The sequence below is a fragment of the Podarcis bocagei genome, assembly GCF_964188305.1.
Source record: "Podarcis bocagei genome assembly, chromosome: 17".
NCBI lineage: Eukaryota > Metazoa > Chordata > Lepidosauria > Squamata > Lacertidae > Podarcis > Podarcis bocagei.
In genome coordinates, this window is record NC_138143.1 from 30065691 (window position 1) to 30137779 (window position 72089).

The 72089-nt window shown below is 43.9% G+C and overlaps 1 protein-coding gene across 2 annotated transcripts; it reads right to left on the reverse strand.

The window, feature by feature from the left end:
• Positions 1 to 9267: 9267 nt before the first annotated feature.
• RAD23B (RAD23 homolog B, nucleotide excision repair protein) lies at positions 9268 to 34482 on the reverse strand. Of its 2 annotated transcripts, none has more exons than XM_081176612.1 (10): positions 34224 to 34482; positions 25176 to 25257; positions 22883 to 22962; positions 20257 to 20534; positions 19128 to 19183; positions 17818 to 17945; positions 14381 to 14540; positions 13033 to 13160; positions 12579 to 12767; positions 9268 to 10601 (listed from the first exon to the last, which is right to left on the reverse strand). In XM_081176612.1, exons 1-10 carry the CDS (start codon positions 34287 to 34289, stop codon positions 10488 to 10490), a joined length of 1281 nt encoding a protein of 426 aa, XP_081032738.1. In that variant the 5' UTR covers positions 34290 to 34482; the 3' UTR covers positions 9268 to 10487. The 2 variants fall into 2 exon arrangements, with proteins under 2 accessions (XP_081032738.1, XP_081032739.1); XM_081176613.1 differs by having other exon boundaries at positions 12579 to 12749; positions 34224 to 34480.
• Positions 34483 to 72089: the final 37607 nt, after the last annotated feature.

Genomic DNA, 72089 nt, shown 5'->3' on the forward strand with positions numbered 1-72089 from the left:
GCAGAATAATTTGAATTACCCAGGAGTGCATTTAAGGGGTGTGTGTGTGTGTGTAACATTCATTTCATTTTATGTACAAGGTGTGACTGGAAAGTTTGGTGAATGGTCACAGAAATCGACAGGGAGAAATATTTGAACATACAATCAGCGTCGGAAATGCACAAAATGCTCACAATTGTGTACAGAGATGAAGCTGTAACCTGAAAGACAGTGTATGAGTGGTTTAAGCATTTCCGTGAAGGGCTGCAAACCATCAAAGATGACCTTTGGTCTGGCAGACTGTTGACGAGCAGAACGGCGGCAAATGTTGACAGAGTTTGTGAGTTATTGATGCAAGATTGGCACTTGTCCATCAGAATGATGGTGAAAGAATTGCATATTCTGTGTGAAATCATTACCGAGGTTACTGAGTTGCCCCACCCTCCATATTCTCCCAATCTGGCCCCACCAGATTTATTTCTTTGTCCAAAACTGAATTCTGCACTGAAAGGGCACAGATTTCCCAACATTTCACAAGTGTCCAAACTGCTGTGATGAGGGAACTGAAAAAAGTACGGAAAAAGGGCTTCTTCAGAAGTTTCCAACATTTCTACGAACGTTGTCAACGGTGCATTGTAACAGAGGGGGCATAGTTTGAAGGCCTGTAAGGTATGTATGTTCGAATATTTCTCGCTGTCCGATTTCTGTGGCCATTCACCAAACTTTCCAGTCACACCTTGTATTCTATTTCTGTGCCACTTTTCACTCACACAAGTCACAAAGCGGCTTACATACAATAAATAATAACAGTGTAACAACAATGTATTATTTGTACCCCACGCATCTGACTGGGTTGCCCCAAACACTCTGTGGAGCTTCCAACATGTATAAAAAGATGTTGTTGTTGTTTAGTTGTTTAGTCATGTCCGACTCTTCGTGACCCCATGGACCAGAGCACACCAGGCACTCCTGTCTTCCACTGCCTCCCGCGGTTTGGTCAAACTCATGCTGGTAGCTTCCAGAACACTATCCAACCATCTCGTCCTCTGTCGTCCCCTTCTCCTTGTGCCCTCCATCTTTCCCAACATCAGGGTCTTTTCCAGGGAGTCTTCTCTTCTCATGAGGTGGCCAAAGTATTGGAGCCTCAGCTTCAGGATCTGTCCTTCCAGTGAGCACTCAGGGCTGATTTCCTTAAGAATGGATAGGTTTGATCTTCTTGCAGTCCATAGGACTCTCAAGAGTCTCCTCCAGCACCATAATTCAAAAGCATCAATTCTTTGGAGATCAGCCTTCTTTATGGTCCAGCTCTCACTTCCATACATCACTACTGGGAAAACCATAGCTTTTACTATACAGACCTTTGTTGGCAAGGTCATGTCTCTGCTTTTTAAGATGCTGTCTAGGTTTGTCATTGCTTTTCTCATAAAAACATAATAAGACATTGAACATTAAAAAGCTTCCCTAATACAGGCTGCCTTCAGACGTCATCTAAAGGTTATATCGTTGTTCATCTCCTTGACATCTGATGGGAGCTCCATCACAGTTTGTGGGGGAATTGGCATGTGAGGGAGAGTTGTTAGGGGAATGGGGCAAACTGGAAGGAATTGCTTATTGATGGGTGACTAGTCTCCCTTCTTCATTGGCTCTGAACTTGGGATTGCTTTTATTACCCCTCTTCTCCATGGGGAAGCAATGTATCTCTCCTCCTCATATTAATATTGAGGCTACAAGGCTTCTCCTAATGAGAATCTGGATGTGGGGGTGGGGCTTCCCCCTCCAGTGTCTCACTCTTCCTGTTTCCGTCTGTGCCCCATCCAGGAATCAACACAAGATTTAGCAGCTTCCTTCTCCCCACCTCTCTCGGCCCAGGTAGCAGCTGCCAGGACATTACACCCATTTGCTTCTACATGGTTCCATGCTTATTTCAGACATCGTGGTATAACACAATGTTTAGCTGGTAATATATTGTGATGTTGACATCCAGATATTGCCCAGCCCTAGTCATTCATGGTGGCTGGAAGAGGCTGCACTAAGAGACCAGCAGCCATGGCTGACTGCTGCTTTGGAGCCAAGGTTCCTGAAGCTAAGAGAGAGGCAATGAGATACAGTGGTACCTTGGAAGCTGAACGGAATCCATTCCAGAAGTCCGTTCAACTTCCAAAATGTTCGGAAATCAAATCACGGCTTCTGATTAGCTGCAGGAAGCTTCTGCAGCCAATCAGAAGCCGTGGAAGCCCCATCAGATGTTCTGCTTCCAAAAATAGTTTGCAAACCAGAACAGTCACTTCCGGGTTTGCAGCGTTCAGGAGCCAAAATGTTCGAGAACTAGCTATTCGAAAACCAAGGTACAACTGTACACACTTGGGTTATAATGTTCTGCAGTCCTTCCGTTGCAGACTTCCAGGTGTCAATGTGTGCTAATAAACCATATTACTTAATGACACCAGCTTCTACTGTGCCTCAATCCTCTCAACAGAAACACAACTCTGGGGAGGTGCCTGGACCCCTGGGAATTTTGCTACCACTCGGCAGAGATTGCAGTGGCGTGTAAGACCAGTAATAGACCCCAAGCTGGGAGAAGGCACTTTGGGCTGATAATGGCTCAGCAATAGAGTGCAGGTATTGTAGCATGCATAAAATGTCTCATTTAATCCCAGGCATCCTGAAATAGTGAGTGGGGACAAGAGGAACCCCCTCCAGACCCTGGAAAGCGATTGCTACCCTTGACTATTTTGAAGAAATATTGTATACACAACGGACAGATGGATAGCTGGAGGTCTATCAATCTATTTCTTTCGCTCTTTTTCTCTCTTTACTTTTACTATGGTACCTCGGGTTAAGCACTTAATTCGTTCCGGAGGTCCATTCTTAACCTGAAACTGTTCTTAACCTGAAGCACCACTTTAGCTAATGGGGCCCCCTGCTGCTGCTGTGCTGCTGGAGCACAATTTCTGTTCTCATCCTGAAGCAAAGTTCTTAACCTGAAGCACTATTTCTGGGTTAGCAGAGTCTGTAACCTGAAGCGTATGTAACCTGAAGTGTACGTAACCCGAGGTACCACTGTATATTCCTCAATAGTTTATTTTTATTCTTGTATCATTACTCTCTCTCATTTTGCTTTGGTAAAAATTGTACGCAGATGAAGGGGAAGGGGCAGGGAAGGGGAGATCTCACAGGGTGAGGGGCTGTGAGGAGAGAGGGGTGAGCCCAGGTGAGAGCTGGCAGGGCACATCTTCCTTTGTAGGGGATGGAAGTTTAGATATTGTGCTGAGGGAGGAACCTACAGGGTGTTTTTTCTGTTTCTTCTTTCTTTCTTTAGTTTCTTTCTTCTCTTTATTTCCTGTAGATTAATTTGTTTATTTTTATTGTATTGTGAAAACTTCAATAAAAAAAGTCAGAGAGAGAGAGAGAGAGAGAAAGAGAGAGAGAGAGAGAGAGAGAGAGAGAGAGAGAGAGAGAGAGAGAGGAATTGCTAGATGAACAAATAGATGAACAAATACTATTATTCAGTGATTTCTCCTGTAGCTTCCTATTTTTGCCCCACATGTCCCAGTTAAAGTGCTTCCAAAACAAACTCATGCTTCAAAAGGGGGGGGGGAATGGAGGGAAGGCTACATGCATTTTTCCGCGCAGCTTATCCATAAAAAGGTTTCGGATTTCATTTCTAGCGAAGGACACTTTTGGGTGTGGTGGTTTCATGGGTTTTCTGATCCAGTTTAACTATCCCTAATTAAACCCCGTGTATTAAAATCTGTCCCTCATTAAAACAAATTCAGGAGACAGATAGTGCTGGAGATAACATATATGTCTCTGGCGATTATGTAATTTTAAAAAACCCCTTTGTATTGAAATACGATTGGGATCCTCTGAGCTGTCAGCTCCATCTCATACCTTGTTTCCTAGTACATGCCGGCATGTGTCACATTCAAATAACTTGCACTCACTGTTCAATGTCTCATTGGTTCATACGGCTCTGGGTCATTCTTCTGCAGCACTGCTTTCCAAAGTTACCTGCACTCAACAATCTGGCTTAGCAATCCCCTGCGACCATTTCTATTACATTTGTTTGAAAGACGAGAAGGGCCATTCATTTTTCGAATATTTCTGATGTTGTCAAAACACTGTGCGCTTGCAGTGTTCATTTTGGCAAGACAAGAAGTGTTCAGAACTTGACGACAAGTTCCCACTTTTCTTAAGTGCTATTCAATTTCAGTTTACTTGATCTACAGACCATCAGCGTCAAATGCAATGCAGGATTAACAAAACAACTACAGCAGAGAGAGAAAGAAATCACAACAGACATACATAGAAATTGTGCCTTTTAAAAGGTATAGCAAAATCCAAAAACAGTCAGAAATATTTTTAAAAATGCAAACGCGAAATGCATCTGACATTTTTATCATTGTGATCACAGCAATGAACCTGGTTATATTAATCTGTACCCTTAGGCTGGGAATGTGCCATCAAAACTGAAACACGTAATTTATCCAAGTTTCCTAAATGCAGAGGAAAATAAATCAGGATCTTATAACCTTTTAAAAAAAATACATTGTAGAAGAACATGGGCTAATATGCTTTCCCAAGGATAAACTTTCAAATGCTGAGAGGCCGCCTCAAAAAACAACCTTCCCTGAATGCAGACATCAAAGTATTGAACTGAGCCATCGAAAACGCTCTCCTATATCTAGGAATGTTTGATCGTTCTAGAGAGAAGATTGATAACTTTCTTAAGTTTACAAAAACAGCTTTTCCGACATCTACAGAATAGCCAAAAACTCAGGAGTGGGTTAACCATGGGCCAAGAACAGCCTTGAGGCATGTCACCCGAGTTCACCCAGTTGGCTTGCCCAAAAACATATGGAGCAAGTGGCAAGCCACTCTGAATGTGCCTGAATCAGTTTGTGCAGATCAGTTTGTGTTGGTAGAACATGCCCCCTAGCAGAACATTCTCCTAGCCTAGCATATGTCCATGACTGAGCTACTACTGCAGTTTCTTGACATTCATAGCTCTCTTCTTGACCTTTCAATTTAAGTAACAACCGAAAAGTGCAGGAAGAATAGGATGCATATAACATACCTTTGGCTGAATCCCTCTGGGAATTCGTCCTTCTCCCCCACCTCTCAACATAATTACATGCTTTTAAAGGAAAGAAGACTCCGACTTGGTTTTGAAGTCAACCAGTCCTCTATGCAAGGCTTTAAAAAGCTGTGCTATAGTGCCCCCCAAAGGAATAGGATTATTGGTACAAATGTCAACTCCACGGCGTTTAAAAAGTATTCCAGAGGATAGCAATTGATCCATGTGTGAGAGATCATTTTATTTTTCAAGAAAGAGGGGCAAAGGGCAGTGCTGAGAGCCCTGGAAGTTAGACTTGGGGAAGGCTGCCCCTTACATTTCCAGAGCATCCCCTGGATAATAATCTGCGCCCGCCTCTTACTTTAAAGAACCCAATGTTTTCCTACTGCATATATGCAGAATGTGCCATTTAAAAGTTGAAAGGGAAGTCTCTCCCTCTCTAGACTGCAGCCAAACCAAGAACAAAGGGCAGCATAGCCACTATTACTAAAAGGTTATAATTAGCTCATTTAATTTTTTTTTAAAAACTTCCCTCCAAATTTAATGTGACTTTCTTTTGTCGGGCCCTGCATGTAATGGATTTTAGTGCCGAAAACCAACATTTAAAGGAAACACACACACGAAAGAATGCTGAACCTGCAAGGCAAGCTGATGAAAGCCGGCAAATGTACGTTTAATGGGCCATTGTTTCGCCATATGTCTTCTGATGCAAGGACAAATGCTCTGTATTAAATAACAGTTAAAATCAGGCAGGGAGCCACAGTGGGGGGGCTGAATGGGACACAGCTGTTCTCTGTTTTAAGAGAGCGACCTAGACGGCAGGGCAGGGCAGGGGGTGATCACAATGTGGGTCTCACAACTCATCCCTTTCCCATTTGGACTGATGGCTTTTGCACCTGATAGCTAGAGCACAAGTTACCGTATTTTTTGCTCTATAAGACTCACTTTTTCCCTCCAAAAACGGAAGGGGAAATGTGTGTGCGTCTTGCGGAGCGAATGCATGCTGCGCAGCTTTCCCAGACGCCAGAACAGCAAGAGGGACCGCTGCTTTCACTGTGCAGCGATCCCTCTTGCTGTTCTGGCTTCTAGGATTCAGAATATTTTTTTTCTTGTTTTCCTCCTCCAAAAACTAGGTGCGTCTTGTGGTCTGGTGCGTCTTATAGACCAAAAAATATGGTGCTTCTGAACACCAGGTGCCAACAAGGGAAGCCTTCATGCCTTGCTTGGGATTTTCTATTCTCGTGCTGTGTTTTTCCTGTTGTGAACCACCCTGGAGTCTTTGGATGAAGGGTGCTATACAAATTTATTAAATAAAAACAAAATAAAATCAAGTGCTGCTAGCTGTTGTTTCTTTTGGTTTTCCAGTGTATTTCTTATCAATAAAAAAACTGGTGTGGCGCAAGCAAATTTTAATTCTTAAAAGTGTTGCCCAGAGAAAAAGGTTTGAGAACTACTGGACTAGAATGTGGTAAGCAATACTTGAAATCTCCCCCTGCTTTAGGAAGCAGGGCAGCCACCACCTTATGCCAAGCTGGGGTGTGTGTGTGTGGATTGAGCAGTAGTATACTTCCACTCGCATCTGCAAGCACAGGCCTCTCCTTGCAATTGCTCCAACATTGCTCCGATGAAAATAGGGACATCCTTAATAATAATAATAATCTTTATACCCCACCCATTTGACTGGGTTGCCCCAGCCACTCTGGGCAGCTCCAACATATATAAAAATATAATTAAACATTAAACATTTATAAAAAACTCCCCTATACAGGGCTGCCTTCAGATGTCTTATCTCCTTGGCTCAAGTGTCACATAACTCCAAACCCTCCCTTTCTCCGAAAAGCGGGACATTCCAGGATCAAATCAGAAATCGGGACGGCTTCTGTAAATCCGGGCTGTCCCTGGAAAATAGGGACATGTAGAGGATCTGTAGTGCTTGCAGAGCCTGGTAAAGGTAAAGGGACTCCTGACCATTAGGTCCAATTGTGACCAACTCTGGGGTTGCGGCGCTCATCCCACTTTAGTGGCCAAGGGAGCCGGCGTACAGCTTCCGGGTCATGTGGCAAACCAGAGCAGCGCACGGAAATGCCGTTTACCTTCCCGCCGGAGAAGTACCTATTTATCTACTTGCACTTTGGCATGCTTTCGAACTGCTAGGTTGGCATGAGAAGGGACCAAGCAAAGGGAGCTCACCCTGTCGCGGGCATTCGAACCACCGACCTTCTGATCAGCAAGTCCTGTGTTCTGGTGGTGGGGCTGAGCCTGAAAATGTAGGGTGCCTGAAAATGCTTATTCCCTTGGCAAGAGCATACAGTGTGCACGTTTAAAATATTAGCAGCACCTACAAGAAAACATTATTAAAGGCAAAAGTTCCCAATTTTAAAAAAATGGGATGCAGAAGGGGAGGAAAACCCCTGCCAAATATATAGCTGTAAGATCTTTAGCTTCATTCTTGGAACACATATCTAAAGGAAGTTCTTTTAAATTAAACGTACTTAAGATCACTGTGTTAAGTCTAGACAGAGAAAACTGAAACAAATGTGATGGGGGCGCTGTAGTCTCAACTATGTGTCTCGCTGTTATCCCTGCTAAAACTGGTTTCTCGGGTGTCTTAGGGGGCCTGTGAACTGGGATCAAAGTCTTCATCTGTTCTGTGTGGCTGCAGGAAGCTACCCAGCACCATCCATACAAGGACATGTTATCTATGGGGCCAGGGACATACCCAGCTCCCTCACCCCCAAAAAAGCGCAGAGTCATGGGAACTGAGCACACTCAACATTCGTGGAAAACTGGCTGCTTCTTTTTTCCCAAGCGGAAGGGGTTGGAATTGCTGGAAGAGATCATAGCTGGCTAGAACAGGAACACGCAAACATTTCGTGCAGGCTCCACACATATCAAAAAAGGGAAGTTTTTTTAACAAACAGGTATCTGAAAGCATGCAACGCAAGGAACACCTTACAGTGCGAGGAAACTGCCTTTTTTTGCTGTGCACCTGTGACTGAGAGGAGTGTGTTCTTGCGCAATGATAAGTGAAATAGACCTTAATTTATTTCTGCTTTACAGGTGGTGGGCAATCCAGATCTTTAAATCAGAGGCTGATTGCCCGCACAATATGCTCAAATATATCACGGAACTGGCCAGTAGAGGGCTCTCTTAGCTCTATAAAATATACAAAAGAGTTTTCTCAAGAGCATGAAGATATCAGTTGTTTTTTATTCCCTTAAGAGAAACTGCTACAGAAGTAACATTGTATTGTTTGATATAACAAGCTTTAAAAATAAAGCCAAATGCATTTTTGCAGAGCTTTCAAAAACAGTGGTGCAGTCCAGAGCTTGAGCATGTCTACTGCTTGTAAATTAGGCTGAGGTTATGCAGAATGTGGCAGAAAGCATGCTTTTGAAAAATCCAACTCATGGCGTTCCATGCACTTACTTCACATTGAAATAAGCCCCAATATGTGTACATGACCACCCTAATGTAATGCCTGCCACTCTTTTCTATAGACAGTGGACCCTTGGGTTACGTACTGCTCTAGATACATAATTTTCAGGTTGCGAAAGTGGCAAACCCAGAAGTGTATTCTTCCGGTTTTTGCCACTCGTGCATGCGCAGAAGCGCTCTGCGCATCACGCGCATGCACAGAAGCGCTCTGCGCATCACGCGCATGCACAGAAGCGCTCTGCGCATCACGCGCATGCACAGAAGCGCTCGATCACACTGAGCACATGCACAGAAGCGATGCCTCTAGTTATGGATTTTTCAGCCCCCAAAATGAATTAAATTCATAACAAGAGGGTCCACTGTATCTGATTTTAGAACTGAGGAACCAGGCATCCTGATTTGGCCCAGGGACTGATCCTTATTGACATAATCAGTACAGTGGTACCTTGGGTTAAGTACTTAACTTGTTCCGGAGGTCCATTCTTAACCTGAAACTGCTCTTAACCTGAAGCACCACTTTAGCTAATGTGGCCTCTGGCTGCCGCCACGCTGTCGGAGCACGATTTCTGTTCTCATCCTGAAGCAAAGTTCTTAACCCGAGGTACTATTTCTGGGTTAGCGGAGTCTGTAACCTGAAGCGCATGTAACCCGAGGTACCACTGTATTTTCAAGCAGTAATTCGGGGGAGGGGGGGATGACTATACAAAACCACTTCAGGATAATCAAACATACAGAAAGTATCTCTTTGTCAGTAAGAAAAACACTCAAAATCATACAATTAGATGTTACTTTTAATAGGAAGTAAAGGGTGTGTGTGCATAATCTTTAGGGATCCAATAACTTGATTGTTCATCTATTTTCCCATGTTCTGAACATCTCTTCAAGAGCAAAATATTTTCACAATGCTTTTAAAACAGAAGAGAAGGCAAGTTACTGGAACATTACAGTCCTTTTTAAAGCAATACAATGACGATAGCCTTTAGAGTCCCAGAGATTGAAACTATAAGATTACAAGCATTTAAGACACCTAGTTTTGAAATACTTGCAGCTGTATTCATTGATCAATTTCACTTTGAACAAAATATAGGTAGGATGGAATCTGATTTCTTCATAAATACTTTCACAAGGATGGAGAGTTTACATTTTCTTCATTGGCAATAAAAAAGTGCTCAATTCACAAAAAGGGATACATCAAACCCAAAACATGCAATGGTTGTTCATTTTTTAAAAAACCAAACTTTACTGTAACCCAACATTGAAGTAAGCAGTAATTCAGTTAACTTGTAGTATTTGCCCAAAAGAAAAAAGGTCTAAGTTTAGCTTTGTGTATATAGCCTCTCCATTTATTATGAAAGGAAGGGGGCAGGGAAAAGAACATACCTCAAAAATCAATGATCAATAATCTAAAACAATGAGTGGTTTAATTTGAATTTTTAATCCAGCACTTCATGTGAAATAATGGGCCTCTTGCAGTAATTAGATACATCTGAAGCAGCAAAAAAACCCACCACCTACATTTTTGGCATATTTTAACGTTTATTCAAATATATTTTTTCCTTAAATTTATGAAGCCATTATCCAGTGTTATCATGAAATACAGACTGTTGATTCTAGGTAGCCTTTGCTATCTCCAAGACCAATGTTAATTAAAAAGAAATAAAGCAGGGCACCACACTAATTTTGGGAGCTAGTACACTAAAAGAGTGAAAACCTGGGGGAGGGGGCATGAACTTACAATTTATAGAAGAAAGGAACTAAGTATCTGCAAAAAAGCTGGTTTTTGGTTGTATAGTATTTTACACTTTGATCTGCTACACCTGCCAATTTAGAGCAGATGTGCTTGTCTTTCCTTGTGTCCTTTCAATATTTTCTCTCCCTCCCCCCAACCTTACACAAAGTATCATGGATATGAGCCCAAGTATCCCAGACAATCCAGTGAACAGTAAGTGTAATGCACTGGTGTGATGTGTGAGATTTTAAAAGTCTCTCCCTTTCAATCTTCATCAAAGTTCTGTTGTAGAAGGAAGTTGGCTGCCAAGTTTTCATTCTTCTCACATGCAAAATACGCTTGTATCACAAGTCCTTCAGGAAATCCTAGCGCCTTTAACTGTAGGATGGAAAAAGATATTAGAATTCACATTTCAGGCACAAAACTCCTTGTTGAGCATAAATTCCAGGTAGATAATTCTGCTGCCATTTGCTGGCACTTTGTCCAAATAACTTGCTCCTACTCTACCTAGCAACAGGTCCCCTTTCCCACTCCTCCCACAAAAAGCAGACAGCTTCAGTTACTACTATCACTATTATTACTAAAATAGGGATACACAGCAATTGTTGAAATAAATAAAAGAAAAATGTTCACATAGGTAAATTAAGCAATGTATAACCAGAAAGGTTAACAAGTTCAAACTCCTTATAGCACAGCAATACAGCCCTGGAGAAGGAAAAAACCTCTGTGACCTTTCAATCACTAATCAATACTGCCCATAAGAAACGACTGCCTGCAATTTGCACCTCATGACTACAAGTTAATTAGTACCTTCTGTACAAACACCCAATTTGCATTCCACATGGTGCCATGAAGTCAGATGCTTTCACAACCCCCCCCCCCAAAAAAAAGAACAATAACCAACTTGGTTTTGCCAACTTGGTCTTTGTACATACAGGCTATACAAATGCTTTTTTGAGGCAGGCTTGACAGACCCACAATAAAGATCCTGAGATCTTGCTTCCTGGGCTCTCAATTTTGGGGCACAACTGACAGGGTAAAGGATGGATCGATCAGTAGTGAAGACTCTGGATGGTCTGCCATTGTCTTTTAATATGGAATTACAGGATGTGCAATACATGGCACCCCTCAAATCTTCACTGACAGCATTCAAGAGTAAGAAGAGCAGAATTCAGGTGAGGAAGTTGCCGTTTTCATAGATTTTTTTTTTTTTTTATCTCACGACATCAGTACTGGATTCAGGCAAGAGTTTAGGAAAGATGCTATTTTCACCTGGCTGTCTGAGATATGTCAGTGAGGTTACTACCACTTCGCCATCTGGTGGCAGGGAGAAAATAAATGCCTTGAAGAAGTTCAACAAGAGCTCAGGAATAAAATCGAGGATGATGTCATATGGTAAGTTGGCAGCCTCCCTTTTAAGTAGAAGAAATGCAACTGCTGGCCTGACTGCAGTGGCATCAATCTTATCAATCAATGCTAGCCGAACAGACCCTGACCAGCCACAGGCAAACGTTATCATTCTCACTAGGCACATCTGCCCAGTCAAGGAAGACCCCTTTTCCACCTTAGGGAATTTGGATCAGGCACAGTTCCAACCAAGGTCACTACTTTCCATAACTGCTGAATCCATAACTGCATTGTCTAGAGTTCTACTTGCAAGATGCTACATCTTCAGGAACAGTCTCCATCCATTCAGGCTGAGGCTGGGTCCCTGTAGCTTCAATGTGAGTCAACTGCATGTTCTGGCCGCTTCACAGCAATGTCAGGTGAGCAGAAGCAGCTGGGAATGACTACATGTAAGCTTCAGCCTGCAACTCACCTAATAATATCAAGATCCATCACCGACCCTGGTGAGATGCAGTTACCAATAAAAGACTAGCCCAGACCTTTCCAAGCTTTTCATGTTGGTGGCAAACTTTTTAGATATGCAGTATTTCAGTTTTACTAGCAAACTGGAGGTTAAACTAACCCCTTTCTAGCCCCAGAAGAGTGTGGACAGCGTTTGCGACACACCTACACACTGCTGCTGACACACTAATGTGTCGTGACACACAGTTTGGAAAGGTCTGGACTAGCCCTTAAGACACATCCACCTGTATACTAAATACCACCAGTGGTCTTCTAGAGTGAAGGATTCACTATACTTTTTCAACCAACAGGAAGACCATGCTGGCTTGATGTACGCTACCAGGATCTTCTACCAGACCTAGATAACCAGAGTGTCAGATAAGTGCACAAAATGACACCACTTTGGCTATATACTCCTGCTCTCAACTTTGGAAATGGAAGGTATGGTAACAGAGAACGGGAAGCTATTCTCTACTTCAAGAACAGAGACAATAATGCTGCACTCACTCTTTCTATAGCTTCTTTTTCCTGAGGTGTTACTTGAATGTAATTCATGTGACGGCTTCCAGCTTCAGCTATGCTTCCTCCTCCGCCACCGCTGCCACCGCCCCCTTGACCAGACTCCTGAACAGGTTCATTTAACATCTGAATAAAATGTTCTTGGTGTTGGCTTATTTGCTGTGGTGCATGGGAGGACAAAAGCAAACAATACACTGAAATAAAGCATATTCATTCCTACCAATAGCCTTAAGCACAATCACTTCTGTTTGTACTAATAATGCAATCAAAAATGGCGACAAATAATAATCAGGAGTGCCTTACAATGATATATTTATACATGCTTTAAATTTAAAAAAGTTAACTGAAGTTAATGTGCCTCATCAACTTTACTGCCTCTCCCCATGCATATAAATAAACCACCTGAAAACACAGAGACAACCCAAAATGTTTTAAAAGTCACCTGCAATAATTGAGGATTTTCCCGCCCTATTTGCTGTAGCAATGCAGGCAGAAGAGATGGATTCTGCTGAATAATTTGCCTCATCTGCTGGAACTGAGGCTGGTTTCGTAAAAATTCAAGTGGGTGTCCTGAAAAGGAAAGAGGTATGGGTAGATTTTTTATATATCTACACACGCATATAAAATAAATATTTATTAAATATTTTACCATGGAATATCATGAGAGTTGTTGTCCTTCCTCCCAAAAGCCTTTTTCAACAGGTATGATGCCCTGAATCATATAGGGTTGACATGTCTTTAACTCCCAAGGCTTAGAACTTTCTTACTCAAAGTGACAAGAAAGAGATTAAAATAATTCCTCAGTTTCTGACTTGAGGTGCATGACAGAGCAAATTGCTAATTTTTCTTGTGAACACCATGCTTACTGTCTGGTGTACAAGGGCGTTTTGTTTTGTTTTGTTTTTAAAAAAATTGACTTATAAACAGAAATCAGACCAACGATCAGGCATCAGGCCCTACAAAATCCAAAGTAGAGCAATGAATTTTATCAAAACTTTTAACACTTTGTCTTGAGGTAGAAAAACCACTATAAAGCTCACTCCAGAGCATAAAATGTATATTCTAAGTAATTGATATTTGTTTTAGAGAGGCTGAAAAGTGAGCAAGTGCCAAATCAAGTTTTTGCTATCACATATATTATTCATTTTTTACAGCCTACCTCAATCTCCCTTAATATAGGTGTTTATGTCTATTTATCGCTATCTTTTCGCTACAAAAATTAGTAAGTCATTTTTATGAGATGGCTAAGTTACTTGAGCCTTATTTTAACCTCAAAATCACAAATCCAAGAAAGCAGCAGCACACACACTGCTGGAATAGTTTTAGGAGCGAGGAGGCACCTAATTTTCAAGTGTGAAATTTTCAATGTACATTGAAAGCCTGCAAAGCAATGTATTAATAATGGCTGAACCTCTGCAGTTCAACCTCTAAGTTCATTTTAGCTCATTCTAAATGGCATCAAGTATTTGCTTTCCACACACCCACACCCAAAAAATTCAACGTTTCAGATACATGTTGGTGGTCAGTTGTATTTTACCAGTTATTACCAAGTGAAAAAAAGATTTATTAATCAGTCTGCATAGAACTGATTTCCAAGACAGACTGCAACAGAAACTACCTAAGGGCAGTTAGTTGCTCATACAGACATGTACTAGGGAAAAAATACAAGTCAGAAAGTTCCAAGTCTTTTAGGGAAGTAGTCACAGGGAAGGAATGTGCACACAACCACGTTATCCAAATTGAACCATCCAATGGATTTGTGCAGAACTTTTCGAGAATGGAAAGCTTACCTCCTGTAGAACTAGTAGTAGTTGTGGTTGTGGTAGTTGCTGCTGCAGCTGCTGCAGCTGCTGCTGCTGCTGCTGTTGCTGCTGAAGATGGAGAAGCAACCGTGCTGGCTGCTTGAGGGGGGTCAGCCATTCCTTGACTCTCTCTGTCTCCTGGGATACCCTAAAATGAGCACAGCCATGTTAAAAGAAATCAGAATTAACAAGCCTTCCAAACTGGCATAGTGTGTAAAGTGCTGCTGGGCAATGGCAAAGTGTTTATGTTCCAGTGATATCCACAGTCATATTTTTTGTTAGTGGCTTAAAACAGGACATATATTTGGCCACTTCTTGGAAATACACAAGTGAATTAATGGAGTCACATTCAGACGACTGTAAACTATCACCAGTATATTCCCAAGTTGTCAGACACTCAATGTTTGTCACAGATCATCAGCATTAGCTGTAACAGGTGACATACAAGGCGACAAACAAGTCCAAATCAAGTGCTGGATAAAATTCCACTTCTCTGAAACTGTTCCCCCTCTACCTCCAACTTCTTGCATCATTTGAGACAGGCCATATTTTAAAACAACAAGCAGATCTGCATGCAGAGAGATTCAATTGAAGGTCAGAGGACTTGCTTCCAGAATCTTGGGGCTTTGAAAAATACTAGGAATGCTACATCCAATTCCAACTAAAGGGATCTTGGTTTTAATAAAGGAAAACCTGGGGCCAAGATATGAAGAACTGTTCAACTAATACCCTGAACCAAAGGACGATTTGGGCCTGTTCTTCTCACAAAGCCTCACACTTCATGGCAACAGATTTTTGAAACTGAGGTTAACTAAGGCAGTCTCAGACTGAACATTGATGCTCTCCAATACCAAACCCTAGACTGCCTCAGCCAGCTGGGTGGGCAGTAAGAGGACACCAAGAAGAGCCATGTTCTGACTATGATCTGGTGTCAGGTACAAACCCTTGAAACTGTAGCCTAAGTATAAAGGCTTTTCTGATTAATACGAAGTTATGTAAGTGACAGCCACACTCTAATTCTTCCAATCTATGCTGGTGCTGCACTAAGTACCTGACGGAGCACAGCTGGAAAAGGTCAGACCTGGGCTGCTAATACACCCAAGTCTTTGTGATGTATGCCAGGTCAGGCAACCTCACCCACAATCAAATTGTCAATTATACAGGTGGGAGGGCAGGTTGGCATAGCTATCTAGGTCCCAAAGGCTGGTGGATGGCCCAGCAGAGGCAAGGATTTGCAGTTTCCTCTTTTATGCTAAAAACCTTCTGCCATGCAGAAACAATAAGTGTGAAGCTTGGCTGTTGCAGGGACTGTTTCGGCAACTGAGGTTGCTTTTCACATTTTAAGCCACACCAGCCTTTTCAGAAAAGTGTGCAAAGACAAACCAAGACCAAAATCACTGAAGTAGGAACACAAAGCTAATCAATGCCACACCAAAGAAGTTCAGGTAAATAACAGCCAGCAGACCTAAGCTAAATGTACAAATGTTTTATTGTGTACAGAAATTAAGATGCAGCAATGATACACAATGCCTACGATACACAAATCTGAAAGTCTGATAGACCCAGGGTCCCAGCTGAAGTTTTTTTGTCCCCATAAGAGAACAAAAGGGCTGGAGTTGCTGAACACTCAAACTAGAACTGAAGCAACTAGCAAGCATATCTTCTGCAGTATTATTCATTTACACAATTAGCATTTTCATTCTAAAGAGTTTGTGCCTCCATTTCCCCGCTCCATGAAAGTACTTTGCACTTCATTATAGTTAATTGAAAACTTAGCAAGCCTGTTCTCGAAGAGGCATGGCCACAGCTAAACAAGCAGCGACTTAGCTTTCCACCTAAGCAATTCTGCTCAGCTTGACATGACTAAAAAAAAAAGTAATCTATACAAAAATGGGTTATAACATTTTACTATCTAGAACTGACACAAAGGGGATGAAATGTATGAACGTTACTTAACCAGTGGTGAACTTAAGATTGAAACAACGGAATTAGTAGAAGCAGACAGCTTATAAGTAGTCTCCCATAAATGATTAGAAAACCTTGTCCAACCATTTTATGTACTAAATACTTAGATATTTTGCAATGCCAAGGTTACCAGTATATTGCAGGTAGGGAACTTTACAAACGATTTTGCAATAGATGGTTCAGGAGTGGGCAATGGCTTCTGGAGCCAACTTGTACACTTTATAGTAAAAGAAACACACCACCTTTCAGAAGTCACCTTTACATATTCTCAGGATAGGGAACCTGCAGCCCTTTGGGGTTTTTTTTTACTTCAAATGCCATCAGCATGGTCAATCAGGGAGTGTTGAATTTTTCAACTTTCAAATTCCAAAAAAGAGGGGTGTTAAAAAGCTGTAACATGACTTGGGGATTCAAAAGATATTTTGGTTAAATTAATATAATTTAGTTTTGCTAAAATATTTAAAATATTGAATATTTTAAAAGTTTTGTATAATTTCCAATAATTTTAAACTTGCCCTATTAATTTTTTTGTAAAAAATGTGTGTAAAATCACATAAAAAGCATAAAAAATGATTGCCAAGTACTTGCAGTTATGTAATACATTAATATTATTTTAATATTTATATATTATACATATTTTATATTAAACTGTATATTACAATCACACACATATATATAATTCACTAATTTGAGCAGCAGCTATATTTTTTTCTTTCACAGGTTGAAGAATCTTCATCTGTGTTATAACAATTGCTTGCGCGTCTGTGTGTGCTACTACCCTCCTAACCAGTGGGGATTGACCTACAATGGCTTCTAAACAGAGAACAAGACTAGGGACATTCGCACATATGAGCAACCTAATTGGAACTGGCAGAGAGTTGTTGCCCTCTGAACTCCCAACTCTGAGATGTTATGAGGTATGGGCTATTGCTAAGAGAACAAAGCACTGAGGATGTAAGGAACTGCCCTGCCCTGCCAATGTTGGTTGCAAAAAGGAAGCTCACATTAACTGTACATGCCCTAAGGAGATGAAGATCTCTGTGAAGGAACTTGCTTTCGTTAAAGGTCAGAGAGAGAAGACTGGTTTTATTGGACCATATCAAGATTGGCTTGCCAGATCTGCCTGAACATAAAAGACACACTTTTTTCCACACACTTCTTTCTGGATCCAAACTCATTTCTCCTATATTTGCCATTTCCAAAGCATCCTTCTTTCTTGCATATCAAAAAGGTTACACATTTTTTAAAACAGTAAAGAGGAGAGCATTTGGATCATGGCTGAAAATTACATTTGTTTTAACAGCAGAATGAAAGATAATAGGTCAGCTATAATGTTTTATTTTCAGTTTTTATTCACCTCCCAACCTTTGGTTTTTCTTTCTGTTAATGACTGTGTCACACCCAAAGTCGGTGGCAGAAGGCATAACAAGAAATTATGAATATCAAGAGAACATGCTCACCATCAGAAGATACTCCACTGCTCTATCAGGATTGTTGAAGCTGGCTCTCAGTGCAGCAATTACTTGCTCTCTCTCATAGCCCATCGACATGATCTCAGTCACCATATTTTCATAGGACTGACCTGTTACTAGGAAGAACAGAGGAGCAACGATTAAGATGAAAGAAACATGCAGATTTAAAGAAGGTGGAGGGAAGGTGTCAAAAATATCCATTCCTTGCTGCAGTCATTAATTAATTATAATAACTTCTGGCTTAAGAAAGCCATTTGAAGTACAAGGCTACAAAGTGTTTTTCCTAGACAGATGCCGATCAGTTTGGGTTTTTTTACTTTTGAAATGTCAAGCTTAATGCAAAAGCTATTCAAGTGACCAACTGTAATTGAGCATTATTAGCCAATACTGTTAGAGAGGGGTGGGAAGAGAGAGGTGGAGGCAGATCCACAGTACAACAGGATTCTATGCAGCAATCTTCAATACATAAAGCAGATATCAATACAAGGCCCTCGTTTTTCCAGAAGTACTGCTTAACAACATAGATAACGAAGTTTTAGAAAAGTAGTAATAATTTATTAAGAATGTATTACTTATACCCTCCACATCTGACTGGGTTGCCCCAGCCACTCTGGGTGGCTTTTAGTACCAACAATAATCAGATCCCCCTACTGATCCTACCCATTTCCCTACCCCTAGCAACCCTCAACACCTTACAATTAGAATTTCCCTGTAAGTAATTGCCTAAGCAAAGTAAGAACTTAATTAACAAAATTGATCAATTCGGCAATTCCCTATTGAACACATCAAAATGAAATTGGATACATATTATTCTACATTTCTAGAGTTGCCATCTTGGCAGCAGACAACTGGTATTTACCCCTTAAGTTTTACAAATGCCTTTGTCCCTATGGTTGAAAACAAGTCCAAATGTAGTTAATACTGGGGACATACTGTCTCCCTCCAACTCCCCCTCAGAAATCTACCCTCTTGTAAAACTACCAACGTTAATAGCTGTAAACTTTGACTGCTGAATTATATGGCTTGCAATTAATTTGGAGCATGTGCTTTTGACACAGATTTAAGAAAGGCAAGATAGTGAAACCAGGAGGTGCAAGTAAAGTTTGTTGTATAATAAGACTGGAGATTGTTCTCTGCAGATAAACTCACTTGCCATATTAAAATATTCACTAACGCTGACATTTGAAAGTGTCACATTTTTTGAATTACAACGCTAATGTCTGAAGCAGGGTGCAAGCGGTGCTTTTTGCGAGTCTTTCATAGAAGAGGCACTCAAACAACTATCAGAAAATACTTACCAAGTGCACTTGTAGCATCCTCAAAGAGATTGGATCGCAAAGTATCACCTGTGGTACTGTAACAGAACAAAAACCACTCATTTCCTTTAAAAAGGCTCATGCGGCTTAAGAGTTCAAGGGGCTTATATTATAATTTTGCTTATGAATAATCAAAAATGGTTTGTCTGCAATATATACATCTGTTTTTACCCAAACAAAATGCCGCTAGTAGAAGTTGTCCAAACATCCTTTCCCACAGTAGTTGCAATCCATGGAGACACAAACTGGATTATGAAAAATACAGACTAGCACCCACCACTATAGGTATTGGCTTCATTGCTCACAACAGAAATTCAACCAGGGATATGAGGGTAAAGTACAAAATAATGCAAGTGGCACGTTCAGTAGATGTAGTCTACTGACATCTGACCAAGGGTCAAGCTTCAAATGCACACAAATTTTACCAACTCTCAGACTGACTCATTGTTTGCTGAAACTGACTGAACAGATGTTCATGCCCAGTTTCCAAGTAGCTTCCTTTGGTGCATCATTTAATCACTTTTCAGGGAGGAAATGGAAATGTTTAACAACCTATCAACTTGCACTCTAGTGAAATACTTAAAAAAACTAGAACATGGCTAAATCTACTGTTTTTGCTTCATCCTGTGGAAAAGCTACATTGCCATATTGTAATTATTGCAGAATCACCTTGAGCAAGTATACTTGCAAGCTACTGTTGTATAAGTTCTATTAACAAACATATATAAAAGCTCAAAGTTAACACCATATTGACAACTTCACACAGTAACTCAACTGGAAACGCAGCCAGATGGACGGGGTATAAATAATATATTATTATTATTATTATTATTATTATTATTATTATTATTATTATTATACATGGCATATTAACCATTTTCAGAAGTTAGTAAAAAGACTTGTACAAGATAAAAATGCATTGTTGCTCTATACTGAAGCATTGGTTTTTTAAAAAATAAAACAGGATTTTTGGAAGGAAGCATGTAGGAGGGTTGAAAATTAATACTTCTCTTTTTCAGCAATTTTGATGCCCTCCAAGAAGTCCTAGTGCCAAAATTAGTATAAGTGGTGATAATAAACAAGACTTTGGTTTCTAATAATCTGCTCATACCTGTCTGTAGATGTTGGGCTAGTGGCAGCTGGTGTCTCTACTGGTTTATCTGCTGGTTTCTCTTCTACAGGAGCACTTACAGGCACAGGTTCACAAGCCACTGCAGCTGGTGTCGGGGCAGCTGGTGCAGGTGCTGAAACTGGTGCAGGGGCAGAAGCTGGAACAGGTGTAGGTTTGGGGGCTGCAGCAGCTATCGTAGAAGAACTAACAGTAGTGGTGGTATCATTTGACTGCTGGGTTGTAGTTGGAGATGGAGCTGGAGCAGCAGCCGCTTTGGGCTATAAAACAAAGAAATCTAAATGAATCAAATTCACAAGCCATCCTTTTTCATTTTTAGCATGCACCAATGATTGGCCGTTTTCATACACCTCTTAGGGCTCATCTTGGAAGTTACATCCACCACACAAATACTGATTTATATCACTCCATATACCTGTTGCAGTGTTAGCTTCTCATGAGCATATGTAAGAGTCCAAAAGAAATCTGATGGGTTTGCATTAGCATAGCAAAAGCAGCCATTGTACATGAAAGATATTACACACAACAGTAGCCCCTTGGAATTACTAAAACTGCAATGATGTGATCAATGCAAAGCGATGAGACAACCTGTGATGTACTCAGATTAGACCAATTGAAATTAATGAGAATGAGTAAATTTAGATCCATTAACTTCAGTGGGTCTACACAGATTAAAACTTAGTCGGCTATAACCCTTTATGGCTAGAAAACCACCGTGCACATTTTGTGTCACTTGGTATTACCGCATGTATCATGCAATACCCTAAGTGTATTCTTTTCAACATTCTTACAACAACTGTGCAGTTATTCTAGAAATATAATTTATACCCAATCGCATAAATATGGTTATGCTGTTTCTACCAGAGCAGTACTGTAGTTTTCAAACTGTGTTCCAAGAACTGTTGACTTTATTTCAAACTTTTTGGGCATTTCTACAATGTGAAGATCAGTGGTGGCAGGTATTTTTCCATGAAAGACAGACAGCTGGCCCTTCACTACCAAACTTCTACTGAATGGATATTGAGTGTGTTTCAGAGCATCCACAAATAGTGATAGTGTGAGCCAACCAATCTGATCTGATTCTTCCAGCATCATACAGGTTTTACTGGACGTATTTGTGCAGTTTACAAAACAGGACACATCAATGCAGAAAGGGTTAACAATCAAACCATCCCTGAATAGATCTATACAGTAAGCTAAATGCCTGCCAGTAAAGAAAACATTTTTGCAGCAGGAACACAATCAGGTCGTTTGAAAAGCAATTCAGCAAAATCCTGTTTAACCATTGTTGAAAACCATCAGTCATCAATATGTTCAAATAGACACAGATAATATGGCCACCAAGGTCTGGTTATAGGTTTAGTTCATTGCTATTTTTAGTGGCCTTGAGGAGGCCACATTCTCAGAAAGACAAACTGAAAAAGAAGGACTGTTGCCAATCAAGCAACAAAATGCACATTACAGCAAGCTGCAGAGTCGTTGCTCTATTTCATCATCATCAAGATTTGTAGACCGCCTTACCATACTTAAAATTATGCTCCAGGCAGCTTACAACGTAAGATGATTTACATAATTACAAAATAACAAAAGTACTCAAGCAATAAAAGAAAACACATCAAAAAGTACACAACCAAATTGAGCAATTTCCAGATACACTGTAAGAATGGCAACAAAAAAAACCTAAACTATACCCTGACCCAGGGGTAGTCAACCTTTTTATACCTACCACCCACTAATGCATCTTTCTTGATGGTAAAACTTCCTTACCGCTCAATGGAAGGAGGATTCAGCTTGTGCCGTAGAACCCCCTACCGCCCACCTAGAGTCCTGAAATGCCCACTAGTATGCGGTAGGGACCAGGTTGACAACCCCTGCCCTAACCCAAGGGTCTGTTCAGCAGCCTCAGCTTTTGTAGCTGGAGTCAGTCAAGGACCCATCCTCCAAAATCAGGTGGAAAAAGGCTAGCAAGGCAGATCATTTTTGACCTGACAATTTTCAACATATCCCACCATAACCTTAACATCAAAATATAGTTTCATCATGCTGTCAATTGTAATACATAGAGAATGTGTCTCAAAGATGGACAGTTTTCAGTTATGTCAGCTGCCCATCTACTATCTGCTCTAATTTAATCTGACAAACAGGGGAGGATCTGATCAGAACTGTCTAGGATACCAGTATTTGAGATAATGAAAAATCACACTTAACAGTAATTTAGATAAAGGTGTATGTTAAACCAAGTGTATTTTTCAACAGATATATAAATAGCCAGGATCCAATAAATTCCAAGAGATGTAAAAGAGAAGAGAATATAAACTCTTGAGTTAATAAGTAAAATTTAGCTACTTCCATTTTTAAAAATATATTCACCACTGCTACATGCACTTCACAACAAATTCTCACAAACCTTTATAGTATACATTTCAACATTCTTGTTTTTTCTGTTATTATAGTGCTGAATGTTCTCTTAATATATTACAAAACTAGAAAACCTCAGGATAAAAGTTACCAACAGCCTGTTTTCTTATGTTACAAGTCAATAAAGAACAATTTAAGAGCAACCCCCTGCCACCCATGCCAGAATATTACTGATTACACTGAGACTTACTTTTGTCACCATAACCACCACAAAGTTCTTTTCATCGATTTTGTATTCTTTAAGAGCAGTATCATCATTAAGAATTTTACCTAGAAAATTAAAGTCAATCATGTTAGTTTTTCTTCACATTTAATATGATAATCACATAAATGCAATAGCGATGTGTTCACTCTGTGTAGAAATCTAAAGATGGAGTCAAATGGTGATAGTCATTTAGTTAAACATACACCATATTTTTCCGTCTATAAGATGCCCCCATGTATTTTGGGGGACTCAGATTTAAGAAAATGGGGGGAGATGGCCCAGAGTATAAGACGCCCCCTAATTTTTGACATTATTTTTTAGGGGGAAAACCTAGTCTTATACACGGAAAATACGGTAGCTAAGGTAGCAGCACATGAAGTTAGTTGTCTGCAACCTCCAGACAAATGATTCTATCCAATGTCTCCATGTGTGTCACTTTTCTTGGCTACTATGGGGTGATAAAACATTTAAGTTCTCCATGCTGCTGCAAATTAAGTAAACACTGTGTAGCTGCTAGTCATCCTTTTTCGTGCTATGTTCATTCACTGACTTTCTTAGTTTCTGTATAAGCAGTCATTCAAAAAAATCCACCAATATATTGAATTTCGCCTGAGTCCCATTGCTTGTTTACAATGTAACCTCCATTTGCTCTAACAATTTAACTAGTCTACAGCAGAACTTTTTCCAGCTTAATTGATTTTGAATATTGATGAGGGAAAGCAATCTTTTTTACCTAATTTTTTTTACCTAAGTCAGTCTAGTACACTAAGCTAGCCCAAATACAGACCAGGCATTTTTAGCCAGTGACTCAAAAAAGGAGGGATTCTTTAAAGGACAGCTACTTCTCACTTTCTGGCAGTTGTCTGTACTGTAGCTACAATATTGCTAAATAATAAGTTAACAGCGAACAACTACTAATGTGATAGGAAGAAACACATCTCTATATTGACAAGTAGATACACAGGAATTAGGGCTGCTCCCCACACAGAAGCGAACCCCTCCCTATCTCAGGGCAGGATTCACCTTTGGAGTCCCATCAATGGAAGTCCTGCACAAGGACTTCCACTTGTGCAACAAGGCTTCCCCCCGCTCCTAGAAACAGGCTCGGGGACACACACAGGAGAACCTCCAGAACAGCGTGCAGGAGTGGGGATGCTCTCTGGAGAGTTGAAATGCGTGTACTGATGGCAAAGCTTGCCTTAATGCAGAACTGACTTCCTTCCAATCTGTTTCCACCTGAGAAAACACTATTGTTCCATTTTAGTAGCTATGGCAGTAAGGAAAATGTGAGTCAGTTCTAAAAAACTTATTAAATTAATGGGCTTGTTCATGTTTCTTTAATGTGAGATTAAAAACTTCTATAACTCCCACCGCATCTGTTGGTATGTATCTATAATTTGGCATCCTCTCCAATACAACTAAGCTATTGGGCTTGATATAAGATACATCTTGGTGTTAAATATCCATGCAACAATTTAAAGTGAATCTTCTGTAGTAGCTGGTGGCAGAGGTTTATATTGTGCTTTTGCCCATAAATTGTTCCATTTATCCCCTTCAGTGTTTGTATTCCACTATCAATTAGCGACAGCTTGCTGTAAGGGTAGGTAACTGAGATTATGTATGTTTAGTGCTTTGTTGGAACATTCTATATAAATGCCGTAGATCAGGGGTCAGCAAACTTTTTCAGCAGGGGGCCGGTCCACTGTCCCTCAGACCTTGTGGGGGGCGGACTTTTTTTTGGGGGGTGAACAAATTCCTATGCCCCACAAATAACCCAGAGATGCATTCTAAATAAAAGGACACATTCTACTCATGTAAAAGCATGCTGATTCCTGGACCGTCCGCAAGCCAGATTTAGAAGGCGATTGGGCCGGATCTGGCCCCCGGGCCTTAGTTTGCCTACCCATGCTGCAGATTATTGTAATTTAGCTGAAGCATCAGATGCAAAATAAGTTAAGTCCAAAAGGAAGCTGAATTCCTAGCCATATACAAATTCTTTCTTCTGGGAAAACAATGGTCAAGGAGACTTCTTCTATCAATTCCATATATTACCCAAGAGATTAACTCTTGGTTTCTTTGGGTGTGATCAAGCCCAAAATTAAGCATTTATTAAGCCCCACTGGTAGCAAGGAGAGAGTTAAGTATGTGCCTAAATCCCTCCCCAATAAGATTGAAAAGCTTCTCATGTCAGCTGGATGGAGCTCTTTGTGACCTGCCAACTTTTTTGGTTCCTCTTTCAGTAACACCTAGAAATAATATCTATGTGCAAAAACATTACCTGCATATATTAATTTTTGGCCTGCTACTGGAAAAGCATCTTTCCCCTTTTCTGATTCAATCTTCTCTTTCAACGCTTTCACCTACAACAAACAGTTTAGTTAGAAAGTTTAGTTAGAACTCTTATGAACAGTGTTTTCAAATATATGCACATATACACACACACACACACACACACACACACATTAGGACGCCTGTGATGGCAACATTCTTTGTCTGTGATACCAAGTTTTGTTTCCTCTACTGCGTATGGGGAACTTATGGCTTTCTATATGCTGAGGAAATACAACTCCCATGAGCCCCAGTCAGCATGGCCAATGGCCAGGGATGACTGGAAACTAGAGACATCTTAGAGAGCCACAGGTGTCCATTCCTGCTCTGCTGGAAGCATTTTCTGTATTAATAATTCTTCAACAATTAGATAATTCTGTCAGTTGAAAAGATTACATGTAATCCAAACATTAAATACACACCTATGCTCAACACTTCAGTTTAAACTTTCAAAATGTTCAGCCCATAGGACACAGATTAAGTTAATCATATTTGTACCCTCATCCTTCTGCTCAGGGTCTCACTTTACCCTAAAAATTCTGCAAGGCAAATTAAGCTACTCAGCGAAGCTGAATAGGAGTTTGTTTCCCACATGCAAACCTAAAACTCTAGTCTAGCGGTAGGGAACCTTTTTGGCTCCACAGACCAGAATGATGAGCCAAATTTGACAGGTGGGCAGGTCATCAGATGTTTTTGGCCTACAACTCCCATATTCCCTAGCTCACAGAACCAGTGGTCAGGGATGATGGGAGTTGTAGCCAAAAAACATCTGGGGACCCAAGGTTGAGAAAGGCTGAGTTAGAGGGATGAAGCATGTGCTAAGAGTTTGCCCAGATATACTTTGCTATCAACATCCACCCCTTTTCATAGATTCATTTTATGAATCTATGTTGCAGTCCACAAGAGTGTGATGTAGCATGCTCTCTCAGTTTCAGTGTTCTTATCTTCCTTTTGACAAGTGTCAGATCCTTAATGCTATTTTAGTGATCAAGGATGAAAATCTGAGAATTCAAGATGGCAATTATGTTTCAAGAACCACAAAACTCTGTGCATTAGTTTGGAGCTCTTGACTGTGTACTGGTGACTAGTAAAAGAAAATATATATACTCTGCCTCTTCACAAAAATGGCTGAAGTGGTCAATAACATTTGCAAGAGATCAACCCCCACAACTCAATTAAGAAGTTAACACAATAAAATCAGACAACAGGAGATAACGTATAAAAAATACCAGTGCATTTTTCGTGTGCATTTAAGCTTTTTGGTACAATTTTGTGTCTGAATTTACACCACATGAAGATCCAAAGATTCCACAGTATTAACTTAAAGAACTGAGCTTATGCAAGTCTATTTAATGCAGCATGTTGTCCTTCGGTCTCAGGAATGCATAGGCAGAAATAGGGCCAGAAGTACTCATCAGCATTGAGTAACTAGACAGCACTGTCTTTCTATAAGGAAGAGACTGCCTTTAATTTAAGTCCAGATCTTTATTAATAAGTCTGATGCAATTTCCCTTCCCATGACAAAAGCATATTCATTCAGCAGCATGTAGAACACGCTGACAATAGCAAAAATGCCATGACCAGGAAGAGTTTTAATTTGACTGTCAATCTGCCAAGGGAGTGGGGATATGAGAAGAGAAGATCTTTCAGGAATGCCATTGATGACTTTACACCTTTATACTTCATGGCAGCATGCCTGAGAATCTTGTATTGCCAGGCAATAGGAATTTTATCCCTTTCCTTCTGCCATCCAATTTACTTGCTGATCTCATATTTTAGATGGGTGGGGGTCCAGATTAGTGCATGCAGTAGGCTTAGTATCAAGGATGGATGAGTCCATCTCCAATCCTAGTAACTTTCACAGATGCTCACCCACAGTTCTGTTCCAACATATTTCCACATTAATCTGCAATTCTTGTAATCCACATAAATATTAGTATTCAAATTTAATGGTTTAAACAAGTATTTTAAAACATTCTCTCAAAACTTAACAGAGAACTGCTTCAGGGCATTCAGAAATACTTAAAACTAAATTTCAATCGATGCATTAATCCAAGAGGCATGGATCAAATCAGAATTCACGAAGTCATCAAAGTAAAAGAAGGTACAATGTACCAGAGACTGACAAACAATTAACAATATGGGATGAAAAATCTGAAAGTTCAACTTTACATTGAGCCAATTCAAATATATTTTCAATTCTGCACAAGTTAAGAACTTTACTGCATAATCATTCATGGTTTTGCCAGAAAGAAAATTATGAACAACTACCAAGCATATACTTTTAGCTATCTTTGTTCCAGCATCATCCCTACCTTTGTTCAAAACCATAGTCACCTAACTACAATGCTGCATGTTTGTAACTTCTGTAATTTGGGTGCTAAATACTTAGAAGCTGCCTCTGGAAAGAACATGTCCTTGAAAGGACGGTAGAAGCACAAATGAAGAAAACAAAGACTTGTAAATGAACACTGCTGAAAGTGATCTGAATAGCATCTGAATCGCCATGCATAAGTCTATTCCCTGAAAAAGTAAAATTGTGCCATAGTTTTGAGATAAAAATAAGAGTCAGGAAAAGATTTTGCAGATCCATTCATTCTACAAAGATTTTCATTTACTAAGGCTGCAATCTTATGTTTACTAAGGAGCAGTGGTAGATTGTTTTATTTGATGTTCACCTGGGGGGGAGTTGACTAGACAGTACATTGTGGCGACCAAAACTTAGGTTCAATTCTAGGTGCCATTTGGCTATTAGCTTATATATCTGAGTTTCTAATACTGGTTGATAACAAATAGAAAAGCTTAGATACAATGCAGAATACAACTGAACAGAGCACCAACATCAGATTCCTTAACATTTACCCTGAACAATTTCATGAGTTGTCCAGTTTCCAGAAAATGTATTTGCTGGCTAAAAGGACTGCAAGCTATGATGGGCAGGACATTGGCCAGTGAGCAGTGTTGCCTGTTTCCCTTTACTAACTCCTTATGGTCAGTAACACACCCCTTCTCTTGACATTTTGAAGTAGGTACTTCTCAACACTATTTTAGCACCTGTTTGCTGTGCTGCAGTGAAGGGGTAAATACATCTCTGAATAGGAGCAAGCGATGGCATAATCTGCTGGAGTAGCAAGGAGGATCCTCCCCACAGTGAATGAGGTGATTCACTGAGGGACGTGGATGGTACCGTGGTCTAAACCACTGAGCCTCTGGGCTTGCTGATCAGAAGGTTTGACAATTCAAATCCACGTGATAGGGTGAGCTCCCATAGCTCTGTCCCAGCTTCTGCTAACCTAGCAGTTCGAAAGCACACCAGTGCAAGTAGATAAATAAGTGGCACAAAGGTGAATGGCATTTCCGTGTACTCTGGTTTCTGTCACAGTGTTCTGTTACACCAGAAGCGGTTTAGTCATGACCCGGAAAACTGTGGACAAACGCCGGCTCCTTCGGCCTGAAAGCGAGATGAGCACTGCATCCCACAGTTACGTTTGATGGGACTTAACCATCCAGGGGTCCTTTACTTTTTTACCTTTAATGTGGCTTTCAAGTCTGAGACAGATAAATTAGAGCAGTGTTTCCCAAACGTTTTTGGGCAACGGCACACCTGTTTACCGGAAAAAAATCTCGCGGCACACCACCATTAAAGCCCCGCCCCGTGACGTCAGCGCGCAGTGTCACGCCAGGAGGGACGCACAAAAGTGAAAGTTTTTTCCCTTCCCCTTGCCGGGGTGGGAGGAGGCAGCAGAGCGAGGGACTGAGGGACGGCGGCAGCTGAGGCGGCGGCGGCTGTTGTGCTGGTGGCGGCGATAGCGGGCGGAGGAGGAGCCGTCGCCGGGAGTTGCTGCTGCTGCTGTTGCTGCTGCTGCCCGGACATGCCGGCCTCCTCCTCCTCCGCTGTCTCGCAAGCAACCCACCCTCCCCCCGCTTCCCCAGACCGTCTCCCCCCCCCACCGCCGTGTCCCCTACCTGTGCTGCAGCCCCACTAGCCCCAGCGTGATCACATGGGGCACGTCCAGCTCCGTGGGCCACAGGCCGGAGGCGATGCACCCGAACACGCCGCACTCCTCCCGAATCCCCAGCTCCTCGAATTCCATGGTGCCCGAGCGAACACGTGTTGTTGTCAGCGCAGCTGCTTCTGTTATTGCCGCTGCTGCCTCCTGCCGCCGCCTGGGTTTGAGGGGGGGGGGCGGAGGAGGAGGGGAAGGAGGAGGCGGCCTCAGAGGCGCGAGTTCCTCTCCGCGCCCACCCCTTGCGCCCGCCTCATTTACATGCATACATTACCAAGGGGCGAAATTCCCCGCCTCGGGGCTGCTCCGCGTGGTGGAGTTGGTTTCCCCACCCCAGAGGAGCAGAGCAAGAGAGGTCGCCTTCGGGGCGGGGGGGGCTACTTTGTATCTGCCTTTGGACACAAGTTAGCTCCCGCTCGCTCTTTCTCTCTCCCCACAAGTTAACTTTGTTTCCCTCTCTCTTTCTCTCTCCGCGCGCGCGCTTCTGAGAGCGAGTTTTGCCCAGTGGCTCCGAGAGTGTAAACGGCTGGCTGAAGTGCTGAGGAGACCGCGAAGGGCGGAGGGAGCTGGGCTTTGCGCGCGACGGAAGGGGTTATTCCCCCCCCTTATGGAAACGGGGTTTGAGGGAATAAGGGGTAGGGAGGAGACTTCGGTTTTTGCGCGACTGAGCAGGGGAAGGGGGCGTCGGCGGGCGCTCGCCTCAGATTGGAGAAACGCTACCAAAGGGTTGTGAGCGGGGGGGGTGTGTGTGTGTTAAAAACATCCCTCCCTCCGTGGGTGGAGGAAAGGGGGCTGGGAGGCAGGATGTGGCCCCGGCGGAGAGCTTTAGGTGGCCCAACCCCTTCCCTTTCCCAATGAGGTGGAAGCATTGGCGGGTTTCTGCAACCGCGCCCCGCCCCCTTCCGCCGTCCGTGCCCCCCCTCCCTTCGTACGCAGCCCCAAAAGTGCCTCCGGACTCCGAACGCGCTTCTTTTTCGGGTCGCTTCCCTCTCGCGCGCTGCTCACTTGGTTTTGTTCTCTCCTAGGCGCCCGACTCGCCCGCCTCCCTCCCACGGCACACCAGCCGGTGTCTCACGGCACACTAGTGTGCCGCGGAACACCGGTTGGGAAACACTGAATTAGAGAATGAGGAAAATAATCAAGCAGAGGGCTGGACACTTCTTCTTTACATGGGGTTCCTACTTCATGCTAGAAGTTTAAATAGTTAACATTGATTTGCACATCAAATTAGAAGATAAAGCTTGGTTTCAATGTGTTGAACGTCTTTTGTTATAATGTGTTTACTATTTGCATTTATTATATAAAACTCTATTTGATGGTTGTGAAGCAAGCATCAGAACCCCAGGAAATAGTGCCTGCTCTCTATCACCCTTTAAAACAAAAGAGCTCTTGAGAGTGCTCCTTGCCGTGAGGATTTTTATGAAATTATCTGAATGACAAATTTGCTCAACACAGACTACCAGGCAATTGGCTATCGCCAGCCTTGGCTTAAATATACAAAGTTACTAAGAAAAACTGTATCCACCTTGTGTTTTCCTTAGCTGAACACAGAACCACTGAACAACTCCAAAAAAGCCATGAAGTAGGCAATAAATTACTGGCGTATCTTTCATATTTACTAAAATCTACAGCTCATCAAAATGGCATTTTCCAAAGATACACTTCTAAATAGGGAATGCAAAAGAGATCATAGAGGTGAAGCCTGCAGCAATCTACAGACCAGCAGAAACCATTCAAATAATCAACCTTTAAATGTCAGTGGTTCCAGTACTGCAGTGTGGTGAAACGTTTTTAGCCTTAGCACCATGTTGCTCAGTTGAACTGCTCCCCACCCCCACCTGCCCAAACCAGGGGTTTGTATACTATTGTTATGATTTTTAGTCCACATCTTCAATGTACATTTGGCATTCCCAAGGCTTCAAATAAAGTTTAAGCAATGCTAGAAGTGGTGAGTACCAACAATTCAAGGACACTGTTTATCCAAACAGTATTTACTTGTTTAGTGCCATGAGTACTTAACATATAACCATGTCATCCTTACAACAATTCTGTAATGTAGTTCAGCATTATCCTCATATTACAGAAGAATGAGACCTAGTGCACGGATGGGGAACCTGTGATCCTCCAGATTTTGCAAGAATCCTAACTCCCATCAGCACTTTTTCTTGGTGACTGAAATCAGTCCACACAATACAAACACATAATTTCTCCTCCGTATAAACATCAATTTGAAAAAGTACAATAGAAACATTAACTGTTCAAAGTACTCTCCATTGATCCTAGTAATCCTAACAACTTCATACAATAGCACAATATGATCTCCAAAGTAGACAAATATCTTGAGGTTGAGATAGTAGCTTGCCTAAAGACAACCATGGAGTTCATGATGACTGAAGATCAAAAATACATCATTCCCCATACTCCAAAGCAATGTTTATACATTTACTACCTTCCAAGCACAAGGATTAGGATAGTTCTGAGATCTTACTGATTCATCCATTTGGCTTGCAAAGCCAAGAACAGAACTGCTACATCCAAAATCAACATGGTCTATGGAAAAAGCTTTCATAGCTACAGGTATGCCAGATTTGTCCCAACTTCCCACCAGTACCGCCACTACCTTCCTTGGTAATAAATCTGCAAATGTAAGGCTATAGGGTGGCTTCAGGAAGGTGTAATAGTAACTATTATACAAGTACTTGGTTAGTTTGGGAAGCATTTTAGCAAATATGAAGCAGTATCAATGGAGCTGCACATAAACCTGACATGAAAAACTGGACAGAACCATCCTTCATGACAGACAGCCATATTCTATATTACTCAGAAAGGGGCATCTAATCATAATTTTTAAAATCTGGCATGAAGAAACATTTTAAAGCAGACCTACCAGTTGTTCTACAGTTTAGGTTATTTTATAAGCTTACTTAACCTATCTATAGATACATGGTTGTAGAGGAATACCAATAAAGGTTTCAAGATAGTTTTGACACAAAATACACTACTAAAGCTGAAAACTGCACTCTCAGAGCAACACCCAGTTTTGTTAGTCTGCATGCGGAACAGACTTCCACCAGTGCCCATGAGACTTCCCTTTCCTATGGTTCTCTCTTTCCTATGCAGCCCCACCATCCACAAAATCTTCTCCAGAGGACTGAAAGACCCTCTGGAGCAAAGACGGTTGTTGTTTTGTTTGTGGGGATAGGAAAGGAAGGAAAGGTCTGGTACAGTCCAAGGAAAATACATCAAAACAATGTCTTCAAATTTATTTGTTTCCTGCACATTTTGCAGTTTTAAGGAATGACTTGTAACATCTACCTTCTTGCCTAGATTCTCTGTAATTTATGGTATGCAAGGAAAATATTAAGCTTTTAAAGGGTCAAGTTTCTAATGGAATTCTATACAACTTTCTTTCTTACAAGTTTTCAGAAATTGTGCTTTCTGTGATGAGAGACAAGAACTCTGGAAAGTGAGAGACAAGAACTCTGGAAAGAGGAGTGGAAAGACACAGAGCGCAGCTCAGTGCAGAATATTAAGGGTGTTGTATCTACCCCTCACATACTAATGTGAAGGGAGCAACATTTTTAAAGAAAACTGTGTGACAATATAGGTTCACTTTCATTGACCACTTATAGCTCAAATGTCACAAAGTGTAACATGTCTTTATACCTTTCCCCATTTTCTCCAAAAGGCTCAAGCATTCAGCTCACCCAGGCTGCAGAAAGTGCCACTATTAACCAACAACAGAACAACATTCCTGCTTCCTAATCACCTTTCTGAAGAGACAAATCAATACAGCTCACACCAGGGAGAGGAAAAACACACATCCCAACACTTACATCACACTGCCTCAAGAAGTATTTTAATATGCGAGTGCAAAGATTGCTCCTCTTCTACCTACTTATATTGTAACGAGGGTTTGGCTTGGAATAACCATTTGGAGCAGTCTGTGGAGGAGCCTGCATCGCCCTATTTTCTCCAGCACTAGGCACACCAGTTTAGCAACCGGGCATAAACTTTAAGAGACACAGATTATATATATATATATATATATATATATATATATATATATATATATATATATATATATATATATATATATATATCTGGCATTCATATATATATGAATGAAACAACTCCCTTGCAGTCTACACTTCGATGCGTAGCGCGTCCTTTTCTGATTCTACCCAAAACAGGAAAAGCACGGATCGCTGCACAAGCGGGAAAAATTTAACCTTCAGGAAGAACCCCCCCCCCCCAAAAAAAACGCCTTAGCATACCCTCTCGCTGCCCACCTCTCACGGACACGGGCCTTTTTTTCCGCTGCATACCCAGAGGGCGGGAGCGCGCGCGCGGGCAGCCAGGCAAGCAAGCCAGCCAGCCAGCAGGCACCCAACTCGCACACGCCCCTTCCTCATGCGAAGCGAAATAATGCACAGTCATGGCAAAGCCCCGCTCGAGGACGCCGCCAGAGCCACCCACCAGCCCCCGCTCTGCCCCTCCAACCACCGTTGGAGCCTCTTGCACGGCAGATATACAAGCTGGACGGGCATCGAGTATAGATTGCAACGGGAGGCACCTCCTTCCCAGGCCTGGAGAGGGGTCGACGGAGGAGGGGCGGAGGCACATCCCCTTCCCCGCCTTGCAACGGAGCCTGCGTCAAAGGCCTCGCCGGAGAACGGAACCTGCAGCCTGGCTCGGCTCAGTCCCGCCGGAGGGGCCCCGAGGCCTCCCGACCACCAGCCCGCGCCATGGATTCTTCCCTCCCTCCCCCCAAGAAAACACCCCGGTTTCCCGGCCTCCCTCCCTCTAACTTTCCCCTACCGCAACTTCTGAGGAAAACCGCCTCGAAGGAGGCCTCGAAACGGGGCTCTCGCTCGCCGCCACCCCACGACTCCTGTCAGCCGAACCTTCCCCTCAGACCCGCCGCGCCGCCCAATCCCAGGCCTGGGCCTAGCCCACAAGCTCGGCTCTCCCGCTCCCTCAGGCCGCACCGTCTCCTCAGGGTCGATGTCTATCTTGAAGGTTTGCTGCTGCAGCGTCTTCAGGGTGATCTGCATGGCGGCAGCTGAGCTGTAGGCCGCGGCGAAGCCGACCCCCGCAGGCTCCCTCAGGGAAGGTGGTGGTGGTAGTGGTACTGGTGGTGGCGTCGGCGGCGGGAGCTCCCCCTGGGTCCTCCAGTCACCGCTCCGGCCTAGGCTGGCTCGGGCTATGGTGGGTGAAAGTCGGGGGAGGGGGGGGAAGGGAGGGAGGAGTTGTTGTGGGCGGAGCTTAGGAGGAAAAGGAAACGTCCCCCTCCGTCGCTCTCTCGCGCTCAGGCGGGCCATTGCGCACGCGCGGCCCAAGGAGGCGTTGACAGGGATCCTCGCGCTCGGCTCGCGGCCCAGCTGCTGCGGCCGCCGACGCCGCCATGATGACAGCGATGACGAAAGGCACCTTCCGCCACGGAACCCCCCTCCCCCTCCTTCGACAAGAGGAAAGGAAGGCGCGAGGGAGCGCGCATGTGTAAAGGGTGGGGGGAGGCGTACGTGCGTGCGTGTTTGTTTGTTTCCGCCCTTCTCTTTTTTGAAAGGGTGGATGGGTTGCGCATGCGTATACGCGAGTGGCGAAGGCCGGGCGGAACCGAAGCAGAGGGAGGAACAGTTGCGAGGCGGGGATCGAGGGCCGAAGGCGGGAAGAGGCGGAATAAATGGACGCGGGGGGAGGGGAAGCGAGTTTTCCAGCACTGGGGGGGGGGGCGTGTTACTTAGTGGTTTCGTTGGGGATTGAGGGTTTTCCCCCCCGTATCTTTATTGTAGATCTTGTGGTGGTTTGTGTGGAAACAATTCGTTTTGGTCGTGTATTATTTAGGTTGGTTTATTTATCGGTATTGTTATTCATTAAATTTGTAAATAACCCCTTCATCCCAAGATCGCAGGGCGGTTCACAGAAGAAAAATACAAATGGTTCATGACTACTTTTGTTTTGTTGTAAGCTGCCTTGACCATGGTTTGACCTGTGGAAAGGGGGTAGAGAAATAAAATTATGTATCTCCTCCATTGTCTCCCAAGACAGACTTGTGCCAACAACAACAATGAATGTATGTATGCATGTATGTACCGTATTTTTCGCGCCATAAGACGCACCAGACCACAAGACGCACCTAGTTTTTGGAGGAGGAAAACAAGAAAAAAAATATTCTGAATCTCAGAAGCCAGAACAGCAAGAGGGATCGCTGTGCAGTGAAAGCAGCAATCCCTCTTGCTGTTCTGGCTTCTGGGATAGCTGCACAGCCTGCATTTGCTCCATAAGACGCACACACATTTCCCCTTACTTTTTAGGAGGGAAAAAGAGAGTCTTATAGAGCAAAAAATACGGTAAATAAATAGCCTTGTGCAAGAGAAATAAAAGATAAGAATTGTTTAAAATTTTAAAACTAGCACACACACTCACATATATATAATACTGTATACACACATACACACACTTTCTCTCTACCTGTGTGTATGTGTGTGTGTGTTTTGGGGGGAGTCCAATAGTGGGTCCAGTGGGGTCAAGAAGGTGGTTTCTGCACATGCTATAGAGGGAAATGAGGGGTAGATGAGGCTTGTCCCCCTGGGAAGGGAGCCCGTCCAGGAGAAGGGAAACACTGATCCTTGCCTTGGGGTTATAGTTCTACCTTGGTTGTCAAACACCTTGGTACTTGTACGTTTTAGCTCCCAAACGATCAAAACCCGGAAGTGAGTTTTCTGGTTTTCGAATGTATTTTTGGAAGTCAAATGTGGCTTCTTCTATTGCTTCCAGCATGCCTGCGCAATTGGGAGCCTATGGAAAGCCACGCCTTGGTTTCCAAACGTTTTGGAAGTTGAATGGACTTCCGAAACGCATTCTGTTCAAAAACCAAGGTATGACTGTATATTCATCCATGAGAAATGCTTCAGGAGTAAACCCTGAGGAAAAATCCATACCCATGACCTTATTGTAAGCCACCCTTATTGTAAGCCACCCTTGAGAATCGCTGCTTTGAAAGGCAGGCTGCAAATCTAAATAATGATATATGAACAGAAATTAAATTGGCTCACTTTGCATTTTGTTGCCACTCTTGGGTGCTATTTCAATCTCAAAGCTATGTTCATAAATGTTTCCTTCCCTTCCTCCAGCCACATGCATCTTAAAAAGTAAATTCTGACTTTTTAGTATTATAGTGAAGTTAAATTTACACCCCAATTATCTGTTCTAGTGGAATCTCGAGGATGTTTAGAAAGCAATTTATGCAACAGAAGGATTAACCCAAAACACAGTCCATCAACATACCGGATAAAAATAGGGAATACAGCTTTTAAGTATCTGTGGCTAACTAAAGTTAGAGCAGAAGATTGGGCTTCAGTATTGCTGAGGACTCCAGAACATAGACAACTTAGCAAATTAAACCTAGGGCAACTCTGCAGATTTACAAATTAGAATCTTGACTTAATGGATGATTTCCAGCGTTAGTCATACTCCATTAATTTAAATGGATATTACCAGTTCAGGGTACCTCGGCACTTTTGGTCATTTGGTATTACAGTCTATGGAGAGACAAGCAGTGAGGTTTCTCTTTCACAAGTTGTGATAGCAAAGGAGATAAAACAAACCCAAAGTACAGCGCTGGCTATCAGCCTAGATAAATAAAAACTGAATAAGGTATGTGCTAGGTGCAAGAACAGTTATCTTATGGATTGAATATAAGAAATTCATATTCCATTCATTGGCCAAATGTGACAATCTGCTAGGCTTTCAATTAGAAATAATTGGAAGAACTTTCAATTACAAATAATTCTTCATGCAGGAAGAACAATACAATTGGCTTATCTTAGAACAGGCATGTCCAACTGGAAGTTGACTGTGATCCACGATCCAGTATGAAAACTGGCAGTGATCTACCACCCAGGGATGGGTGCAGGGTGGGCGGGCACTGGCTGCTTCCCCCGAGGGGGCAGAGATGGGCGCAGGGAAGGAGGGCACACCGCCTGCTTCCCCTGACGCCACCTGCTTTCCCTGACATGGCAGAGGTGGGTGTAGGGTGGGTGCGCACCAATGGGGCAGGGGTGGGCATGTGCAGGATCAAAACAGCCCCTCCCAGCGGAGGGCGGTTGGCGATCGACCAGAATACATCGCAGGATCTACCTGCTGCAATCGACGCGTTGGACATGAAGGAGCATCTCCACCCCCATCGTTCTACCCGGACACTGAGGTCCTTCTGGCAGTTCCCTCACTACAAGAAGCCAAGTTACAGGGAACCAGACAGAGGGCCTTCTCGGTAGTGGCACCTGCCCTGTGGAACGCCCTCCCACCAGATGTCAAAGAGAAAAACAACTACCAGACTTTTAGAAGACATCTGAAGGCAGCCCTGTTTAGGGAAGCTTTTAATGTTTGATTCATTACTGTATTTTAATATTTTGTTGGAAACCGCCCAGAGTCGCTGGGGAAGCCATGCAGATGGGCAGCGTTTAAATAAATAATAATAATTATTATTATTAGTATTAGTATTATGTCTTAGAACATCATACTATTTGTTTCCCAGCTATTGTAGGTACAAATCATGACATAGAATCATAGAATTGTAGAGTTGGAAGTGACCCAGAGGGCCATTTAGTTCAGCCCCTGCAATGCAGGAATAAATGATATAACTACGAAAGCTGGTGTGAACTGTATTTCACACTTCTCGGAGCCATTGAAAATTCCATGGGCGGTCTTTTAGGGTTAGGTGGGATATAAATGCATTCAATCAATCCACCAATCCATTTCAGGTGGCCAGTTTCCTTGAAGGACAGATTGCTGAATATTGCAATAGTGTCTTTGCAATAGTCTGTTTATTCATATGTGTGCTGAAGAGGTAGCAAGCAACCAAGCACAGGCAGAGAGTGCTTAGATTACAGCATTCCAAACATTACCTATTCCAAACATGCCTGGAGGACAACTATTCGTCTTAGAAAAGCTATTTTTATGTGTTTCTGGGCAAATGCAGAGGTCGGCATTTCCTAATCAATGTGATTAAAGGTGGAGGGGAGATTTGTCTATATTTAGGCGCCTAACTATAGATTTGGTTACGTTGCCCTGGGCGCCCATATTTCTACATCATGGGTGTAATGACTATAGAATACAGAACAAGGCAACATGCCTTGCGGCTGCTACCACATTATTAAACAAAAGCATACCATCTGCTATGGAATAAATGTAGTTTCTAAAATAAATGGTTCTCTTAGTATATGGGTGTTTTTCCAGCCGGACTGCCGGTTCCTTGAGTTCATTGGGAATAGAGCTGAAAAATTAAATTTCTTGATTGCTTTCTCTGTTACTAATAAGTAATGCCATCTCTTAGGTCAGAGTGGCTGCCAAGTATATTACAGCACAATGCATCTACAATATTCTGAACCACTTAATAGTCATAGACCAACATATACAAATCACAGATCCTATGGTAAATTAATTCTTCGACTGCACTAGTTCAGATAGGAAAGGGGTGGTCCCAGTTTTGAAGGAAGGAAGGAAGGAAGGAAGGAAGAAAAAGAAAGAAAGAAAGAAAGAAAGAAAGAAAGAAAGAAAGAAAGAAAGAACCATCTTGCACATTTAAAAGAAGAATAGAATCATAAAACACTAGTATTTTTCTAGAAAAAGAGGTGTCAGAACTCACCATGAACTCACCTTGTTCTCTTATAATGGGCAGTGGAACCCACCTGAGAGTTGCCAGAACTCAGGTCCTGTGAGTTCCAGCTGGGGGGAAAGCACTGGAAATACGGATTTTGAAAATGTGGGATTTTCTGCACCGGCAGGGAATTGGACTAGATCAGTTTGTGGGGAACCTTTGGTCCTCCAGTTGTTGCTAACTCCCCTCATTGCTGTCCATTGGCCATGCTTGCTGTCGCCGATAGGCGTTGCAGTCCAACAACGTCTGGAAGGCCAAAATCTCCCACATCTGGACTAGATTATCTTCAAAGTCCTTTCCAGTTCTCTCATTCTGGGGATGGTGCACACATATACATAAAATTACATAAGAGGAGGAGGAGGCAAACTATGTCAGAATCATTTTTATGATAGGACATTATAACTTTGGTGGTGTATTGAAGTACCATCGAACAGGAATGGGTGCAGGAGTTATGTCATTTTGCTGCCTTCCTTCCTGTAAAGATACATGTGTGGATTCTGCTGAAATCATAAAAACAAGTTTCCCCTGAGTCCGATCTGAGGAAGAAGAGCACATGTGTGTCTCAAAAACAGTAAGCGCACATATACAGCTTGCAGTTGTGCCCATCAGGACATTCCCAGACTAGAAGCTTTAGCTAAATGGAGCAGATCTCAGCTGACTTGGTTCCAGCTCAGGCCTGAAAGACTTGCGAGTCATCTTCTGGTTGAATCCACCCCTGTTTTATAGTTATAGGCAGGCATGAAAAACAGCAGACAAGGCTTGTGAGTTGTGATCAACTTTGGCTTGCTGAACTACATGCTTGGCAGACTTGCTCCTGCACCAACACCTGACTTCCTGTTGGTTTCTGGGTACAATGGTTGCCATAGGCCCCAAGGCGCTAATTTTGATATATGCATCCATTTTCTTGCATGCATTCTAATCCGTTACCACAGAGCCATCACCCCATCACACTTCCAAAATATAATTAGTGACGTCTGAGATTTAGGCCTGAAGGTGGCGGCAGCTGCCTCTGTACAGCAAGTCTCCTACTGAAGTCCTGTCCATTTGAGCTGTTGCCTTCACTAATGGTTTTGCAGCAGCCACAGCAGGAATCTATGCTGAAAACTTCTTTGAGGTGCAGAGCTGACTGACATATTCCCTCCCTAATGTCAGAATAAAGAAAGTTGCCTAAGAAGATATTTAAAAAAAACACCAAAAAACTATGGGCAAAGAAGAACTCCTAACCTGCAACAGGGAGTTTGAGAGCCTGAGTAATCCATCACAATAGTTGTAGTGAGACGAGAAGAGAAATCAATATCTCCCCCTTCGGTCTGAATGTTACGAACAGGTAGGTGTGCAGAGAATATACAACAGCAGCATTTGTCCTATGCTTTCAAGAGAACAAAAACCAAAGTACTGCAGATGAGCTTATGCTTCAATAGCTAGGAACACAAAGAAACAAATGAATAAAACCGTTGTCAGAACAAGCAGCCATTACAGTGTGTCGTTTCACACATATATGTATTTGCAAGCTAGGGCCCGCATTGCCTGGAGGTCTTCTGTGAGCAAATCAGAAAAACAAAATGTAATCAAAGGCGTCTGTGTGTGCTACAAATTCAAAGTGGCTCTGATCTGACATGATTCCCCGCCAGATCATCTGCAATCAGTCCTTATGACTAGCTAGAATATTCAGAAGCAACATATCACTGAGGGGACGTCAATGGAAGAAGGGTATTTCCTATGGGCCCTGTTTGTGAACATACTGTCAACATCTGGTTGGTCACTGGGAGGTGGTTGATGAATTAGATAGACCAGTTGGTCTGATCCAACAGGACACATAGCCTTAGTGTTGTGAAGGTGCTGACAGTTCTTCGCTTGTGTTCCCTACTTCATAGAACCCTGTTCCCAACATTCCTTGTTGTTGTTTAGTCGTTTAGTGGTGTCCGACTCTTCGTGACCCCATGGACCAGAGCACACCAGGCACTCCTGTCTTCCACTGCCTCCCGGAGCTTGGTCAAACTCATGTAGGTAGCTTCGAGAACACTGTCCAACCACCTTGTCCTCTGTCACCCCTTTCTCCTTGTGCCCTCCATCTTTCCCAACATCAGGGTCTTTTCCAGGGAGTCTTCTCTTCTCATGAGGTGACCAAAGTATTGGAGCCTCAGCTTCAGGATCTGTCCTTCCAGTGAGCACTCAGGGCCGATTTCCTTCAACCCTTCAACATCCTTAGCTCAGGGGAAAGCAGAAGGTAGAACTTGGTTCAATGGTAGACCATTCACTGTCCAGTTCTCGAGGACTACGTAGCTGCTGAATTCTCACCAAGAATCCCAGGTAGATTTCTAAGCTCCTATTCCCTGTTCTTAATCAAGAGGACATTCTTGGAAATATATGGTACAGTCTAGTTCTATCTTCTCCATTAAAAGACTTTGATATGCCCTCTCTTATTTTGTACATTTAGGACATAAGTATTTCACAGAGATAAAATTTAAAAAGTAGAACGTGCAAGACTAAAGTCAAAACACACACGCTTTAGAATGGAAGCCCCAACGTGCCTTCCTTAGATGGTAGACCTGATCCTACGTGCATCTTCTAAAAAGTAAGTTCCTCTGAATTTAATGGGACTTATTTCCAAATAAGCATACATTGGTTTGACAGTGGTTTAAAGATTTCATGTAAGCCTGCTCTAGAGCTTTGTCTAAAGGTTGTACTATCAAATCTGGAAGCAAGGCATTTTCCATTGCTAACAGGATGGAGTGGATAACTATGTGCCAGTTCTGATCCTGGCAGGCAGGATCACATTCCAAAGTCATTCCTGCAGTAACCTGCAGTGCAATATGAGTGCAAACCCAATTTACATAACATGAGCTTGCAGTCTGAATCTTCTTTCTCTTTTGATCATTGGTTCAGAGGCAATGCTCAGCAGTGCTGCATGACATCCTCAGTCCACAAAGTGTCAGCATTTTGCAAAATGCCTCCCGGTAACAGAAGAGATTCTCCTTTGGCCGCAACTACACAATTGAGTAGAAGAATCCCAATGTTGCTGAAATTGACTTCCCATTACAGATAGGTAGGCGTGTTGGTCTGCCATAGTCAAAATAAAAAAATTCCTTCCTGTAGCACCTTAAAGACCAACTAAGTTAGTTCTTGGTATAAGCTTTCGTGTGCATGCACACTTCTTCAGATACGAAAGCTTATACCAAGAACTAACTTAGTTGGTCTTTAAGGTGCTACAGGAAGGAATTTTTTTATTTTGACTTCCCATGGAAACCAAGGCAGTGGCGTAGTGTGGGTTGCCAGCGCCCGGGGCTGCGCAGGTGGGGGGGGGAGAGAGGGAAATGGTCAATGGCACCCGCATCACCCAGGAGATCGCAGCTGCAGAGAAAAGAAAAGAAGAGTTGTTACATTGTCTGGAGAGGTCACTTACTGGTTTGCATTGGAGAAGCTGTTTTCAATGGAGACCAGCAATGGAAGCACACAGCTGTGCAGTGGTACCTCGGGTTAAGAACTTAATTCGTTCTGGAGGTCCGTTCTTAACCTGAAACCATTCTTAACCTGAGGTACCACTTTAGCTAATGGGGCCTCCTGCTGCTGCCACGCCTCACACAATTTCTTTTCTCATCCTGAGGTAAAGTTCTTAACCCAAGGTACTACTTCCTGGTTAGCGGAGTCTGTAACCCGAGGTGTTTGTAACCCAAAGTGTTTGTAACCCGAGGTTCCACTGTATTCAGACACCACATGTTGAAATTTTGTTTCCCTAGCAATTTGCACCCGGGGAAAGCACCCCTGTGCCCCCCCAACACACACTATGCCACTGAACCCTGATGTTAAATAGCTACATTTTTGTTCTTCGTTGTCATTTTTTCAATATGACTATTCATGAGAATGGAGAGGGTGGTTGGTTGGTTTGTAAAGCATGATACATTAAAAGAATGTTTCAGCACAGGAAGAGATTACGTCTCCAAGCAGCACTGTCTGATCTCTTGTAGGTGATATCCAGATTAGGTTTCCACCAAGCTTCTTATTATCCTAGTCAGCCTGTTCTGATTAGTGCCAGAGCTTGTTAGCAAAAGTAATCAGTCATAATCAGAGCAGCTCCCCTCTCTGCATTTTTATAAGTTGCATAATCACGGTTTTCCCCATCACTTGAGTAATAATTATTGTAATGAACTCTTCGTGATCCCCCAGCGGTGGAAATGTCAGAGGTAAAATAATCGTGCAATATTCTAGCATTAAGGAAAGAAACAGAGGGTGAAATCCACCAATGCCAGCTCCTACCATTAATTTTGATAAGCCCTTGGTGGGCTGCATCTTACGACTGGAAGTAGATGACTCAGGCAAACACACCTCATAGTGTCAGGAGCAGGGGGCAGATGCTGCCTTCATTCAGATAGTCTCACCAAGCACAGTACTTTACCTGTCTCTTCTGTAGGAGTGAATGGCAGCAGCTTATCATTGATTATTCTTTTGAATGTTGTAAATAGTTGATCTGTGGTCCATGTTCCTGTTGACTCCAGCCACTGAAAATCAAGACTGCTTCTATCTGCATAACCCCATTCCAAGTTCTTCTTGTAGACCAAGGTTTCCCAAACTTGGGTCTCCAGCTGTTTTTGGACTACAGTTCCCATCGTCCGTGACCACTGGTCCTGCTAGCTAGGGATGATGGGAGTTGTAGTCCAAAAACAGCTGGAGACCCAAGTTTGGGAAACTAGATCATGGCAGAATGCTGAGAGCTGGCTATTTCACATAAATTATAGTTAACAGTGAGGGAGTAGAGCAGGCATCCCCAACCTTCGGCCTCCAGATGTTTTGGTTTACAATTCCCATCATCCCTGACCACTGGTACTGTTAGGGATCATGGGAGTTGTAGGCCAAAACATCTGGAGGGCTGAAGGTTGGGGATGCCTGGAGTTAAGCAATTTCTGGCTGAGTCTACTGACCATACAATACGCAGATCAAGAGCCTCTCGTTTTCAATACTATAAGCCTGCTTTGTTGCTTTTGTATGGCTAAACTCCTGTAATCTTAACTCTCATAAAATACCCCATACTATTTTCTTTTCCTATCCAATCGTCACCTTTTCCCCACTTCCTTCCTGCGATTGTATGCCTTGATTTTTATTTCTTTATTGCTGTATACAAAAATACGTCTCAGAGTGATTTAATGGCATAAATGCAAAAACAGCTAAAATCAGTTCAAAACCAGACAACAAAAGGGGGGGGGGAGTGAAACAAAGTTATTAAAAGTGCTCGTCCAACAATACTATAAAAAGTACAAATCCTTTTTTTAAAATAAAATAAAATTTTATTAGTTTAACATAAAAGTTATACATAAACATAAACATAACATTTTCACACATTAAAAAAGGGTTCTTTCAAACCCTGAGACCTCCTTCCTTCCTTCCATGGGTTCCAATTCTAAATTTTATTCCTGCATCTTTTACTGTAATCTATCTGTTATATAATCATAGTATCCAAAATCCATGATACATTACAAGTGTCATTGTATTCCTGCCAATGATTTCCACTGTTTACAGTGATCTCTCCAAATATATTAGAAAATTATTCCAATCTTTTAAAAATACTTGGTCTTCCTGATTTCTGATCTTTCCTAAAAAGTACAAATCTTATCCCACTCCACTAAAAGATGAAGACCATGGCGAAGGTCAAAATTATCCCAAATTTAACTAACAGCTGCTTGGTGAACAGTAATGTTTTACTTGGGTGAGGAAAGCTTGCAACACTTAGCACTTTTTAGTTTAAAGAAAAGGCGAGTAAGAAGGGACATAATGAGAAGTATATAAAATTATTTCTCTCTCTCTTTCTCTCTCTCTCATCACATAATATTAGAACTTGTGGATGTTGAATGAAGCTGAATGCTGAAAGATTAAGAAAAAAGGTACTTCACCCAGCACATGGTTAAACTATGGAATTTGTTTCTGCAAGAAGTAATGATGGTCACTAGGGACGCAGGTGGCGCTGTGGGTTAAACCACAGAGCCTAGGACTTGCCGATCAGATGGTTGGCGGTTCGAATCCCTGCGATGGGGTGAGCTCCCATTGCTCAGTCCCTACTCCTGCCAACCTTGCAGTTTGAAAGCACGTCAAAGTGCAAGTAGATAAATAGGTACCGCTCCGGCAGGAAGGTAAATGGCGTTTCCATGCACTGCTCTGGTTCATCAGAAGCGGCTTAGTCATGCTGGCCACATGACCCGGAAGCTGTACGCCGGCTCCCTCAGCTAATAAAGCGAGATGAGCTCCGCAACCCCAGAGTCAGTCACAACTGGACCTAATGGCCAGGGGTCCCTTTACCCTTTACCTAATGATGGTCACTGGTTACTTAAAAAGAGAATTAGCCAAATTCATGGATGATAAAGTTCTGTTCTACCTCCACAGTTCAACAGGACTGCTTAAGGTGCCCCGACTACAAAATTGTTGAAATCGATAGATATATAGCTGCTCCAGCAGCATATCTCTTTTTTCTTGTATCCAAAAATGCAAGAAGGGCTTTTACACTTGCCAGAAGCTCGGCTCTGCCCTCGCAGACCAGAGAATTTGCGCCTGTCCATTGGGGGGATATAGGAAGCCCTGAACGCATATTTTTTAGATGTCCCTTTTACGATGAGGCACGTAAAGAAAACAATGAACCCCTGCTGGTGAGGGTTGCTGACCTCCCGGTAAAGCAAAAATTCGATCTTCTCCTGTTAGGCAAAGACCACAAGACGACCCGGATTGTCGCCAGATTCTGCGCACAGATCTGTAGGCGCAGACCATCTCCCGATTCAATCTAGTTTGTTAAGAAAATTCCCAAACTCGGATCCTGGGTCTTTTCTCTAAGGTTGTCTATCTTAAAGTTCTTATCTGTTTATACGCCTATCACACTTTTAAACTTAAAATCCACTGTTGTATATTGTTTTAAACGTTTGTTTTGCTATTGGGATTGTAGTTCCATTTGTGTTTCTCAAGCTGGTCTCTGACTGTAATAAATTTCATGTTCATGTACCTCCAAAGTTGGAGGCAATATACCCCTGAATGCCAGTTGCTGGAAGCCCCAGGAGCGGGGAGAGTTGCTCTTCTGCTCTGGTCCTGCTTGCAGGTTTCCCATAGGCACCTGGTTGTCCAATGTGAGAAATGGATGTTGGACCAGATGAGTCATTGGCCTGATCCAGGAGGCTCTTCTTATTTTCCTATGGTGTCAGACAAGTTTCCTTGGGGAAAGCAGTCCACAAATAGGAGATCCACCAATGGGGAAAAACCCATTCTTGTGTGGTCAACCTCTGCACCTTGCTTGGAGGAGACACACAGTGAAAAAAATACGTATCTGTATTTTAGTTTAGCAAGTAGCTTTATGTGTTCAAATCAAGTCATCAAAGCAAGTTGCAACACGGACAAACTTCAAGAGATACTTCTTTCTTCTTCTTTGGTGATCACTCTTGGCCAATAATAATAATAATAATAATAAATTTTATTTATATCCCGCCCTCCCCAGCCGAAGCCGGGCTCAGGGCGGCTAACAACAATAAAACAGTACAAAAGTACAACATAAACAACATTCTAAAATCATTCATTATAAAAATTAATTAATTCAAGCCACTGGCAACCATTGGGCCAGAGCTCTGCGAAGATTGCCGAGGGAGGGAGTCAGGCTGTGCCCTGGCCAAAGGCCTGGTGGAACAGCTCTGTCTTGCAGGCCCTGCGGAAAGATGTCAAGTCCCGCAAGGCCCTGGTCTCTTGTGACAGAGCGTTCCACCAGATCGGAGCCACAGCCGAAAAAGCCCTGGCTCTAGTTGAGGCCAGCCTAACCTCTCTGAGGCCTGGGACCTTCAAGATGTTTTTATTTGAAGACCGTAGGTTTCTCTGTGGGGCATACCAGGAGAGGCGGTCCCGTAGGTACGAGGGTCCTAGGCCATATAGGGCTTTAAAGGTTAAAACCAGCACCTTAAACCTGATCCTGTACTCCACCGGGAGCCAGTGCAGCTGGTATAGCACCGGGTGAATGTGATCTCGCAGCGAAGACCTCGTAAGGAGTCTCGCTGCAGCATTCTGCACCCGCTGGAGTTTCTGGGTCAGTCTCAAGGGCAGCCCCACGTAGAGCGAGTTACAATAATCCAGTCTGGAGGTGACCGTCGCATGGATCACAGTGGCTAGGTCAGGGCGAGAGAGGTAAGGAGCCAACTGCTTAGCTTGGCGGAGATGGAAAAATGCCGCCTTTGTTATAGCTGCAATCTGCGCCTCCATGGAAAGGGAGGTGTCGAAGATTACACCCAAACTCTTAACGGACGGTGCTGGCACTAATTGCGCCCCCGCAAGAGATGGGAGTTGCCCCCCCAATCCCATATCGCCCCGTCCCAGCCACAGGACCTCTGTCTTCGAAGGATTTAGCTTCAACCGGCTCCCACGTAACCATCCAGCCACAGCTTCCAAACATCTGGTCAGTGTGTCTGGGGCCGAGTCAGGATGGCCATCCATCAACAGATAGAGTTGGGTGTCATCGGCATACTGATGACAACCCAGCCCAAAACTCCGAACAAGCTGGGCGAGGGGGCGCATAAAGATGTTAAAAAGCATCGGGGAGAGAATTGCACCCTGAGGTACTCCACACACCAAGGAGTGGCGCGATGACAATTCCCCCCCAAGCGCCACCCTCTGTCCCCGACCAGAGAGAAACGAGCACAGCCATTGAAGGACTGTGCCCTGGATCCCCACGTCGGCAAGGCGGTGGTCCAGAAGTTCGTGATCGACCATGTCGAAAGCTGCTGATAGATCTAGAAGAATCAGCAGCCCCGACCCGCCTCGATCCAGCTGTCTACGAAGATCATCTGTTAGGGCGACCAGAGCCGTCTCGGTCCCATGACCAGCGCGGAAGCCGGACTGGAATGGATCCAGAGCCGATGTTTCATCCAGAAACCCACCAAGCTGTTCAGCAACCGCTCTCTCAATCACCTTACCCAGGAACGGAAGATTCGAAACCGGGCGGTAATTGGATAGATCTAAAGGATCTAATGATGTTTTCTTTAAGAGCGGGCGCACCACTGCCTCCTTCAGCTCCCCTGGGAATGTCCCCGTGCCAAGGGACAAATTGATGATATCCCCCAGGAGGGCCCGCACCTCGTCTGGACACGCTCTAATCAGCCAAGACGGGCACGGGTCGAGAGGACAGGTGGTGGGCTTTCCAGCTCGGAGGAGTCTGTCCACATCGGCTGGGGATATCTGGTCGAAGTGGTCCAATACTGGACCCGAGGACAGTCGAGGGGCCTCCAGTTCCTTTATTGTATCCAAATTGGCAGGGAGGTCATGGCGGAGCGACAAGACCTTCTCCGCAAAAAAGCTCGCAAGTGCCTCACAGCCGTGTGTCAATTTGTTATTTAGATTTGGCTGTCCCTCAAGGGACGTTAAAGACCTGGTTATACTAAATAATTGCGCTGGGCGAGAGCTAGCGGATGCAATGGAGGCCGAGAAGTATGACTTCTTAGCAGCCTTCACCGCCATCTCGTAGGTTTTCATAAAAGCCCTATAAGATGTTCTTGAGGCTCCGTCACGGGCACCCCGCCATACTCGCTCTAGCCGTCTGAGGTCCCGCTTCATTTTCCGGAGCTCCTCGGTAAACCAGGGAGCCCGGTTTCTGCGGGGTCGCAGAGGGCGCTTAGGTGCGATCTCATCGATGGCTGCCAGGAGCTGGGCATTCCAGCCCTCAACAAGCTCAGTCAATGAGTCGCCAGGGGGAGCAAGGTCCCGCAAGGCTTGGCGGAATCTCTCAGGGTCCATCAGCCTCTGCGGGCGAGCCCAAATTGGCTCGCCACCTAAGCAGGGTAGGGGTGGAAAGTCAATCCTGGCTTTCAGAGCGTAGTGATCAGACCATGGCACCTTAATCGAAGGAGACATGATCACATCTATACCGACGCCAAAGATCAAATCCAGCGTGTGGCCTGCTTGATGTGTGGGGCCCGAAACAAACTGGGAGAGCCCTAGTGTCGCCATGGAAGACACCAGGTCCAGAGCCTGTGAGGAGGGAGTGGCATCAGCATGGATGTTGAAGTCCCCCAATACCAATAGGTTAGGGAACTCCAAGGCCCAGCCGGCCACCGCCTCCAATAGGCCTGACAGGGTGGCTGCTGGTGCGCTAGGTGGCCGGTACACCAGCCAGACAGCCAAGCTCTCCTCGGAGCCCCACACTAGGCCAACACATTCGATGCCGGGGATCGATGGCGATGGTAGAGCCCTGAAAGGACAATCTTCCCGGATTAATAATGCCACCCCTCCCCCCCGGCCCACAGTCCGCGACTGGTGGAGGACAGAGAAACCCGGGGGTGCCATCTATCGTAAGGTAACTGTTGCCCCTTCGCGCACCCAGGTCTCCGTCACACAAGCCAGGTCGACCCCCTGCGAGATAAAGAAATCTCGCAGGGTGGCGGTTTTATTGCCTATAGACCTGGCATTGCACAGCACCAGTGACGGAGGTGAGTAATCCTTGCTCACCCTACCCTCGTCCCTCGGGATGGGGCGCAGATTGGAAAGGGTACGAGCGTATCCATATCTCGATCCCCTTCGCCTGTAACATCTGCCCCCACCGCCATACCTCCCTCGCCCCTCCACGGTAGCAATCCCAGGCCTCATAGTGGCCTCCATTGATGGCAATTAATATTATTCTTTCGCAGCCTAGAACAATAAAACCTTAAAACAATAAAAACAAAAAACAAAAACAACCCAGAAAACAATAAAACAATACAAACAAAAACTGCAAAAATTACAAATTCATCAAAATCTAACAAATTCCCCAGCCCACCCAAACATCCATCCCACCCCCATATATAGAATCGAAAGGGAAAGGGAAATATTAAAAAACAAAAACAAAACAAAACATGTTAAAAAGAGCTCTGCACTCCTCCGAGTCCTCCTGGGCAGTAGCAGCATCAATGGCAACAACCATCCTTGTGAGGCCCCACCCTGGGCCAGATAGTAAGTGGCAGGAGCAGTCCTTGTGAGGCCTGTCAGGCCCTCCCTAGGCCAGGTGGTAAGTGGCAAGAAGGAGCAGGGCCCTCAGGCACTCACGCAGGGGAGTCTTCCTGGGCAGCAGAGCAGTCCTTGTGAGGCCCCAGGCCCCGCCCCAAGCCAGATGGTAAGTGGCAAGAGCAGGGCCCTCAGGCACTCACCACAGGGGAGTCTTCCTGGGCAGCAGAGCAGTCCTTGTGAGGCCCCAGGCCCCGCCCCAAGCCAGATGGTAAGTGGCAAGAGCAGGGCCCTCAGGCACTCACCACAGGGGAGTCTTCCTGGGCAGCAGAACAGTCCTTGTGAGGCCCCAGGCCCCGCCCCAAGCCAGATGGTAAGTGGCAAGAGCAGGGCCCTCAGGCACCCACCACAGGGGAGTCCTCCTGGGCAGCAGAGCAGTCCTTGTGAGGCCCCAGGCCCCGCCCCAAGCCAGATGGTAAGTGGCAAGAGCAGGGCCCTCAGGCACCCACCACAGGGGAGTCCTCCTGGGCAGCAGAGCAGTCCTTGTGAGGCCCCAGGCCCCGCCCCAAGCCAGATGGTAAGTGGCAAGAGCAGGGCCCTCAGGCACCCACCACAGGGGAGTCCTCCTGGGCAGCAGAGCAGTCCTTGTGAGGCCCCAGGCCCTGCCCCAAGCCAGATGGTAAGTGGCAAGAGCAGGGCCCTCAGGCACCCACCACAGGGGAGTCCTCCTGGGCAGCAGAGCAGTCCAAGTAAGATTGTCTTCCATAAACATGGTTTTAACAGTGAGTCCGTGACTGTGGAGGCAAATTCTGGATCCACACATCCTTCCACAGTGGGGACATTGGTTCTCTGGTGGGAGTTGATCATGGTGAGGGTTTGGCATGCATGCCTTCCTCTTAGCACGTTTCTCCCTTTCGTCCTGAGTTTGACTGTCTTCAAAGCCCATGACACCTTTGGTAAAGGAGATACACCAAGAACCAAATGAATGGTTATACCAAATGGCCTCTTTGGGTTACCTCCAGGCCAGAATGGTCACTTATGATGTATATTCAGTGTTTATACTGCTTTGCATGGCATCCATTCCGGTGGCAAAAAATGAAATATGTGGAACCATTCCCCAAGCACTCAGCAAATACCCTGTGTTTAGCAATGTGCACCATTCCATCAGAGTTTGGGCATTTATTGCACCAAGTCCAACTTAACCCAGCTGCCTCATAAGATTCTCCCAGCTTTTCCACAACACCCAATTTGAAACCAAGTGGGAAATTCTGTTTCATGTTAATGATGCATCAGAGTGACAATTGTTCTGCATTAATTAATGTTGAAGCAAACAAGTGTAATTTTGTGTGTATGCCAAAACCACAATAAGGGGCTTGTTAGCCAAATTTGTTCGTTAATGTGACAGTGTGAGACGAGACGGGGAACGGATCCATCCCACGTGTAACAGGGCTTCATTTTCCCTCTATGTCATTTGACCGAAGCCAGTAGTATTGCATCATGAAAAATGGGTTAGTAGAACACAGATGAAATTGCAGAGTGCTCTTTCCAGATTTCAACGCTTGCTAGTGTTGGCTGCTTCAGCCTCAGTTTACACCATGTGGCTGATTCATGGCCAAACAATCATGTTCCAACAGCTCCAAGATCGGGTGCCAGCAAAGCTGCTTAGGGAGACTGCAGCCTCTTTAATCAGATGCATATGCTAGTAGCTCACAGCAAACAGGAGCTTTCTTGTAACGGTTAAAGGTAGGGTTAATGGAGGCAGCCCAGCAGGAGGGACTGTTTACTTCTGCAGGTGGCTATGCACAAAGGGAGAAGTTAATAGAGAGAAGAATGGGTGCTCCTGAGGAGTATTGATTATGGAATAAAGGGGAGGGGCAATGTCACGGACTTAGGACTTCACTGATGTCATCCAAAGGAAAGCAGAGCAGTACGTTTGGCACCATCTTGGCTGCAGGAATTGCTGGGAGGAGGCATACAAGCCACCATCCAACTATCTTAGGGACTCCACACTAGATTTGTGTAGGGTTTACTCCTTAGCATTTTCTTCTCCAGAAGATGTCCTTCAAAGAATGGATTGTTCCTCAGGGTTTACTCATGAAGTGTTTCTCACGGATGAGTATGGCCACAACGTAGCAGAGGTTTAGGATCAGAGTTTTGCTTCTCCTAGATGGGCTACCTTCCCAGGTTGCCAAGCCCCATCTGCCCCTCATTTCCCTCTATAGCACGGGCAGAAACTGCCTTCTTGACCGTTGGACCCGCTATTGGTCTCATCCACTCAATCTACTGGAGTTTATCTTCACATGCAGGGGAAGTCCCTAACTCACCAAGGATTTGACACTCATTGGCTACCCTCACTGGGTTTAGCCAGCGAGTCGAAGCCTTTTCCCAGTGTGTGGCCCCTGTCGTATGCTGACAACTTCCAGGAGCCACAAGTGAGAGCTGAGTGCAGGGTGGGGACCAAAGTTGGACAAACTACCCCAGAAGGAACATGACCTGTCCCCCAATAGAGGCCCCTCCCCATATACCCATTTGAATGCCAGCTTAGAAGACGTGTTTAAAATATTTTTTAATAACAGGAGGTTTTAGAGTTATTGTTGCTTGCATTTGTCTGTCTCAGGAGACAATGGAGGAGTGCAACTTTGGGGTGAAGTCAAACAGTTGGAAGGTTGCAGTTCCTGTTGTGGCGGCAGAGACCGATACAGGAGAGACATGTTTTGTTGCAGGGTTATTGTGGTGCTTAGAATTCAATGTGAGGTTTTTAAGTTTGGGGATGTGTTGTATTGTGTTGTATGTTAGTTACCTTGTGGATTGTATTGCAGAAAGGCAAAAGGTCAGCATTTTCAATAAATTAAAAATCAACAACAATTCCTTTCAATGCTATCCCCAAGAGCAGCACTTCTATGTTTCCTGTAGAAGTGAACAACAGTAACTCCCTTTTGTGGAAGGAAGTGAAGGTCTGCAATCAGGAACACCACTGGAGTGGGTCTTGCCTTGGGTATTATCTCTTGGCCACACAAGAATGTGACAGAATGCTGAGAGAGCGGCTGTTGGTATGCATGCACCACCGCCATGCAACCACAACAATATTTATTTACTTCATTTGCTTGCACAAAACCCCAAATACCACATTTATCATGATATGTAAGAATAATGCAGGGGCTCAACTTGATCTAAATTTGATTAGATTCACTTTATATTTCTGTGCGGTGTATATGCATAATGTTACATGACTATATATTCCTTCTTTAAGACAAAGCAGCAGTGAAGTTTGTATTTTAAAATGAAGGGTTAAAAATATAAGACAGTTTTTTAGATTATAACGTTTTCTCTCTTACTGGCAACCAACTGCATGTTCAACAGCAATTCTTGACTCCCAATTCACAAACCGCTGATGGTTTTATCTAAGGCAAGGGAAGTCTTATTATCCTTTTCCTTCTTTCCTCCATGGATTCTAATTAATCCTTTAAGGCTGCTGCTGCCGACTGCATGTTTACTTAGGAGGAGAGGATGGGGATATAAACCTGGTACCCCTAAAGAGTTAAAACTCCCCTTGATGCACCAGCTTGGCTTACCACTTTTGTGAAACACACACACACACACACACACACACACACACAGAGAGAGAGAGAGAGAGAGAGAGAGAGAGAGAGAGAGAGAGAGAGCATGTTGTGAAGCAAATTTTCCCAAGCTCCACTAAACAAATCAGATGAAGGAAGCAATTGGGAAGGGGAGGGAGAGAGGGAAGCAGATAACACTCTTAAGTTACCGGTACTTCTGAAATCTGAAGAACCATCTTAGCAGATTTAAAACAGAAGTCGGGAATATATTATATTGGTGTAGAATTGGTGTCAGAATTTGTGGGATTGTTGAGAATCACGGGGGGAACATTGGCAAACTCATTTTGGGAATGCTCAGCAACCTAACATTTTGCCATGTGATGGGAAAAAACCAGGCTGCGAATGTTTGCAATTGCATGTATGTGACAGACTAGTTACTGTGTACAATCTACACTGTGGAAGACATCCAGCCAGTGTTTTTTCCCCTGGGGGGGCAAAGGGATACACATACCCTTAAACAGTATGTGAATCTTATTTTGGCCTCATTGAGGGGCAGTATTTCAATATGAGTAGGAAAATGAGAGTACCTCTTAAAAAAAGCACTGTCTCCAACCATCATAATACACCATTTGATATGGTCTAATTTGGAGATGGGGAACCTGCGGAGATGGGGAACCAGATGCTAATGGACTACAGCCCCCATCTTCATTGACTATTGGCCGTGCTGACTGGGACTGATGGGAGAAGCCCAGTAGCCCAGTGGTGGATGATGATATATTTATGATGATATATTTACATGCTTTGCATGCAGAGGTTCCAGGTTCAATCCTTGGGCATTTCCAGGTAGAGATGGGAGAGGACCTGGTCTGGAACACTAGAGAGGTGCTGCCAATCTGTGTAGACAATACTGAGCTAGATGGACCCAATGGCTTGGCTCAGTATAAAGCAACTTCCTATGTTCCTATGAAAGCTGGAGTCCAGCAACATTCTGAAGGCCACATGTCTCCCATCCCCAGTCCGACTGATGGTTTTGTGGTTGCTGATGGTTTTGTGGTTGCTATGAACTATGCAGTGTAGGAGCCAGTGTGGTGTAGTGGTTAAGAGCAGTAGACTCGTAATCTGGTGAACCGGGTTCGCTTCTCTGCTCCTCCACATGCAGCTGTTGGGTGACCTTGGGCTAGTCACACTCCTCTGAAGTCTCTCAGCCTCACTCACATCACGGAGTGTTTGTTGTGGGGGAGGAAAAGGAAGGGAGATTGTTAGCTGCTTTGAGACTCCTTAGGGTAGTGATAAAGTGGGATATCAAATCCAAACTTTTCTTCTGCAGCATATTTATTTTTAAAAAACTATATGGAACCTGCAATGAGACTCCATGGTGAAGAATGGGCTTCACGTGCATTCAGATAAATAAAATTATTATTATTATTAATAAGACTAGAAAAGGGGTGAATATTCAGAGTACCACTTTGGTTTAGCAAAATATATAGATATGGCCTTATTGTTTTTCCTCACAGACTATACTACAGACTTAGGATGCCATCCTTTTTCTTCTTTTTTTCAATGTAACAAGCTTTATTAATAGTCTTACAATACATTACATATATATAGTACATCTCGTAGAGTAAATTGAGATTTCAATCATACACACACACACACACACACACACACACACACAAACACACACACTTGTCTTTTCTTACATAGTTATAAACCTTAAACTTCACCTGTGTTTATGCTACTAACCATCCTAACCATGTCTACTCAGGGCTTCTTGCCTGTGAGTGGGGCTAGGATTGTATACCCTCTAACATTTGTCCAATGAAAAAAGGGATGCTCTATTCCATACTAATAATTTTCTTATTTATACCCCACCCATCTGACTGGGTTGCTCCAGCCACTCTTGGCAGCTTCCAACATATATAAAAACACAATAAAACATTAAACATAAAAAAGAAACTTCCCTATACAGTTGTACCTTGGATCTCAGACTTAATCCATTCCAGGAGTCCAACTCCCAGAACCGTTCGAAAACCAAGGCGCAGCTTCTGATTGGCTACAGGAGCTTCCTGTATGCAATCGGAAGCCGCGGAAGCCGCGTCAGAAGTTCGGTTTCCAAAAAACCTATTTCCGGGTTTGCAGCATTTGAGACCTGATTTGTTTGGCTACTAAGCCCTTTTGAGATCCCAGGTACGACTGTACAGAGCTGCCTTCAGATGTCTTCTAAAGGTTGTATAGTTACTTATCTCCTTGACTTGTGGGTCACATAACTCCATACCCGCCAACATTTATCCGATGAGAATAGGTTTCCTTTTCCTGGGAAACCTGGAGAAAACAGTGCTGGGAGAGAAGCAATAGGGATCTGTTTAGATCCTTTGTTTTCCATACACATCCATAGCAAAATGTTGGCAATCTGTAAGTAAAGCCCAATATTTACCTTGTCCCGTTAAATGGAATAAAGAAAAAGAAGAAGAAGCTGGTGATGCCATTGGAAGGCAAGTTCTCGTTTGGCATGAAATGTTAGCGGAGGAGTGTGTTGTTTCGGGAACACTTCCAAATTGAGCAGCGGGATTAGCTTAGAATGGAATTCATGCTCAGTTTGGGTTCAGCAAACGTTTGCTCCCTGCCAAGCGGAAAAGAAAGTGTTAGCAACTAAATCCAGAGAATTATATTATCATCAATAAAGGGGCAAGGGCCAAGCCACGCTTGCCCTGAAACCAAAGCAAAAAGAGTACCATTCTGGCATCTCCCAACAACCGTTGTGTGCTGTTCCACTTGGCAGTGCTTTGCTACATAATTATTTGGATTTTGATCTTGCGGGAATGTGCACATCGCTGTTTGTCAAGCTGTGAGCAGCCTTTGCGAGATCGGGATGTGAGACATATTGTTGAGGCAGGGTCAGGTTTACCCCCCGAGCACATGCCAAAGTGTCAATAACTGAGCTCCAAGGGAAGAGTGGAGAGTTAATTGGGATTCCAGGCACAAGGTCGAGTTATGAGCATCCATCTGAGGGTGGGAGGCCCTGGTATGATGGGAATTATCAAGAACCCAGGCATTGAGAAACATTCACTTAGTAGCATGGGACGAGGGTGGCGCTGGGGTCTAAACCACTGAACCCCTTGGGCTTGCTGATCAGAAGGTCGGCAGTTCTAATCCCCGCGACGGGGTGAGCTCCCGTTGCTCTGTCCCAGCTCCTGCCAACCTAGCAGTTCGAAAGCACACCAGTGTGGCGGGAAGGTAAATGGCGTTTCCATGCGCTCTGGCTTCCATCACGGTGTCCTGTTGCACCAGAAGCAGTTTAGTCATGCTGGCCACATGACCTGGAAAGCTGTCTGTGGACAAACACTGGCTCCCTCGGCCTGAAAGCGAGATGAGTGCCACAACCCCATAGTCGCCTCTGACTGGACTTAACCGTCCTTTACCCTTTTACCTTACATTTACACTTAGTAGAAATGTACTATGATAGGTCCTAAGGAAGTACTGGGCCCAGCGGATCACAGTTTGAGATAATTGCATTGTTATTTAGAAGAGGCCTTAATGGTTGGCCTGCAGTTGCTTCTGTCTAAAGCAACCAGCTTCAATAAATGATGTTGCTGCTCCTACTTGCGATAAATGTCTTAGACAGTGCATACCCTCCAAGCGCCCCTATTTTCCAGGGACAGTCCCAGAATTACAAAAGCCACCCCGGCTTCTGATTTGATCCAAAAATGCCCCGATTACTCCACCAGTGCCACCACCACTGAGCTCAGAGAGGAGGAGGAGCTGGTGCTTGTCCCGGGTGGTGGCTGTGAGGGAGCATCCCATGGTCTCTCCATGGCCACTGCTGCTGGCTTCCTCCCTTGGGCAGCTTGTAGTGGCTGCTGGAGGAGGAGAAGAGGTCCATGCAAATGCGAAGCTGGAGAGCGGGTCAGAAGGATGAGAGGTCCATGCAAAGGGCAGGAAGAAAGGGCAAGAGGGGAACAGGGAGTCTTGATTTTTTATTTTTTTATGTTTTGCGTGTCTGCGTCTATTCTTGCCCCTTTCTAAAAAAATATTTATTGGTGTATGGTTTTTTTGGTTTGTTTTTTGTTCTCTACCAAAGAATAAAATAAAACCAGGATTAAGGGGTTTTCTCCAGATGTTAGAGTAGGGGCAGCAAACTTTTTCAGATGCGGGCCGGTCCACTGTCCCTCAGACCTTGTGGGGGGCCAGACTATGTTTTTTTGAGGGGGAAATGAACAAATTCCTATGCCCCACAAATACCCCAGAGATGCATTTTAAATAAAAGCACACATTCTACTCATGTAAAAACACCAGGCAGGCCCCACAAATAACCCAGAGATGCATTTTAAACAAAAGGATACATTCTACTCATGTAAAAACACGCTGATTCCCAGACCGTCCGCGGGCCGGATTTAGAAGGCGATTGGGCTGGATTCGGCCCCCGGGTCTTTGTTTGCCTACCCATGTGTTAGAGAGTGTGTGTGTTGTGTCACCCTTCTTCTGATAAGAAATTCTCGGGGGGGACACACAAAAATGTTGGGTTGAGGAGGGTCAGTTGTGGAGGGGATGGAGAGAGAAATGTCCCTATTTTCGTCTGAGGAATGTTGGAGGGTATGGAGAGTGTTTCCATGTTACCAATAAGGTATAGTGGTACCTCGGTTTTCAAACATCTCTGTGGATGAACATGTTGGTTTTCAAACGTCATAAACCCAGAAGAAAATGCTTCGGTTTTCGAACATGCCTCCGAAGCTGAACATGCCACGTGGCTTCCTCTGAGCGCAAGATCTAGCTGTCGGCTATTGAGTTTTCAGTTTTCGAACGTTTCAAAACTCGAACGGTCTTCCAGAATGGATTAGGTTCGAAAACCGAGGTACCACTGTATACTGTTGCTTCTGTGACTGTTCCCACTTCAGGTACCATCTTGTGTACATGTGGTTAGGGCAAATCATGTGGTATGAGCTCCATGTTAATGCCACACCATTGTGTGTGGGAGGATGTAAAGCATGGTACATATCCAACATGACTGAACATGGGCAATATTACCAGGAGCAGAGCAAAAGCAAGCACCTTGGTGGAATCTATTATATCTGCTCTAGGTAACAATATACAATGTTCAAGGAAAGAGCGAAATGTGTTTGGCTCTGGCGGCCTTTATCCAAGGACAGATTTACTGAGTTAGGATCATGCCTCTGCATGACCAACGTTCAGGGCCTGACGCTTTATAATAATGCTTCATATAATTTCTTCATTGGAGGGATGTGCCTGTAGTGGCTGTCGGGCTTTATGGCCTTTGCAGTCACTTTGAGGCTTCTACAGAAATGAGAGGGCTAATGTGTAAACCGACTACAATTGCACCACAGAGCAGAGAATGGATTGACAAGTTGGTAAAGGGTGGGCTGTAGCTTGTGAATGTTTTATAAGCTATATGAAATTTGAGCGTAGTTGCCAGCAGCCAGAAAGTAGCAGAAAATTATTTAAGCCAAGTCTCTCCCAGTCTTTCTTCTTGTGTCCCTAAAATCTATCGCTGTGTACTGTATCTGTGGCCAATTTTCCCCCTGAAATTCTAGGGGGGGATGTACAGATGAATATGCAAGGCTGGTTGAAATCAATGAGAGGTATTGCCCCATTCCTTTCAATGGGGTTTGGATTTGAGTCCTTTCAGGTGGATTTGGGTCTTCTTTTCAACAGAAAACTCAAGAGGGAAGTCGTATTCCAGAGCATCACTGGCTGTTGGTGTGGTTCATAAATCATTGGGGAGTGGGGCATGATGCTTGAAGAAATCCATATTTTGAAATGCAAGGAACACAGTATAAGGCCAGGCATATGCAATTTCTTTTTGCAGTGTTGAACAGACCTCTAGTGGCCAAAGGAAGTACACGCTGTCATTCAGAAATAACTTGATAAGAAACAAATGCTTCTGTATGGAAGTTTACTCTAAGTTTCAATAAGCAATCAACAAATCCCGCCCCTTGGAACTAACCGCATCGGCATCCCAAGGGTGGAACATTTGCAGGAAGCTCCCTCATCACAACCACAGAAAGTGAGGATACAGGGCTGGGTTGCTGAAATGCCACAAGCTGAAGACCTCATTAATTCACTTAGCAAGTGTCCTTCCTCTATAAATCTTAGAGAACAGGGTTTCATAAGTATATATACAGCAGCATGACAGAAGGATTCCACAAATGGATCCTAATGTGTGCTTTTGCACCTGATCGATTTTTGCTTTTGATTGGCCAGTCACATTACAGTGGCACCTCGGGTTAAGTACTTCATTCGTTCTGGAGGTCCGTTCTTAACCTGAAACTGATCTTAACCTGAAGCACCACTTTAGCTAATGGGGCCTCCCGCTGCTGTCGCCGCGCAATTTCTCATCCTGAAGCAAAGTTCTCAACCCGAGGTACTATTTTTGGGTTAGCGGAGTCTATAACCTGAAGCATATGTAACCTGAAGCATATGTAACCCGAGGTACCACTGTAATGATCTGTTGTTGTTTTTAAACGGTGATTTATGTGTTAACATTGTACACCGCCCTCATATTATACAACATGGTGGCCTAGAAATACATTAATTCTTGAGGGCCCTGCGCCTGTAGCTATTAACTTTTATTCATGACCGGTATCGCTTGCATTGTATATAATCCTGGCATCAATATACTGAGAGTACATGACTTTATATTATGTTATAGTGTTTGACATATTCTTTGTTTTATTTATTTCACAAGATTTATATATCATTTGAAAGCAATTTTTTTAAAAAAAACTTCCAAGTGGTTTGCAAAAAGAATAAATCAATAAAAATTATCAGCAAAAAGCACTTAGCAACAACTATTTAAAATATTCAAAATTAATTAAAACCAACAATAATCTAAAAACCAGATTAAAACACATGGCAGCATTCTAATCCCCCCCAAATTATTTTTATTAGTTTTCCAAATTTTTACGAATCAAACCAAATTATTTAATTTAATACAATTTCTTTTTTTATCAGGTTTCCCACTCCTGTTGCAAACATATGTCCATCTTTTCCTCTATAACCACATCCTCTCTTCATTAATATCCATTTCATCCTTCTTCTATATGCTCGCCTAAACAAAATGTTTTTGTCAGCTGTAGAGAGCATACAGTGAAGGCACCTGCCTGGCGTCAATAGGCAGGGAGTTCCGAGCTCCCCCCCCCAACATCAAGTAAATCAATAAAAATACTTAACTAACTGAGGTTCTGTCTCTCCCACATACACACAACCTGTCAATAATAATAATAATAATAATAATAATAATAATAATAATAATAATTTATTTATACCCCGCACATCTGGCTGGGCTTCCCCAGCCATTCTGGGTGGCTTCCAATGGAATATTAAAATACAATAACCTATTAAACATTAAAAGCTACCCTAAACAGGGCTGCCTTCAGATGTCTTCTAAAAGTCTGGTAATTGTTGTTCTCTTTGACATCTGGTGGGAGGGTGTTCCACAGGGCGGGTGCCACTACCAAGAAGGCCCTCTGCCTGGTTCCCTGTAACTTGGCTTCTCGCAGTGAGGGAACCACCAGAAGGCCCTCAGCACTGGACCGCAGTGTCCAGGCTGAACAATGGGGGTGGAGACGCTCCTTCAGAAGTCTTCCCCCTAACATGAAGTCAGCCCCCTAACATAAATCCTGGCTACTCCCATGCAACAAACCGAAAAACCCACCAATAATTTAAAATTGCAGAAATGAAAGAGGCTCATTTCCTAAGTTCTGGGTACAGCCTCTCTTGGGTACAGCATTTCCTTTGGAGGGGAGAATGCTTGAGATTTCTGGGAGTTTGTAATACGGGTTTATTTACCATCTTCAAACTGAGCCACATCGGAAGAAGCAGGCACACAGGTGGTAGAATGAATCTTGAAAAACAGCCTTCATCCTTCAGAAGGAACGGTCCTCTCTTGCAGCTTGGGTCTGCTTCTCACCAGGCAGCTGCGAAAACTCAAAACTTCTTTTTCGTTCTACAGTCAGTCAAGGTTCAAAACAACAAAACCATTTCCTTCAGCCTCCCGCTCTGGTTGTGGTAAAAAAAAAAATTCCAGCTGCTTGGAGCGGCCAGGAACTGTCCAAGATTAGGGGGAGTTGTCTACCAATAAATACCACAGCATACAGAAATATAGAGGGAGGGGAGCATTTTGCATGTTCAGAGAGTGTCCTTGCAGTGGGATGAAGAGGGTGCGATAACTGAAAACATGCACACATTCTCAATGTTCAGTTCCTGGCATTTCCAGGAACTCTGTGGCCTTCCCCAAACTAGCACTGTCCAGATGTTGTTGGAAAACAGCTCCTATCATCCGTGGCAACTGTCTGTAGCTCATGGTCCTGTATACGTGAAGGAACGTCTCCAACCCCATCATCCAGCCCGGACACTGAGATCCAGCACCGAGGGCCTTCTGGCGGTTCCCTCGCTGTGAGAAGTGAGGTTATGGGGAACCAGGCAGAGGGCCTTCTCGGTAGTGGCACCTGCCCTGTGGAACACTCTCCCAGCAGATGTCAAAAAGATAAAACAACTACCGTATTTTTCGCTCTATGAGATGCACCAGACCACAAGACGCACCTAGTTTTTGGAGGAGTAGCAGCAATCCCTCTTGCTGTTCTGGCTTCTGGGATAGCTGCACAGCCTGAATTCGCTCCATAAGACGTGCACACACTTCCCCTTTTTAGGAGGGAAAAAGTGAGTCTTATAGAGCAAAAAATACGGTATTTTACTTTTAAAAGACACTTGAAGGCAGCCCTGTTTAGGGAAGTTTTTAATGTCTGACGCTGTAGTTTTTGATATTTGGTTGGAAGCTGCCCAGAGTGGCCAGTCAGATGGGAGGGGGGGGTATAAATAATAAATTATTATTATTATTATGGAAGCTGTTTGAGAGGCTGCACTGTATAGCAGCCTCAGAAATGCCCCCTGGCTGAGTCCTTTGGAAACCCATGCGAGTCAGAGTAGAAGGGGAAAACCCAGCCCATTGGCCAAATTAAGCCAACAAGGAGTCCTGATTTGGCCTGTGAGGCTCTCCCTTTCCCCAGCCATGCCCACCTGTCATTCACCTGATGCCGTGTGATATAGTATGGGCATCAGCTAAAGCCACAGCCACAAATATAAGTGTGGCTTCTTTGTGGCTCTCGCGTGTGGTGCCAATTAGATCAGACCTCAAACGGAAGCCCCTCTTGTCGCTCCCAGCTGGATCCGATGTCTGCTAAAAGCAGCACTGCTTAGCGCCAGTTGGGAGTTCCTGACAGCATTGGCAGTGCGACTTGCTTTCGGTGCCCATTTATAAGTTGGCTGCCACGCTCGGATCTGCTTCGTGAGCTCCCGACTGGATGCAGTCCCTGTCAAAAGCAGACATCGGCTGCAGTCAGGAGCTCGCGGTATAGGCCGCTCTCAAGCTGGTTGGCAAGCAGCGACTTGCATTTTGTCCCACGTTTAAAGAGCTCCGATTGCAAGCCATGCTTGCAAAGGAACAAGGAGCAGTGCCGGATTTGCGTATAAGCTGAACAAGCTATAGCTTGTGGGCCCCCACTCTCTTGGGGGGCCCTCAAAAAATTTAAAGGAAAAAAACACCTGGATGTACATTACCAAAATACATATTTTGTTACTTGCAAATGGATTTAGATACCTATTAGGTCCATAAATTACCATATAACATATATTCAACACAAAAACAGGAACAATTTGTTGTTGACAAAGGACAGCTGGACATATAAAGGGCCCCATTACCTTCAGTAGCATAATAATAATAATAATAATAATAATAATAATAATAATAATAATAACAACAACAACAACAACAACAACAACAACAACAACAACAACAACAACATCGGGCTCAGGGCGGCTAACACCGAATATAAATAAAGTAAAAACATTAAAAACAACACAAAACAAAAAACCAAACAAACAGTTGATTAAAATATAAGTTAAAATACAGTTTAAAATGCAGCTTAAAATGCAGCCTTGTTTTAGTGGTAGCCTATAGATCAAAGCATAAGGGGGGGAAACGTCAAATATTCACAGGGGCCAACTATCCATGCTGGTCCTACACAGGCCAGCAAAAAGAGCCGAGGGAAAAATTATATGCAAAATCCCATATAAGGGGTTCCATCAAAAAATAAATAAATGGGAGGGGGGTTAGAACGAGTCCAGCCCAAAGGCCAGGTGGAACAGCTTCATCTTGCAGGCCCTGCGGAAAGATGTTTGAATGATTAGGGCCTCATCAAACCTAAATCTGGCCCTGAGCAGGAGCATAGGCTCACAGAGTCATAGAACTCTAGAGTCGGAAGGGACCACCAGGGTCATCTAGTCCAACCCCCATGCAATGCAGGAAGCATTTGCACAACCTGGGGCTTGAACCCACAACCCTGAGATTAAGTGTCTTAACACTCTACAAGCTGAGCTATCTCTTGATTGTTTCTTTGCGAGTGTAGCCAATTCAGTGCCAATTTCAAACCATGCTGCTTCTGCCGGTAGTGTAGGAAGGCAGGGGTTGGGGGGCGTAGCATGGGGCAGCAGGGCGTCCCAGGCACTGCATGACAGTGGGGACACTGCCCATCCCTCATAAAGTCAAGTTTGGGCTCAACAACTCTGGTCGTTCTCCTAAAAAAAGCTCACCAACTTTTGCTGATACAGTCATACCTTAGGATAAATGTGCTTCAAGTTATGGTAAGTATTTTTGGGTTGCACTCCGTGGCGACCCAGAAGTAACGGAGCGTGTTACTTCCGGGTTTCGCCATGCGCCCATGCGCAGACGGTCAAGGTGACGCCGCGCGCATGCGCGGAAGCGGCAAAGCGCGACCCACGCACGCACAGACGTGCAGACGCAGGTTGCGTTCGCTTCAGGAACAGATCCTGTTCGCATCCCAAGGTACCACTGTATCTTTAAAAAAACTCAACAACTTTTGGCAATTTCTTAAAATAAGCTCTACCCCGGGTGCCAGTAGGGGTTGCTATGCCACTGCTGCCAGGGGATATATGATATCAGGTGATGGAAAGGTGGGTGACCTTGCCCACCTCTGAAATGTGGCCCACAGAGGGTTGGCCACCATTAGATCTGGTCTGCTGCCCAGAAGGGATTAAATGGACCACTATAAGGCAACTTCACATCCTCAGCGGTGTAATTAATGGCAAGAATCATATCTGTTTTGGGCAGGCAGCATATGACAAGAAAGCGGGGGCAAAGAGTAACTAATACTAGGTAAACCAGCATTAGCTAAACCTCAGAAGAAGGGTAATTATTATTAAAAGTGTAATTACACTGCTTAAATGGAATGGATATCCCATTGGGCTAAGTTTGTCAAAAGACATTTACCAGCCTGCAGTCTCCCTTCTTTCCAGTGGCAACACCTATGCTCAATACTGCAATCCTCGTTAACAGAATCGAAATACTGCTGCCCGGCTTCCTGTAATTTGGACCTTGTGTCCATCCACTTTTTGCTCAAGGCTATGCTTCTCTTGCTGTAGCTAACGGAGGGATTAATGAAAAGCAAATTATAGTAAATCCAAGCTGAATTCTAGATAAAGTTCAGTCTTTGGCCTCATGGGAATACTGCCTAAGAAAAGTGATAAAATGCAAAGGCCATTTGCTCAGGGCACCCATGATACCACACTGGCATTGTCGTTTTCCCTCATTGTTGTAGCTTCCTGGGAGGAGAATAGGAAAAAGATGAAGGGCCATAAGGGATATTTCCTTTTCGGGTAAAGTAAGAAACCCACACACAGGATGGCCACCCCTCCTACGTGGATAAGCTTGAATTTTCACAGTTTGGGGGAAGCAAAGGAAGTCCCACATGCGACCTGCGCAGACAATTGCAGGATAATTGGATGGATTTAACTAGAGCGCATTTAGGCATGTCCATTCAAAGATGAAACAATTGCCATTGCGAAGTTGTTTGCAAATGAATACTCAGGAGAAAATACTTCATCAGGCTGTTGTCAACCATTTAAAAGCCATTCTGATGGAAAGCTTAATCACAGGGATGGAGTTTAATTGCCTTGCACGCATTGCATTCGCACTCGACCATGGTATCAGGTACTTGCTCGTGTTTCGAAAGAGCCATTACTGATCTAACACCACAGACAGAATGTGCATCTTTTCCTGATGTCACAAGACTTTTCAATAGCGCCAGTCCAATTGCCAGTCACTAAGGGTTGATTTACACATGGCGGGGGCAGATGCTATGAATAAGTCATACATTAAATTTTTATAATGGAAGAAAGAGAAAACCCTATGTAAAATCACTTAGAAAAGTTTTGTGCTCTACAGCACCACCTGGTGTTGTTTGTTTATAACGCGTTTAAAATGCTGGCCTTTTTTTTTACTAATGTAGCTGAGTCCTAGGTGCTTAGGATGCTTCCAGGTGGTCTGTTTATGGAGCATTTGTTTGTTTCCAGGGCAGTTTCCCACCTCTTTCTTTATGGAGAAAAGCCTGATCTTTTGCGGAAGCCGATTTCTTGTGCCAGACCTCCCAGTCATCTGTAACCCACAAGGTGAATGTTCAGGCATGTGATTGACTCCCATCCCAAAAGGGCAACATCCCGATCCTTTCACCAAGGGATCGAAATCAAATGATGGGCATGCATGGGCAAACCACCTCTCCTCTGTGTTGGGTGCTCAAGAACAACATGTTTCTTTACATAGTAATCAAAAGTATGCTTTAGTCAGTGTTAGAGCATCCTTTGTTAAGCTTGACTGGCTTTGGAGATCCCCGTCTAGCCTTAATTCCCTGATTCTAAAGAGCATCACCAAAAACTGTTTAAACATGCAGCAGAATGAGATGAGAATTAGGTGCAAGAATACTGAGGTGGTAGAATGAGGCAAAATACTTCTGGCTATAGGGAAGGAGACCAGTTTCCCTGCATTCTCCTCCTCCTTTTGTTGTTGTTTAGTCGTTTAGTCGTGTCTGACTCTTCATGACCCCATGGACCAGAGCACGCCAGGCACTTCTGTCTTCCACTGTCTCCCGCAGTTTGGTCAAACTCATGCTGGTAGCTTTGAGAACACTGTCCAACCATCTTGTCCTCTGTCGTCCCCTTCTCGTTGTGCCCTCCATCTTTCCCAACATCAGGGTCTTTTCCAGGGAGTCTTCTCTTCTCATGAGGTGGTCAAAGTATTGAAGTCTCAGCTTCAGGATCCAGTGAGTGCTCAGGGCTGATTTCCTTCAGAATGGAGGGGTTTGATCTTCTTGCAGTCCATGGGACTCTCAAGTGTCTCCTCCAGCACCATAATTCAAAAGTATCTTTTTAACTCCCTGCAAATAGAAAGCAGTATGCCAGAAAGTTCCCTGCAAACAGAAAAGCTATCCAATGTTATTTCCTTGGGTGAGAAGGAATTTCAGAATGCAAGAGAAGAGAACAAGAGGTCACTTCAGGGGCATTTTCAGATGAAAATGCTTAGAACGATAAAAGCATAGCTGTCACCCAGTTGTTGTGGAGGAACAAGGCATTTTCTCCCAAGGCCATTTTCTCCACATATTGCAATCGTATCCTGCCCCACAAGATAGCATGTGTTTTTATCCTGCCTTTAAGCCAAAGCAGAAACGGTTCCCAGGGTGGTTGCATTTAAAGCCATCTAGAATAGTAGCAGGTCATGTTTTGTGGATGCCTGATTATTGTCTTCCAAAGCAATGACTCTATTCCAAACTTAAAAATGGAAAGTGTAATGCTGGTAGTCAACAAAAGAGGTTTAAAGACTGTCTCAAGGCAAATCTTTAAAAATGTAGTATAAACACCGACAACTGAAAAAAAACTGGCCTGCGAGCGCTCCATTTGGAGAACAGCCTTTACCAAAGGTGTCATGGACTTTGAAGATGCTTGAACTCAGGATGCAAGGGAGAAACGTGCTAAGAGGAAGGCATGCTTGGCAAATCCTCACCATGATCAACTCCTGCCCAGAAACCAATGTCCCCACTGTGGAAGGACGTGTGGATCCAGAATTGGTCTCCACAGTCACTTATGGACTCACTGTTAAAACCGTGTTTATGGAAGACAATCTTACTCAGCTACGAGTGATCGCCAAAGAAAAAGAAGAGGGAATGGTAGCCATAAACCTAAGGCCTGGCGGCCAGATGCGGCCCAATCGCCTTCTCAATTCGGCCCACAGCTGGCCCTGGAATCAGCATGTTTTTACATGAGTAGAATGTGTGCTTTTATTTAAAATGCATCTCTGGGTTATTTGTGGGGCCTGCCTGGTGTTTTTACATGAGTAGAATGTGTGCTTTGTGTTATTTGTGGGACATAGGAATTTGTTCCTTTTTCCCAAAAAAATATACTCTGGCCCACCACATGGTCTGAGGGATGGTGCCATAAATTAATTTTCCTTTATGTATTTTGCAGCTTCCAACATTCTGCTTGATGGAATGTCCATGAGTATGTTCAGCTGAACATTTTCTGCTTTTAAGGCTACAGATATCTGAACCCACCGTGAGAGAGTCAAGAACGCACTACACGATTTAGCAGCCTTTGGGGAAACACAAGGAAAGCCAACCTGGTTCCACCATTGGAGGTTATAAAATGGTATGTCCTACCCCCGACCTGTGCTATTGGAAGTAATCCGCAGTAAGCCATTCTTTTTCAGATCCATTGTGGCACGTTAGAAACGAGCAGTTGCAAGCTGCAAAGTCAAGAGCTTTGTAATGGAAGGAATTAGAAGCGCCACCAACATGCCATGTCTTTTCAGCCCATCTTGTTCTGGAAAGATAATTTTTAACATTTATCGTAAACAGGTTCAAGGCTTTGCTACAGGGGCTGCCATCAAGTGCCATATACTTTTTTGCAAAAAAGAAACATGAGAGAGATTTGCGTCGAATGAAAGGTTGCACGCCGGTTAGGCACATTGCAGTGTCGAGTGTTGGGGCACCCGTTGTTCTGAAATCCTGCGTTCAGGTTTATAATGCAAACACGTCCTTTGTGCGTGATGAATACCTGTGCGTTCAAGAAACACTCAACCCCAGAAGTCGGCACTCACCCTTGCTGCACGGCAGCGATTCCACTTCACAGGTAAGCTGTTTGTGCTGGAATGCTGCTGTCAGCTCACTAGACCTCAGGTGAAAATATTTGCTTGCAATAAATTTGCATGAGGCGGAGGCATCCCCGAATGCTGTTTTAAAGTGCGCTGGGTGGTCGCACCTATGCAATGCCTCCAAGGAATTGTCCTACCATAAGGAGGGTGGTGCTGTGGATTAAACCACAGAGCCTAGGACTTGCCGATCAGAAGGTCGGCGGTTCGAATCCCCGCAACGGGGTGAGCTCCTGTTGCTCGGTCCCTGCTCCTGCCAACCTAGCCGTTCGAAAGCACGTCAAAGTGCAAGTAGATAAATAGGTACCGCTCCGGCGGGAAGGTAAACGGCGTTTCCATGCACTGCTCTGGTTCGCCAGAAGTGGCTTAGTCATGCTGGCCACATGACCCAGAAGCTGTACGCCAGCTCCCTCAGCCAATAAAGCGAGATGAGCGCCGCAACCCCAGAGTCGGCCACGACTGGACCTAATGGTCAGGGGTCCATTGCTTACCAACAGCAAGAGCTTACTGGGCACCTCCATCATCACCACCACAACCAGAAGTTACTCTCTCCACCTTCAGGGAAGTTTTTAATGTGTGACATCTTAGTGTATTTTTGATCTTTGTTGGAAGCTGCCCAGAGTGGCTGGGGAAACCCAGCCAGATGGGCGGGGTACAAATAAATTATTATTATTATTATTAACATGCACAGCAGTGCTTTTGAGGCCTGGCAGGGCCTCCAACGTGATCTCTGAGGCCTCGCAATACCTCCAACGTGACTTCTGGTTTGTACCAGAAGTCATGGCCTTCGACTTTGCCTCAGAGGTCTTGTTGCGCCTACAAAGCGACTTTAAGTAGAAGTCACATCGGAGCCCGTGCAGTGGGTGCCGAACACCCACAAAAAAGAAAATTCTGGGTGCCCAGGCACCTAAGGGCCCTTAGTTGGTGCCTATGGTACGGATCCAGACACAGCTTTCTATGCCTTTGTGGCCTCGCAAGGGTACTAACATCACTAAGGAGAGAGACCTGCTGTACACATCACTTGAGAAGACAGGCGAACAAATATCAGTGTACTGGAAGAAGCAAAGATCACTAGTGTTGAAGCAATGATTCTTCAATATCAGCTTCGTTGGACTGGTCATGTTGTGCGGATGCCTGATGATCGTCTTCCAAAGCAACTCCTCTATTCCAAACTTAAAAATGGAAAGCATAATGCTGGTGGTCAACAAAAGAGGTTTAAAGACTGTCTCAAGGCAAATCTAAAAAAATGTATTATAAACATTGACAACTGGGGAAACACTGGCCTGTGAGCGCTCCAGTTGGAGAACAGCCTTTACCAAAGGTGTCATGGACTTTGAAGACACTCGAACTCAGGACGCAAGGGAGAAACATGCTAAGAGGGAGGCACGTTTGGCAAACCCTCACCATGATCAACTCCTGCCTGGAAACCAATGTCCCCACTGTGGAAGGACGTGTGGATCCAGAAGTGGCCTCCACAGTCACTTATGGACTCATTGTTAAAACCGTGTTTATGGAAGACAATCTTACTTGGCTACGAATGATCACCATAAGAAGATAGCCTCCGTAGACAAGACATTTAGGGACTGATGACATCAGTGCTCAGGATGCTTTGCCAACCCCTAAAGTGAAGTGCAGCGGTATTTGATATCCTACACTCTGATGACAATACGGTGAGAACAAGAGGTTCGTTCGTTTTATTTCTGTTTTAGTGCCATGGAGTTTAATGCTAAATGAAGACATTCACAGTTTTGCTATTAATCATCAGGGTGTAACCACACAGGCTAAGAAATTTGGTAACATTCCAGATTTTCTCCACCCATCTGTAGCATATTACGTTTAAAATGGTATCATATTTTTCAAAAAATAAAATCGCAATAGAGGGCAAGCTGTTCCATCAATCTGCTCTGGCCTCCTTAAAATTCGCTCTGTAAAAGCGGCTTTTATCGTGTGTGCTAAAGTTTCCCTCCTTGATCCATGCTCCATGGCAGGTGATAGAAGGAAGATTGTTCTGTGCTGGTCCTGCATATCCACTTACTGCCCACTGGCGCTCTTTGCCCTGGGCTGAAGGTCAAGACAAAACCAGCTCTTCTAAGCAATTCCATGTCTGCAGGGGGGACTCATAGTGGTCAACACCTTGAAGGTGTGAAGGGAAGAGTCGCATTTGTCAATCAAATGGGGATAAATAGGTGGCATGCATTGCTGAATCATGATGGTTCTCAGCTCATGTCTACTATGTATGCCGTTCTTGTGAAATCCCTGCATTTTGTGAAAAGGAAATACACCTGTATTTGTAAATACAAATAAACAAATATATGCTTGGATAGAGGTCCAGTCTCCACCACACAGGCTGCCAAAGCTCATTGGCTCCTAATTTGTACAGATATTATCAGTAGATGCTGGGACCCATAGCGACTGGGAAAAGCCTAGCAAGACCCTAGTTTTCCTGGGGGAGTTTTCTTGAGCGAAATATTTTGGAACACAGTCATGCAGCTTCGCCCTTCTCTGCTCACTCAGTGAGGGCTTTCAAATAAGTGAGTATCTCATATTTCCATCCTTCTCCCCACCCCTGGCTTGGCTCTGCCTCCCTCCACTTCTTAAAATGTGCTTATCACACAACTCCACTCTTCCCTAGACTAGCTTAATATCCAGATTCTCAGAAGCCTCCAGATGTGTCCAAACATGCAGGTTCATTGTCCAACCATCACACTGTGAAGTGATGGCTTGCTTGTCTGGAACAGCCTTCATGGGCAAATCTTTCCTGTCATCTCATGACAATTTTCAGTGAAGCCACTGCAAATCATCAGGTTAAAGAGTGATGTTCTGTCAATCCAGATTCTCAAAAGTTTGAGAACTCAAGTGGTGGTGGTGGGGGACACCTTATTCCCTATCTCAAATTCTTTCTCCAAAGCTTAGAGGTCAATTATGATTGGTATCAGAGGCTGTAATCCTAGCATACACAGTTAACTGGGAATAAATGCTGTTGAACTTAGTGGGACTTACTTCTGAGTATGTGTGTATCAGATCGCGCTGTTAATTGTTGAACAACCAGAAGTCCTGACCTGTCTCCTCCCAATCAGTACGATGGAATTAAGTCACCATGGAGAGAGCTTTACTACCTATCATATCCTGATATGAGTTTGCAAGAAACAGTCGAGAAGTATTGTTTCCTAAACTTAGAAAGTTTCCAGTATCATCCTGCCCCTTCAACAATATCGAGAAGGTTGACAAAAATGCAAAATTAGGGGCTTGGTGGTACTACTGCACTTTGAGTCAAGAAAAAAATTGAGCAGGCCTCTAGTCACTTGCGAATTTGGCAGACTATATGACAAATATGTGATCCTTGAATTTTTGCTAGAGAAATCTTCCGATAAAATCTTTGTCGAAGCAGGATCCCATTTTCAAGGGGGGCAATTCGAGAAAGAGTTATTAACCGTTAATGGCCTTTTAGGCTTCCTCCATGTGAATAAAGGTAAAGGACCCCTGATAATTAAGTCCAGTCACGAATGACTCTGGGGTTGTGGTGCTCATCTCACTTTACAGGCCGAGGGAGCCAATGTTTGTCCTCAGACAGTTTTTTCTGGGTCATGTGGCCAGCATGACTAAGCTGCTTCTGGTGAAACCAGAGCAGTGCACGGAAACGCCGTTTACCTTCCCACTGGAGCGGTACCTATTTATCTACTTGCACTGTGTGCTTTCAAACTGCTAGGTGGGCAGG

What these genes read in the sequence shown, in the direction of transcription:
- RAD23B (XM_081176612.1), bottom strand. Translation starts at nt 34,289, where the DNA reads ATGCAGATCACCCTGAAGACGCTGCAGCAGCAAACCTTCAAGATAGAC. An exon ending in CCAAAAATTAATATATGCAG is followed by an intron (nt 22,963 to 25,175) that starts GTAATGTTTTTG and finishes TTAATTTTCTAG; the next exon opens with GTAAAATTCTTAATGATGAT. An exon ending in AAAATCCTCAATTATTGCAG is followed by an intron (nt 12,768 to 13,032) that starts GTGACTTTTAAA and finishes TGTTTGCTTTTG; the next exon opens with TCCTCCCATGCACCACAGCA.